The sequence below is a fragment of the Oryctolagus cuniculus genome, chromosome 4, assembly GCF_051225735.1.
Source record: "Oryctolagus cuniculus isolate XC-2025 breed Fujian yellow rabbit chromosome 4, ASM5122573v1, whole genome shotgun sequence".
NCBI lineage: Eukaryota > Metazoa > Chordata > Mammalia > Lagomorpha > Leporidae > Oryctolagus > Oryctolagus cuniculus.
In genome coordinates this window covers 66,693,516-66,765,604 of record NC_142870.1, presented here as the reverse complement: position 1 = coordinate 66,765,604, position 72,089 = coordinate 66,693,516, and the positions used below count along the sequence as shown (strand labels likewise).

At 39.9% G+C, this 72,089-nt stretch overlaps 1 pseudogene; it reads right to left on the bottom strand.

Annotated features, from left to right (window-relative positions):
- Positions 1-14,527: 14,527 nt before the first annotated feature.
- Positions 14,528-54,924, bottom strand: LOC149127003 (large ribosomal subunit protein uL10 pseudogene; annotated as a pseudogene).
- Positions 54,925-72,089: the final 17,165 nt, after the last annotated feature.

Here is a 72,089-nt window from a genome sequence, read left to right as displayed (position 1 = left end):
CCTGAAGAGATTCGGACACAGTGGTACTAAATTATCCTTACCAAGGTTCCATTCCATGTATTAGCAATCCTTTTGAGCTTGTCACCAAGTAACTGCTCGTTGCTAGCCAAGTCAGTTCTCTGAAATTCCAGCCTTCTGGCTTGATCATTGTCCTTCCTGGTGTGTGCTGTAAATCTGTCAACCTCCTTCTAGTTGATCCTAATCACTCTCTCAAAACACTGCTTCCATCATGTTGATTTGTTGTTTTTATTTCCCATGTATTATCTTGGATTACTTCTTGAACCAGCAACATCTGCATTTACCTGGAAAGTAGGGAGAAATGTGAACATTTGGGCCCTCCTATTCCCACTGAATCAGATACTCTGTGTGTCTAGTTGGCTGCCACAGCAGAAATGGGGTACATTTGGCTGGTGTAACTACGCTTCTCCATCTCATCCTTGACTTCTGTTTTCATTTTTTTAAGCACTGAAACAAGGAAGAGGCCAGTGGAAGAGTCACATTTTTTAAAAAAGATTTATTTATTTGAAAGTCAGAGTTATATATATAAAGAGAAACGGGGGTGGGGGAGAGGGAGAGGGAGAGAGAGAGAGAGACCTTCCATCTGCTGGTTCACTCTCCAGATGACCACAATAGCTGGGCCAAGCTGAAGCTGGGAGCCAGGAGCTTCTTCCAGGTCTTACCCACTGGTAATAGGGACCCAAGCACTTGGGTCATCCTTCACTGCTTTTCCCAGGCCATCAGCAAGGAGCTGGATTGGAAGTAAGGCAGCAAGGGCACGAACTGATACCCATGTGGGATGCTGGCATCACGGGCAGTAGCTTGGCTTCTAAGGATGGCTTTGTGGTAATTCTTCTAAATTAAATTGGGTTACAAGTGTGAGACATTTTGTGTGTGTGTTTCACTTTGTGGCACGTACTATATCATAGTGGTATGATAAATATGTAAATAACTTATATTGCATTTTTATTGTGAGGGTTTAATGCTTTAGGGCCCCTGAGAAGGGTACAAAACACTCTTCTGTTTTAACAAAATCTGGGGCATGCTGTAGTTTAATAACCACTGCCATAGAGCTCTTCAGCCTGACATTCAGAGTGCTGCTCTGTGCTCTTAGAACACTTGCCTCTTAATATTTGAAACTTATTGACCCTGATTTATGTTTTTTTTTTTGTGTGTGTGTGTAATGTGATATCACCTTCAGAATTGCTAATTCGTTAAGTTCTGGTCTATGTGTTTTCTAGATGTACTAATTTTTAAAATATTAAGTCTGCAAAGGACCTGGAGAAGCATATTCTCCAACCCTTTAGTTTTGTAGACCTCTGAACATACCATGAGTCTAGTGGACATTCAGTTAACATTTGTTGAATGAAAGAGCTTGCCCACAGGGACCATGGAGGTGAATTAAGACTGCTGAGACCTCAGTGTCATTGCCTTAATTTAGAAAATCCCTTTTGGCATGCTCTGAGGGCTTGTGAATGCCTGGGGAAAAGCTTGGATGCCTTTGCCAGCCCTATGGTCTTTGCACAGGCACTGGAATTTGCTTATTGAATACAGGCAGTATGGTGACTTGAGATACATATAGCAGAGCAGTTAAATTAAGAAGAAATAAAAATAAAAAAATTCATGTTTTTCTTATTGCTACATGAAGTATGACTGTAATACACAAGAAATAGCTTGCTTGATTATCTAAAGCATAAATAAAATTTAATTATTGTATATAGCTCTTAATGATCAGGATTTGGAACATTCTGTGAGCAGTTGCTCATGAAGGCCTACTCAGCTGAAGATCACTTACCCATTAGGCTGTGCTGACATTGAGTATGAAGACCCTTAAGCCGTGTTTGGTGCTTCTTGTATCTGTGTAGTCCAGGGGTCCAGGCTGTCCGTGGTCATTGTACTTGTAAGGCACAGGCTGCCATGGCAGAAAATGGGGTATGTTTGGCTTGTGAAACAACTCCTCTCCCTCTCATCTTTGGCTTCTAAGGATGCATTGTGGTGATTCTTCTAAATGAATTGGACCATGGGGGTGACAGACATTTGTGTGTGTGTGCCACTTTGTGGGAGGTCATAAATCATTGTGGTGTGATAAATACATAAATCACTTTTGTATTGCATTTTTATTCTCAGGGTTCAATACTTTAGGGCCCTTGAGAAGCTGTTGCTCCCAGAAGAATGCCAAAAACCTGAAAAAAAACCCATATTTATTATTCTTTAGACAGAGGACAAAGCCAAGAAAAAGTCTTTGTATCTCAGAGATGAGAAGAAATTCAAAAAGACAATTCATTTTTATAGGTTAAATTTACATATTAATGAAAAGGAAGGAAAAATAGGAAAAGGTTTATAGTTTTTTTTTTTTTTGCATCTTCTGTGGACAGGGCGGCAAAAATAGCCTATCTTCTTAGTATTGGTCAAGTTCATTAAAACACACACATAAGAACTTTTTAAAATTATTTTTGTGGTGGTTTGTATAGGAATTCAGTTTAAATAGGAGTGCTGCTTATTGTTTAATTATGTTTATTGTATTATTGGTGCTACAGACTAGTTTTCCTGATGTTGTTGTTGGGTCCTTCATATTGTCCCATCTCTGCAGCCCTCCCCTCGCCATGACTGCTGAATGTTCACTCAGCCCTCTAAGCTCCCTTTGGCAAGGCTGAACCTGGAAAAGGGGACATTTAAAGAGTTCTAACTCAGCACCGGTGTTTCTTAGCATTGAATTGGTCTGGCTTCTAGTCTGTGGCTTAGCCATAATTTTTAGAATCATATATGTCTCTTTTCCTTGGATTCAATGTCTTTTTTCTTACTGTAATTCTTGTACATGGATATCCTTATCCAGAATGGAATTCCTGTCTTAGGAATTTGCCAGGTTACTCAGGTCCCCTAAGGACACCCAAGATTCAGCCTTACGTGAATTGTTTTCTCTCTCAGCCACGAGGGTCTAGCCCCACTGCAGGCTGACTGAGGCTCTACTTTCTTAGCTTAGTTTAGGCTTTCTGATGCTGTCCCCGTGAATTTTGCAGCAGTTTTTGCTTCTGGATTCCTTGACACCATGCTGTGCTTTCCTAGTCAGTAAACTTCCACTACTTCATGTTTTCCTCGTGATGCCAATTTCCTGACTGCAGTATCAACTCTGTGCACTGCCATTTTCTTCAGAAGCTTTGTTCTGCCTGCCAGACTGGACATTCTCCCAGCATTTGCAGATGGGCTCCCCTCCCTGGTGGGCAGGTCTAGTTTCAGGTCCTAGCTTCTTCCATTTTGACCTATCTAGGCAGTTGTCTAGTAGGCAAATTTAACAGTTGGCAAATAGCCCTTTCAAAATATTTGTTTTAAATACTACAGTTTAATTTTTCCCCCATCAGCTTGAGTTACATTTAAAAAATTATTCTCATGATTTTTTTCACTCTATGTGGATTGGGAAAATGGTTGCCTTTTCCTATTTACACTTCTTTTAAATAATAAAATGCAAATGAATCTCACTTTTTTTTTTTTAATTTGAAAAGCAGAGTTGCAGAGAGAGAGGGAGAAACACACACACATAACAGAGATCTTCCATCTGCTGATTCATTCTGCAAATGGCCACAACATCCGGGGCGGTGTCAAGCTAAAGCCGGGAGCCAGGAGCTTCTTCTGTGTCTCCCTCTTGGGTGCAGGGGCTCAAGCACTTGGGTCATCCTCTGCTGCTTTCCCAGGAACATTAGCAGGGAGCTAGATTGGAAGTGGAGCAGCTGGGTCTCCAACCAGCACCCATAAGGGAGGCTGGCGCTGCAGGTAGTGGCTTATCCTGCTACACCACAACACCATCCTAGTCCTTTGCATTCCATATTCAATGAGAATTGTGATGGAAATCATTAAAGGAACTTTATATTTAAGGTGCTATAATCTAACCAGATTATACCCACTTGTGTTCTGATGTGCAAGTCAGAAACCCTGGGCTTCATTACTGCCTTCAATTCTAATATAGATATAAGGAATTGACAAGTAGACAAAAAACAAAGAGAATAAATATGTGCAAGTGTGAGTGTGTGTGTGTGCGCGTGCGTGCACTCGCGTGGGTATTGGGAGGGTGAGAGGGTAGAGTTAGGAAAGCAGCTCTACTCACTTGACAAACATAAAAGGGCATCCACATGTAGGGGCAGAAAATTGGGTGATCCCTTTCTTGCCCATTGTAAGGGGTGATAGCTGACAACTGCATAACAAAAGACAGGTTAACATGAGAAAAGCGACACATTTATTTGCTCATAGTTTTATGTGACCTATGAGCTTTCAGATTCAAAAACCAAAGGACCAGGGCGGATTATATTCATCTTTATGCTTAGTGTCCATGAAAGCCGAATAGCTAACTGTTTAGAAATATGACTGGACAACAAAGGGCTTAATGCAATAGTAACAGACTGATGGCGCTGGTGGTGATGGCAGGAGGGGCCCTAGCAAGGTCTGTTGGATTCTTCTTGGCTTCTGTGCAGTATTCCTTCTTTTTTGGTATGGGGCAGGATTGTTTGTGGAATGGAGATCTTATGGCTTCTTATTAAATGGGAAACATTGGGGGCATTTCTTTATGGCCAACTCCTGAAAACCAGTGATGGAGAGCAAGTTAGAATAATATTTATAAGTTTTATCTCTGATGTTGGGGAAAAGGTTCTTGTTTTTATGACACACCTTGTGGGAGAGGAATCCTAGTTTCTATGGCTTACCCAGGTGTAGAATGAGGAGTGAGAGACAGGTAGGCAGGAGAAGCTCAGAGAATAACATTGCTTCTGAGACCTTCACTTTGTGAGCCCTAGCATCTGTTAGTTTAATAGCCGTCACTGGTGTGAGCGCTTATTATGGTCTAACAGGCAGTGTGCAAGGCCCTTGAGTTATTTCACTGAAGTAACGTCTCTTAAGAACTTATTAATTTTTTCTGCTCTTCCCATGTGAGAAAATCAAGGTTTAAAGATATTAATTTACCTTGAGTCCATACAAAAAATAATTGCAGTATCCAGCATTTGAACCCCTGCAATGCAACTCCAAAATTGCATCCTACAGATTATAATGCTTCCCTCTTCTTGACTGTGTCTAGATTATCTTTGTGTAATTTAAGAAGTAGTATACACGGGGTCGATGCTGTGGCATAGTGGGTTAACCCCTGGCCTGAAGTGCTGGCATCCTGTGGGGGCACTGGTTCGAGACTCAGCTGCTCCACTTCCTGTCCAGCTCTCTGCTATGGCCCTGGAAAGCAGTGGAAGATGGTCCAAGTCCTTGGGCCCCTGCACCCACGTGGGAGACCCGGAAGAAGCTCCTGGCTTCTGGCTTCGGATTGGAGCAGCTCCGGCCATTGCGGCCATTTGGGGAGTGAACCATCGGACGGAAGACCTCTCTCTCTCTCTCTCTCACTCTGCCTCTCCTCACTCTCTGTAACTCTGACTTTCAAATAAAATAAATAAATCTTTAAAAAAAAGTAGTAGTATACAGTATATGAGGAAAATAACTTATTAATTATAAAACCATTTACTAGTTATAATTTTCAAATAATTTTATATATAGTATCTGCATTATCCTTTTTTTTTAAAGATTTATGTATTTATTTGAAAGGCAAAGTTACAGAGAGGCAAAGGAAGAGAGAGAGAAAGCTTCCTTCTACTGGTTAACTGCCTATATGGCTCCAATGGCTGGAACTGTGCTGATCTGAAACCAGGAGCCAGGAGCTTCTTCTGGGTCTTCCATATGGGTGCAGGGGCCCAAGGATTTAGGCCATCTTTCACTGCTTTCCCAGGCCATAGCAGAAAGGTGGATTGGAAGTGAAGCAGCCGGGACATGAACTGGTGCCCATTTGGGATGCTGGCGCTGCAGGCTGGAGCTTTAACCTGCTGTGCCACAGTGCTGGCCCCCTGCATTATCCTTAAGATAAGTGACATGGCCTTCATGTGAGAGGTCAAAACAGAGATTCAGAACATTAACTCCTTATTACTACAGGTAGCTATAGTTTCTTTATTTGACTCCTGTTTACTATCCTTTGGTTAGAATCTACCATAGTATCTTAAAGGACATTTGGACTTTTTCCAGGTTTTTGCTGTTGTAAATAGTACCTCTGTGTACATTAATATGAACTATTTTTGGTGATTGTTTTGCATTTTCTCAGGTATAAACTTTAAGAGTATATATGTTCAAAATATACATTTAAGGTGATAAATTTAAAAAAGGGCTGCGTATGGACCACTGATAGAAGTGTACCATGAATTAGTGATTTTCATTACACTAAGACTTGACTTGAATTCTGAAAAAATATTCTGTAAATCTGAGCTCTCTTCTTCCCTCCACCCTGACACCTGACTTGTTGACTTGTCTAAGGTAACTTAGTGGTAGAGCTGGGAGTAAACCCAATTCCGTAGTTAGTCTAAGAATCTTTTTAGGCTCATCTTACTTTAACCCATGAACAATATTCTCACCATTCTTCTTGGGTGGCCTGAGAACTACAAACTTCACAGGTTCTGAGGAGAGATTATACACCACTAGGTTGTAAGTCTGTTTTTGCAGAAGTGATTTCTTTTTGAGAAATTACTTAAGAGTGTTTATATTGCTTCACCCGTGGGCCTGTGTGCTGTTAAGCTTGAAATGAAAAGAATGGCTTTGTGGTTTAGTTTTATGAGGGAACCGAAGCCATATAGTTATGATCCAGTGCATATAACATTGAGGGGTCACAATTTAAAATCCAATAATTCTTGCTATTTATCTTCTCTAGAGGATCTCAAAGAATTTTATGAGAAGTTATAGACTGAGAATTTGGAAGAGTTATGTGCAATTTATGGTTTAAAAAAAGTGCTAAAGTTTTCTGGAATGATTCAAGGCTGTTGTTAGAGAAGGCATGAGGAAAGACTATGATCATGGATTCTTTGGCTAGGAATCCTGGCAGTATTAAGTATGACCAAATGATTAAGTGATTCCAAATAGTTTCAGCTTGCTTTGAGTGACAGTACTCCTTTTCTGTGGGCTCTGCTGATTGAAGGAAGGCGTGGAGGAGCCAGGGTGTTATGGTTCCCTGGAGCCTCTAAGAAACAGTGGTATTGTGGAGGTCATATTACTACAGCTTTTATAATATTTCTCTTTCTGATTAGTATTTTCTCCTCTTTAATGGGAATTTTAAACACTATAATGATGTGAGCCAACAGAGACTTTTAAATAGCACAAATACAAATGGTTATCCTAAATTATATTTGGAAGAAACTCTACTTGAAATATTTAGGTTAGTGAATAAAGACACCAAGTAATATAGGCTATTTTAAGACCAAAAATGAAATCGTATAAAACTTTGGTGATATGTATACTTTCTGGTGGCTGGCCAATAACATTTTTAATTGGATTACAACAGAACATTTAGAGAAAAATATTATCTGGTTTAGCCACCCACCGAGTGTGTTATTTGTTACTGTTTTGTTAGGCTAAATCAAAGATAACACATGTCTTCTGCATTGATTTTTCGCCCAGAGGGGTAAAGTTTTAAAATGAGATAATGAAATTTTAGAAAAGAGCAGGAACTTAATAAAGACATAATTCTCAAGTATTTTATTTAGAAAAGTACAACTCTGACAACTTTTTATGTGTGTTCCTTGTCTTTTTTTTTTTTTAAAGATTTTTATTTTATTTGAGAGCTAGAGTTACAGACAGCGAAGAGAGAGACAGAGAGAAAGGTCTTCCATCTGCTGGTTCACTCCCCAAATGGCCGCAGTGGCTGGAGCTGAGCTGATCTGAAGCCAGGAGCCAGGATCCAGGAGCTTCTTCTGGGTCTTCCACATGGGCACAGGGGCCCAAGGACTTAGGCCATCTTCTACTGCTTTCCCAGGCCACAGCAGAGAGCTGGATTGGAAGAGGGGCAGCCGAGACTTGAACTGGCATCTACATCGGATTCTGGCTCTGTAGGCAGAGGGTTAGCCCACTGTGCCACCGTGCTGGCCCTGTTCCCTGTCTTTTAATACTTAGGGATCTTCTTTGACAGTTCACATTCTGAAGCTTGTGACTAGTCTGAGGTTGAAACTGGAAGGAGAGTTTTTGGGATGCTGTGGGTCCCGTGGAGGAAAAAAAATGAACTCCGTGTCAGAGGTATCCACATACCAAGCATATTCCCCTCTGACCATATCCTCCTAAAAGCCCACAATGGCAGTGGACAGCATGGCTAGAGGCTGCAACCCAACTGATAATCATTTCAGTGTTCGTATATCTTACATTTGGTAACAGTAAGTAAGTAGGAAGCCCCCTTTATACCTTTTCTCAGTGTGTCTTGTCTTTCAGCTGAGATTATCTAATGTGTTTCTCAAACAGCCATATCCAGACCAACAGTATCCAACAGTATTAACCAGCAAATTGTAAGAAATGCAGATTCTTTTTGAATTTCAAAATATTGACTCAGAACTACAGAGATGGGGCCTATCTTTGATTAAGATTTCTGCTTGGGCTGGCGCTGTGGTGTAGTAGGTAAAGCTGCCTCCTGAAGGGCCATTATCCATTATGGGCGCTGGTTCAAATTGTGGCTGCTCCACTTCTGATCCAGCCCCCTGCTAATGCCCCTGGGAATGCAACAGAAGATAACCCAAGTATGTGGACCCCTGCACCCATGTGGAAGACCTGGAAGAGGCCCCTGGCTCCTGGCTTTGGTCGGTTCAGCCCTGGCTGTTGCAACCATGTGGGGAGTGAACTAGTGGATGGAAGACCTCTCTCTGTCTCTGACTCTCTCTCTGTGTATAACTGTGACTTTCAAATAAATAATAAATACATTTTTTTTTAAAAAAAGATGCTTGCTAAGATGAGGAAACAACTGATTTAAGTTATGGTGTTCTGATTAAGTTTTTTTTTTTTTTGACAGGCAGAGATAGACAGTGAGAGAGAGAGAGAGACAGAGAAAGGTTTTCCTTCCGTTGGTTCATCCCCCAAATGGCTGCCACGGCTTGTGTGCTGCACTGATCTGAAGCCAGGAGCCAAGTACTTCCTCCTGGTCTCCCATGCGGTTGCAGGGCCCAAGAACCTGGGCCATCCTCCACCACCTTTCCGGGCCACAGCAGAGAGCTGGACTGGAAGAGGGGCAACCAGGACAGACTCCTGCGCCCCAACTGGGATGAGAACTGGGGTACCGGCGCTGCAGGTGGAGGATTAGCCAAGTGAGCCATGGCACCGGCCAGATTAAGTTTTTTAGTAATCATATCAAAGAACTCCTATTCTAGTACCTGATTCTTATACATTAGGTTCTCAATTTTATGGCAAATGGAAAGTTCACTTAATTTGTAATGTGGTGTTCTGTGCTGTTTATTGTCATATTTTAGCCTGTATTTTTCTGTATACTCAGGAGTAAGTAGTTGCTGTTACAGATTATTCATTTTTTCCCTTTGAGTGAGATTAGCTTTTCAGCTTTCACTTAATGTGAAAGGTCATCTTCAAAGAAAATTGTTGTTTGATGCTTCAGTTATTTAATTCTCTAAGGAGTCACTGAGAAGCAAAATTAGTTCATTCATGCCAATCATTTCTTTCTCATTTTTAAAATAAGATAGTCACCTTACTGTTGACAAGGAAGAGTGAAATTTTTTTCTAGTTTCCAATTCAAAATCAATCAAAAATTCAGCATTCAAGAGTTTGTTATTTTAGAGCTTCCAGGTTGGGTTTGAATCTGCTTAGGCAACCAATGCATCCAAGGACTTTAATTATCTTGGCTTTGCTGAAAGTAATATATGAAAATGGGAAGAAAATCAGAAGATGGCAGTGCAATGGGTTCAGAAGACTAACAGGCTCAGATTGTGACTTGTAAATTCGTGTGTAAGAGCATTGTATACCTAGTTGTTCCTGATGGGTGATACCTAGGGGAATCATGTGTTCCAAATTCAGTAAGGGTCACGTGGTGCAAACCTCTTTTGCCTCTTGCCAGGCAGAAGGTCCAGTTGTGTTGAGCAGCATTCTTGCATGTGGGCCTTCCTAGTCCCTGCAGATGCGGTTCCATGGAGTAGTGGCACCAAAAGGGACAGTCAAAATGTGAGGTTGGGTGTGTGCCCTATGGGGATAAGTTAGCTGATTCGAGGTTAAAACTTGCAATTCAGGGATGACTGAGATTTTGGGAAGGCTTTACATGAAAAAAGGGCAGGGAGGTAGGGATGATCAAGAGGAACTGAGAGTCCATTAGGAAGACAGGGCAGTGTGGTAGAGCAGGAAGGAAGGAAGCCTGCTGGGAGCCAGAGGTCTGAATGACTGTAGGGCCTTCTTAGGTAGCATTCCCTGTTGTGATTCTACTGGAGAAGTGAGTGGGAGAACGGCGCTGGGATAGCATCGAGCTGAGTGGTGTATACCAACTGATAGGCAGCTCTTTTCTGAGTGGTTGATTAGTAGCTGGACTATTCACTCAGAGTTCCCAACCAGAGCTGCTCAACTTTGTCTTTCAAACTCCAGTATGTTCATTCATTCAGAGAGAGGCCCAAATAAAGGGAGAGGGTGTTGACTTCTAGAACCCGGAAGCTCTAGGCTGCCTATAAAGACTTCATTTTGAAGACTGAATTCTTTCCATTGACTTGATGGTAGGGATCAAGTAATGAGCAATAGTTCCTGCCCTCAGGGAGCTCTGAGCACAGTGAGGAGAAAGATACCTAAACAGCTTATTACAATTAAGGGAGATGATTATTGTACAAAGAGAATATTATGTGACAATTGAAACCAGTGTTTTCCTGCCTGAGGAAGCCAGCCAAGGCTTCTTAGAAGCGATATTATAGCGGGGCCAGATAATGAGGAGGGGAAGGGACACGTTGCAGATAAAAGGAGTTTGGTGCTTTTAGGAAATGGCAACCAGGCTGTTTTTGCCACATCTTAAGATATCTGACTGTGGGTGGTAGAGCTGAAACTGGACAGGTGGCACGGAACCAGACCACAGTGGACCTATGTGTGATCTTGCTGGGAGAATAGGGGACAGAGCTTTAGGCAGAGGAGTGACACAGTTAGGTTTGTTCTGGAGAAATCATTCTTGCTCCTTTATGGAGGACAGGTTAGAGAAAATAGAGGCCAGACTCAGAAGTAGAACCTTGGGAAGGTGAAACTGCAGGATAATGCAGGCCTGGCTCAGAGTAATTGCCAAGGTGGGGAAAAACAAAGATGTTTTAGAGACTTGAGTCTGTCAAGTTGACTTCTTTTCAATCCTGTCCCAATCTCTTTTGGATATTCAGTTGTTGATGTTGTTATAGGTGCTGCCTCTATAATGTTTTAGCTGGAGGGACCACCCTGACTTGAACCTACATTCTCTCTTTTATTAACATATACATTTTTTTCCCACTCAAAGATTTTACTGAACTTTTCTGAGTGTGAGATTAAACCCAATTATAAAACTTTCCATGTTAGTATAGAAAGGAAAAGAAGGAAGGACGGAAAGGAGGAAAGGAAGGAGGGAGGGAGGAAGGGGGGAAGGGAGACTGATTTCATATCCGCTAGTACACTCTCCAGATGCCTACAATGACTGAGATTCAGCTGGGCTGAAGCCAGGAGCCGGGAGCTCAATCCAGATCTCCCACATTGGGGCAAGGAGCCTAATTACTTGAGCTATTACTGCTGCCTCTCAAAGTCTGTGTTAGCAGGAAACAGAAGTCAAGCGCTGGAGCTGGATACCAAATTAAGCCACTCTGATGTGGGAATAATGGCATCTTAACTGTCAGGGCAAACACCTGCTGCTGTGAATGCTTTCTTGTTATGAAGTAGAGATGAATAGTTGTGAGGGGACCACATATCTCAAAGAGCTGAAAATGTACTGTCTGTTGCTTTGCAGAAAAACTTTGCTGAGCTTGTCTTCAGGCAAGTCGTTTTCTGACTTGAACCTCATCTTCTGCATCTGTAGCATAAGAGAGTTGGGCCAGGTTGTCCCAGGGCTTGCATCCTCCTTGCACTTTGTTCCTCTAGAACTTTTCCTACAGAACAGCCTCATGTTATATTGGCCATTGTACACTAGAACATAACCTGGTTTTTATTTCCACTTATTTGTTCAATTTTTTTAAGCACTCAATACTAGTGAGGTACTGTAGAGCCTAATTTGTCTAATGGCATTCCTGCCTTTCAGCCGCTTATAATCTGCTTAGAAGACATAGTCACATATTTAGAAGTTAAATTATAGTTGAAGGTAATAAGGTATTGCATGTCAAATTAAGTGATAATGATTAAAAAGTTATTATGGGCTGATATGATTAGGGAAGACCTATAAGGAAAGCTAGGATTTTATTTTATTTTTTAAGAATGGTCATCATGGCTGGCTCTGTGGTGTAGCGGGTAAAGCCACCACCTGCAGTGCCAGCATTCCACATGGTTGCTGGTTTGAGTCCTGGCTGTTCCACTTCTGATCCAGCTCTCTGCTATGGCCTGGGAAAGCAGTAGAAGATGGCTCAAATGCTGGGGACCCTGCACCCACATGGAAGACATAGAAGAAGCTCCGGCTCCTGGCTTTGGATCAGTCCAGCTCCAGTCATTGTGGCCATTTGGGGATGGAAGACCTCTCTCTCTCTCTCTCTCTCTCCCCTCCCCCCTCTACCTCTCTACCTCTTTCTCTCTCTCTACCTCTCTGTAACTCTTTCAATTAAATAAATAATTTTTAAGATTTATTTATTTATTTGAAAGTCAGAATTACACTGAGAAAGAAGGAGAGGCAGAGAAAGAGAGAAAGAGAGGTTTTCCATCCGCTGGTTCGCTCCTCAGTTGGCCACAATGGCTGGAGCTGTGCCGATCTGAAGCCAGGAGCCAAGGGCTTCTTCTGGGTCTCCCATGTGAGTGCAGGGGTCCAAGGACTTGTGCCGTTTTCTACTGCTTTCCCAGGCCGTAGCAGAGAGCTAGAAAGGAAGTGGAGCAGCTGGGAATCAAACCGGAGCCCATATAGGATACTGGCACTGTAGGCAGTGGCTTTACCTGCTACGCCACAGTGCCTGCCCCAATAAATAAATCGTAAGAAATAAAATAGTCATTACTAAGCCCCTGTAGAATACTGGATTCATTGTGTCTCTAAAGTGATAGTTCCAAATTTTAGAGTGCATAAAAATCACTAGGGAAAATACAGATTCTTAGAGATTCTAATTTTAGGTCTGGGATAAAGTCCATAAATTTGCATTTTAGTAAGCATTGCAGATGATTCTGGTACATACAGAGAACTTGCTTACCTTTATCTCTTAAAAATATTTATTTATTTGAAATGCAAATAAAGATGTATGTATATGTATGTGTATTATATGTTTGTATATATATACGTTTATACATGCATACACACACATAAGTGTGTGTGTGTGTGTGTGTGTGAGAGAGAGAGAGAGAGAGAGAGCGAATGGTCTTCTATTTACTGGTCTACTTCTCAAATGCCCCCAGCATCCAGGGCTGGGCCGGGTGGGAACCAGGAGCCAGGAACCTAATCTGGGTTTCCTGTGTGTGTGTGAAGGACCCAAGTACTTGAGTCATCACCTGCTGCCTCCTAGGATGTGCATGAGCAGAAGGCTGGAATCAGGAGCAGAGTCACGGCTGAACCCAGGCATTCCAATGAGGGATGCAGGTGCACCAAACAGCTCTCTAACTGCTGTGACAAATGCCCATCTCTTGTTAATTTATTCTATTCCTTTGAAAATATTGTTCTGAAAATTTGTTAGATATTGTTGTACTCAGGAATTTACACTGGATTTGGCAGAGTCTTAGTGAACTAACATTTATGTGTGACTAGGAAGAACTCATTTATTTGTAGACCAATTATTTCAATGATTTTCTCTCTCCTTTTAGGAAACTGATATACCCTAGGCCAAGAACAACCTGAGAACCTCAGCAAAGTGGCCCCAAAATATCTCCTCTGTGACAGAGGTTTGGAATCTCCCATCTCCATCCCAAAACACATCACTTATGACTTGAACATATCATTAAATATTCAAGATACAGAGAATAAAGTCCACCTGTGGAAAATGACCCTCTGAAAAGAAGTTTGGATTCATCCTCAGAGCTATTAGAGGAACATCTGAGAGTCATATGGCTGAGGTTTCACAAGATCCCGCCCTCTCTCCATGCCAGAGGAGAAGGCTAGATCCACTTCCAAAGAAGCATGGGCATCGTAGAAGGGTCGTAAGGAAGAAGAGAATGAGAAAGAGCAAGAGGAATGTGCAAATGGAGGCCCAGTGTCCCCGTATTCTTCCAACACTGTTAGCACCTCCACAAAGTGAAGAGGATGAGGTTACAGATAAAGAGCCAGCCATATTCAGTATGCAGGAAGATGCTGCTGATCTTCCCAGTAAGGCAAGAATGACGCATGGGGGGGGAGAATCCTGGGCTTGTCAGTCTTCCACAGGATAAGTCATGATAACTCCTTACGTGGAGTGGGAGGAATTGGGGATGAGGATCTTGAGAGATGAACTGAGATTTTTTAGACCCACCAAAAATCTTGGTCACACCATTTTTGTATGTGGTGTTAGCGTTGAGAGCTTCTCATTCATGTTTTCTACTTGCAGGACAGATTACGGAGTCAGCAGGATGAAGGTTCCTGTGTGGTGATGGATCAAGAATGTCAGCTCCAGCCGTGTGAGATCTCAGTGGCTCAGGAACCTGCGCCCTCTCCTGCGGCAACATCCTTGGCATCACCACCACTCTGCTTTGGCCGCTTCCTAAGCTGTCTCTGCCCAGACTTCTCAAAGTCTAGGAAGGGGAAGCTTTCCAGAAGAAAGGACAGCGACCAAGCTAAGGCAGGAGGTGATGCTAAGGTTCCAAGATCCCGCCTGCTGAAGCGTCTGGGCAGAAACAAAGTGCAGTCTCACCAGAGCCTGTAGCAAGTTGAAACTGATTCAGCAGCTTTCCCTTGTGTTTGTGTCTTCTCTGTACACCTTTCTGTTGGGTGTGTTCCAGTCTGTCAAAGAGATGGAGGAGCGATTTTATGTTGAGGTCAAGGCTACAGGAAAACAAAGTCAAAAGTAACCTTAAGACTTTTAATCTGCTTCCGTTGGTGGGACTGCTTCCTATTTCTTTCTCATTAGGCTGAAATGGGATTCACTCTGGAGCACTGGCTTCCAAAACTGATGTGTATTTCCGTCATTTGACTTAGCTTTCTCTGGCTGCTGTGAGGATGGAAGCCATACAATTCATTATTTTTGGAAGTGTTTCCAGATATCAACAACCAAGTAGAAACTCATCTCCTCTTATTTGCTTTGATCTTTGGCAAGAGATCCATTTTGCATTTTTCAAATTCTGACATTTCTGTTTGACCTAAATTACCTTCAGGGCATGATGGTTGCCACTGTTCTAGTCAGTATACAACTATCACCTCCTCTGTCTCCAATCACTTATTTGGCTTCCCTTTTGCTGCTTATTCATAACATACCTTCTGTTCTTTCTGAAGTGAGTCTGTCTCTTGCCATCTGATTTAGACAAAGGCCAGGTAATGATCCTTCCTTGTCATTCTCTAGTCAGACCCTCCTAGACCCCTGAGTTCTTCTGAGGATCCTAAATAAGATAAATACTTTAAGAAAGTTTAAGACCATTTTATTTCTCCCTTGTTGTTCTGGTATGCTAGAGGTTAGTCCTGTTTTCAGGATACAAAATAAGAGTTTAAATTAATATTATAACCTTCCTTTGATGGAGTATGTTCAGAAAGGGTTTAGTAGTTTCTCTATAGCTCAAATTATCTGTCGGTATTTCCTATTTTTACCAGCTTTTTAGTTCACAAAAGAATAAAAAATGTGTAAATAAAAATTCAAAGTGCCTGCATAAGAGGGAAGTAGTAAACTTTATATTTTTTCATCCTTAGCACTGACCCTGATGATTACTATACTAACATTGCAGGAGAGACCAATAAGTTTACTCTGTTCTTTTCTTGACTGGAAATAGGGCTTTTTACTCTTGGAAGAATGTAGTCGGGAAGGGAATAGAATGAGTTGCCAGCTTCATGGCCAAGATCCTTAAGCCTGTCTTGGAAGTCATAGGTGAAAGCCATCCTTGGAGAAGTCTTGAAGTTTGGTGAGAAACTCATATTTGACTTGAGAATTTTGCAAAATGTCATAGACTGTGCTGGAAGTAACAAGGAACAGCTTTTTAAAATCAGCCATGCTTTGATATTTCTATTTGTCTAAAAAAATGGTTGATTTTCCATTTCAGAGTATGAAGTTTTAGCTGATCTAGTCAACCATTATAAATGGGCTCAAATTTAAAATTGTATATATATTTTCTGTATTTAATATAAACATGTACTCCTAGGCAAGGCATAATGTACACAGAGTCCTGAGTCATGGAGCCTATTATTAAAAGCTCAAAGGAAGGCAGATATTAGTGTTACTATTAATACTTTATTATTATTTTCATCATAATATATCTTAGAATGAGTTGTTCTATTATAGAAAATGTATTTGTTGGAGCCTAATTAGCTGTATTTATATTCAACTCCATCTACAACCCTTATTTTCATGTAAAAGTTGCTTGCTGAAAATTTAAAATCCTGATTTCACACAAGGCAAGATCTCTATAAGCACTTTGTTTTGAAATTTTCTGTTCATGCGTCTTGACCCCTTAACTTAAGGCATGTTCATGTCTCCCGTGATGGATTTGTAAATGAGAAAGTATATATATTTTCAACTTTCGAATTTTGTGTTGCTGTCTTTATTGTTTGAGTTATTAAATATTATTTATGATTTAATAAAGTTGTTTTTGGAAAAAAATATATTTAGAGGCTTCCATCTCAGGGGCTCCCTGGGAAAAGTGGCAAGGCCCAGAAAAGGGGGAAATGAGAGAAAAGAAACACCTACCAGCCAGGCGAGTAGCAAGCAATGGGCCTGAGTGGAGCCTTGAAAAAAATTAAAAAGGAAGGAAGAAAGCAAAATCTATTTAGAAAAACAATAGCTGTTTCAAAGTAAAAACAAATAAAACAACCTACTACTACTGAGGTATAAAACTTAAAAGTAATTTTTAATTTATTTTCTTGCAAAGTAGATAAGCAATTATTTTAAATGTGATGGAAAAAGAAATACTTCAAAAGTTTACAGAGATGATCATATTTAATATGTTTAGATCCTTTTTTTGTTGTTGTTCATGAGAACTCAAAGAACTAGAAATAGCATTTCTATACCCATTGCTAAGATGAAGCAGGTCAATGAGATAAAATTTCCAGTGATTTTCCAAGTCACTAAAGGATAGGAATCCTAATATAAGTTATAAAAATAGATTAATTAACTATTAGTCTATGGTTTCATCTTCCAAATGGGCTTTCTTCTGCTTTGATTTCAATATTTCATACTGAAACATTTCCAACTGACCTTTTTTTTTTTTCTTTTTGGTCATCTTATCCTCACATAACTATCCAAAGTCCAACTAATGTCATCATCATTCACTGGGAAAATTTTAACACAAGAAAACTCTGACTAATGTTAAATTCTACAAAGAATCAATTGAGAGCTTTTACTTATTAACTGAATTTGGATAGAAAAAGTAGAAAGTATGTAGTCCTGGCCTTTTTTTTTTTTTAATGTACATTGGAGGAACCTGAAAGATAAATTAAATCTCTCAAACTGACATAGCTGGCTAGTTGGCAAAGCTAAAACAATAACAAACATTAGATTCAATATTGTATTTTACACATATATGTATAATCCTTTTTAATAAAATCATTAGTTTTCATTTTCCTTGAAACTTAGAGAGACAGAACTCCCAAATGCCTGCAACAGACAGGGCAGGGCCAGGTAGAAATCAGGAGGCCATGACTCTATCTTGGTCTCCCGGTGGCAGGGGATCAAGTACTTGAACCATCATCAACTGCCTCCCAGGCTATGCATTTGCAACTGGCTTAGAAGCAAAGGAGCCAGAACTTGAACTAGACACTCTAACACAGGATATGGGCCTCCTAAGCATCTTAACTCTTGTGCCATTAGGCCCACCTGTCATCTATAATCTTTAAATATCCTCCATAGGGTTCTGTTGATACGTTAAGTTAAGTTTAGGAAAGCCCCATAAATCCTGATGCCTAATCTAAACTCAAGTCTGGTCTGGGATGCCTACAATCATATTCTGCCTGTATTATCTGTATTATCATATAAAATGTCTTGATTACTGGTGTAACTCTTAGATAATAAGAATAGACTATTTCTCTTATTTGACAAAACTTAGGTTTTAGCCTAAAGCACATACAATAAAAATAGTCCAATAAAATAAAGTCCAGGGGCCAGCGCAGTGGTGCAGTGGGTTAAAGCCCTGCAGTGTCAGCATCCCATGTGGGCGCTGATTTGTGTTCCTGCTGCTCTACTTCCTATCCAGCTCCCTGCTGTGGCCTGGGAAAGCAGTAGAAGATGGTTCAAGTCCTTGGGCCCCTGCACCAGCGTGGGAGACCCAGAAGAAGCTTCTGGCTCCTGGCTTCGGATCAGCACAGCTCTGGCTGTTGTGGCCGTCTGGGAAATGAACCAGTGTATGGAAGACCTCTCTCTCTCTCTCTCTGCCTCTCAAATAAATAAATAAATATTTTAAAAATATCCATCAAAAAAGAATTTCTTCAGGTAAAATTTCTATATTGAGTCGTAAGTAATAAAACAGCCAACCTAAATGTGATGGATAAAATTGCAGTGTAATGTAAATAAAAGTTTTAATTGTTACAACCAATTAAACTGAGACAATTACTTAACTGAAAAGTGATCAAGAAAAGAGGGATAGCATATAATCAAAGCAGGGCCCTTGACTTGACAGGGTCACAAGACAAAGCACGGTGAAGATGGATTAGACACCACAGAGAGCTAATAGACTCAGGACATTTCTAACCACTTTCAGGTGAAGGGTTTGAGACTTGGATAGCAGAGACAGGCTCTTCTGTGTAACCCAGTGACCCCTGAAATGAGTGAGTATATATTACTGCTAATGAACTCCAGGCTTTAAATAGGAAATTTGAATTTTCTCACGCTTCAAGCATTCTTTTCATTCTGATTTGACAAAGTCTCTTTCAGGACAAAAGGAAAGAACAACAAAACTGGAAGATTCAAAGCACTGGTCAATGTGGTCAGGGAGTGTAGTTCTTCATTTTTCCAAGTGCAAGACTTGAGAACAGCTGCTGTATGTGGGAGTGCAGAGTTGTGCTGATTTTTTGGGCTATTTTCTGCCAGCTATGAAGGATTGCAGCACTGTCCCCATTGTGGACTATCTCAGCAATGGTTAATATCCTCCTGGTTCACAGTGCAGGGACAGAGACAGGCTTTGAATGGAACAGTTGAGGTTTTTTTTTTTTCCTCCCCTCCCCTGTGCCTTGGAGTCAGTTCTGCAATTGATAAAGGGCCCACAGACCGCTATTTCAATAGAAATTTCAATAGCCTACATGAAAAGTAAACCTCAAAACAGATGATAAAACCCTATAACTAGGTTACATAATTTTAAATGAATTCAGAAATCTAAGATGTCCTGGACCATTATGATGGTAACTCTTCTGGTGAACAAGACAATAGATCCATTCACTAAAGAATGATGAAACTCCAACTTGGGGATTTTTAATAATTGCTGTGAGAAATATTTCTCCTCAACTACCCCTTTACTTGGAAGAAAGCAGAAGTATGATGCCAATAAAAATTTTAATAACAAAAAGTAAAACACATCTCAACCATCATTGATTACCAGTCCTTTCACTTGTGATGCTCAGTAAGGATCTTTGGCTTAAGTTTATGTATGGAAGCTAATAGATGAAAAATGAAATAATAATTCATAATCTCTTTTCTAAAAGTTACCATTCATCTTAATTTAGACTTTGGTCTCATTTTAAAATGAAAATTATAAAGCAAAGGCCTGTATCTAACTCTGTATGTTATCTAATTCTAAATGCTGTATAAGTACTTGTGAAATATGTGCTTGAGTATGGACTTAAAGAGACTTAAATATTGGATTCTAGTCTTGCACTTACTACTGTATAACTTTGGCTATTTAGTTAAACTCATTCATCCTTAGTCTCATTTATAAAAGAAAGGAAGGTATTAACACACTGTTGATGACTTTTCAAGGATTTCATGAGATAGGAGTACGTCTGAAAGAACTTAGGAGCTGTTTTCTAATAGAAACCTTTTGACATTATAATGTCCATTTGATTCTTATATAAAGCATTAACTGTATTAAATCCTATACAAGATAATAATAATTCTTATTTATAAAAGGGGCTAGTTTTATATCTGGAGGAATCACGTGGAGCAAATTGACTTATTATTGGTTCAGTCTCAATTTGTATGTGACTATAGGAAACATTTATTCCAAACTTTGACAAAACCAAACCATTATTGTTATAATCTATGAAATCATTATTAGTTGGGTTCCTTGATTTATAGTCCTGAACAGACATTCATTTGATCCCAAGCTGCCATGATTTATGCAACATCCTTTTAATAAGTTATTAACATTTTCTAAGAAAGCTTAATTGTAAAGACAGTTTTTTCAAAGGCTGTCATAGAATAGTGGTTCTTAACATTTTTCCTGCTCTAGTCACTCTGAATGACAGTAGATGCCCCATCAATAACAACACTTCACTATGACAATGATTATTAGTGAAATAATGATAGAGGCATCTCTCAGATATATTAGAATTCTGGAAAAAATATCACTGGGAAAAGGCCCTCTGTATGCTGAAATGTTTGTTGGCCATTTCCCTAATGTACTTGGTAAAACCAGACTGACAGGGTAAAGCGCCATTAAATTCCAGAGTTTTGTGATTTGGAATTTTATTTTTCTTCTACTCAGTAGAAGAGATATCTATGATTGAAATGAAGCTGTTTTATCTCAAAATTAAAGGAACATACATAAAAAAATAGAAAACCTGTCTGCAATGCTAAATAACACACAGCCTGTTCAGAGAAAATAAGACAAGCAGTCATGCAGTGACTACTGGACAATTTCGCAAGTGTTATGGAGTGGTCCCAGGCTAGACTTGGTCCAGGTTCTTGTTTCCATGTGTGAAAAAATTCAAGGAAGAGACATGGATAAAGGTGAGCAGAAAAGCAAGATTTATTTCAAGTAAAGGAAAAGTACCCACTCAAGGAATAAATGCAGGCAAGCTTCAAAGAGCATGAGGTGCAATCAACAAGGCACAGAACTTGTCTTTTATACTATCTGGAGGCATAAGGGGTGGTGTCTGAGGTAGAGCTTAATTAAATATTCAAAGAGGGTGGGTTAGTGGTGAGGCTTGAGTAACTGCTCTTTTCTGTGTCCTTTCTAGGAAATCTTGGGAGTTTCATGGCTTGAAGTGGGTGATGAGAATGGGATTGTCAGCCATGGCAATTTTATTGTTAGTGACATTATAATGAGTTAAAGGCCATCATCAGGACACCTGCAGGCATATTGGATATTTCTAGCTCCTGCTGGTTCCAAGCTTGCTGCATTGTGGAACTTGTGGCTTTAGCTAGTATGGAAGGGAGAGTTTGGGCAGTGCACCGAAGAGGAGTGTGAACAGTACAAAAAAAGGAGGTGTGGGTGAATCAGGAAGGAGGGGTAGTTTGAGAGACATTGGCCAACCAGAGCTGTCACTAAAATGGACAAAACTGCCACGTTGGTTAGCCATAGGCTATGGTCATGCCATAGGCTGTGTTGCCATGCTGTGGGCCATGCAGGGCTACAGCAGGCTGACCAGAGCAGCAAGGAAGTACTGTCAGACATTGGCTCCTCTGCTATGTCCCTACCTACATCAGAAGTGTCCTAGAGAGCCCAGGAAATTGTTATACAATGTGAATACGTAAGTACTAAAAGAATGCCTTGTAAAGGAAAAATTGTTGCAAGGTGAAATGCGTGGGAAGAGTTCTCAAATAGGTAAGTTTTGAACTAGACCTTGGAAGAGAAGGAAATGTTCTAGATTCATCCAATCCCACAGCCAAACAGCTTAAAATCCCTTTAACGGGTAGCATCTTGGAGGCTGGGTGGAGGCAGACCACAGGTGTAAAGCAGATATAAGAAAGAAACCTGGCAGAAATGATGAGGCCATTAGAGATGAATCATTGTGTCCAAGGATAGGCAGTCCAAAAGATGGAAATAGATAATGGCTGAGTAAAGGCAAAAATTGTACAGAGGCAATCATGAAGGCTAGAATACAGAGAGGGACCACGACTTTTACCTAAACAACACAAAGTCTTGTGGGGTGCTGGCCACAGAGTATTTTTGGTGGGGTGTTCACTGCCAAAGGAAAACAGCGTGAAAAATACTGAAGGGCACAACAGGAGATTTATTCAAGTGAATCAAGTCACAAAGAAATGTACATATATGGTAATTTAAATCATACTAGGGACGTATACAGTGGGTCTAGTGAGAAATAAGGTGGGGCCAGTTGAACTCCATGTTTGCATTCCATATTTAGCTTTGATTTCATAGGTGAGAGGGAGCCCCTTGGTCTTCTGTAAGGAAATAACTTCGCTTAAGTTAGTGAGCCTGGGAAGGAACAAGTAGCAGCACAGGGAGATGCAAGGTCATAGATTTAGATTCAGTAATGAACCCTGGAAATGTGTTGCTTGGTTAGTTGTCTCTCACTATGTAATCTGGGCTAGAAGATTTCCCCTTTTCCACAACATGCTCACAATATTCTTGTGAGAATGATGGATAAAATAAAAGGAGCAATAATAAAGGAACTCTCATCTGTCAGTACATAGTATTTTGTATTGTGAAGAATGTGGAGATTCATGATCGCTTGACTTATGGTTTCATATTCTACATTAGTCAAAAGTTAAACATAAAAGTTAAATAATACATTTGGTGGAAGGTTGCAAATGCTTATTTGTTCATAAGGCAGCAAAGCAATATATGTTAGTATTTGAGATCATCTCAGCAGGCAGTTTCTGGGTTCAGTTCCTGGCTTTACCACTTAATAACCATGTACCTCAAACAAATTACTTTTCCTGTGCTATGGTTTGCTCCTCTAAAAAACAGGAACAACAAGACCTATCTTACAGGGCTTTGGTGAGAATTAAATGAATTAATAATACCCTTTAAAAACAGAATAGAGCTTGGCATACTACATATGAGATCAACAAGTAAGTGTATTCATTTACTGTCATATAGGTGGGATATGTGTTTTTTTTTTTTTTTTTTTTTTTTTTGTTTTAGTTTTTGACAGGCAGAGTGGACAGTGAGAGTGAGAGAGAGAGAGACAGAGAGAAAGGTCTTCCTTTGCCATTGGTTCACCCTCCAATGGCTGCCCCGGTGGCAGGAGCCAGGTGCCTCCTCCTGGTCTCCCATGGGGTGCAGGGCCCAAGCACTTGGGCCATCCTCCACTGCACTCCCGGGCCACAGCAGAGAGCTGGCCTGGAAGAGGGGCAACCGGGACAGAATCCGGCGCCCCGACCGGGACTAGAACCCGGTGTGCCGGCACCGCAAGGCGGAGGATTAGCCTAGTGAGCCATGGCGCCGGCCGGTGGGATATGTTTTTAAGATGCTGATTTGTATGGGGGAGGGATTGTAATAACCGGAAGAGGAGGGTTGTGTGAGGTGCCTGGGAAATTCAAACCCAAGCATAAGGGCTCCTAGCCTTACTAAATATGGAATCACCAAACCTAGTGAGCTGCAGTGTGTAAACAGAGGTTATCTTTGTAGACAACCCCTGGTATTCCCTGGTTATAGAGCATGTTCTTAGCACCTGTAAACTATAGAATCTATTTACGCTCAGTGTTTAGCACAATGTCCAGCACAATTAGCACATAATAACTTCTCAGTAAATGTCAGGTAAATGAGTAACTGATTCAATTAAGAAAATAATTCCAATCTGTGTAAAATCAGATGTACCGCTCATAGAAACAACACTTGTTTCATCTACAGAAAGCATTTGCAGACATTGAGACTTACAGCAACTCTAAGATAATGGCACATTGGGGAAGATCTCCAAAGGCACTGAATGCCAACTTTTTGTTAAGTGGGATGGGGGTGTGAGATCAGAATTAGGCTGATTTTTAAAGGTAGGTCCATACATGCTATTTTCAGTGATTAAGAAGTAATGTATTCCCTGTTTCAGCACTTTGAGTATTTTGCTTTAAAATGTACACATGCACAGGCACAAATGTACAAATATTTTTTAAAATATTCAATAACTTTTTTTTGCTAATTGCAAATCCATCTCAAAACTTAGTAGCTTAAGGGTGGGCATTTAGCCTAAGATGCCGGTTAAGATGCCTACATCCCATATAGAAGTACATGGGTTCAATATCCAGCGGCATCTCCTGCCTCTAGATTCCTGCTAATGCAGACCCCTGGAGGCAGTGGTGATGGCTCAAGTAACTGGGTTCCTGTCACCCATTTTGGAGACCTGGACTGAGTTCTGAGGTCCCTGCTTTGGTTTGCCCAGCCCTGACTGCTGCAGGCCTTTAGGGAATGAACTGGTGGACAGGAGTTCACTCTCTCTTCCTCTCAAATATTTTTTTAAGTAGCTGGGAACAATGACAGTCATTTACTTAGCATATGAATCTTCAGTTTGCTTGGGGTTCTCAGGAAAGGCTCATCTGTGCTTCATGCAGCATCACCTGGAGTGACTGGGATTTTGACTTGACATTTTACCTTCAAGATGGTACACATTGAACTGGTGAGTTAGTGCCTGCTGTCAGCTGGGAGCTCAGCTGGCCTTGGGCCAGGGGCCTCAGTTCCTCACTACATGGGCCTCTTCAGGTCTTCTTGGCTTCCTCTCACAGCATGGTGGCTGTGTTTCAAGGGCAAATGTCTCAGGAGAACAAGGTTTTATGACCTAGACTCAGAATGCCCCTGGAATCAATTCTGCTGTCATCATTGGCCATCCAGCTCATAGGACACCCTGCAACCCCCATCTACATGGAAGGATTGCCACTGTAACACTGTAAGGAAGGTACACAGGATAGGTCATCTTGGAAATACAATCTGCTACATTTTTGATTGAATTAGAGAAATTTAATTCCTCTTTAACATTCTGGAGTTCCCCAAAGTGTCAAGACTATAGTGGTATGTGGGAATTCTTTTCTGGAAGAGGCATATTTTAGGGGAGGAAATATTTTTGTGGGGATTTAAAATTAGTTCTTAAAGGTGCTATGTAGAGAACCAAGGGATAAGGGCATGGAAGTAAGGGATAAGTTAATGGAAGTAAGATAGCATGAAGAGTTAAGTGTCAACATTTTAAAAACTGAAGTTGGGAATCTCACCTTGCCCAGCAGAGGCCAGCAGGAGAGATACGATAAACAAATAAGGACCTTCAGATATGGGTTCTCTGATACAGCTTAGAATGTGCGTAGCTTAATCTAGTTTTTCCCTTTCTGTGACTAAACAAAATTTTCCATTATGACTGGAGCTCACTACCAAATTGAGAGTAGACAGCAGAAACTATATTTGAAATATGTAGCAACATTCTTTGTTAGCAAATATTTATTTAGCTCTCAGAGGTGAGATATAATGACTGTACGTTTCCTTCAAAGCAACTAAGAACAGTGACCAGTGAATCAAATGCCAGAAGCTTTGACCTCTCTGTCAGAGAAGAGGAATTTGAATGTTGTTTTAAAAATATTTAAACATTTTCTGTAATTCTAGCTCAATTTTTGTAAACATTTATTTATTCGAAAATGAGAGTTACAGAGAGGGAGGGAGAGATGGAAAGAGAGAGAGCTTCCATCCTCTGGTTCACTCTCCAGATGGCTGGAACAGCCAGGGCTGGGCCAACCAAAGCTAGGAGACAGGAATTTCATCTGAGTCTACTACGTGGGTGGCAGGGGCCATCTTCAGCTACTGCTTCTACTAGGCCATTAGCAGGGAGCTGAATCAGAAATGGAGTAGCTGGGACATGAACTGGTGCTTATATGGGATGCTGGCATCACAGGTGGCAGCTTTATATGCCGCACCACAATACCAGCCCTGTAGCTCATTCTTTTTTTTCAATTTAATTTTTTTAAAATGTATTTGATTTGGAAGAGAAACAAATAGAGAGATATATTCCATCTGTTGTTTCACTCCTGAAATGCTTACTGTAACATCCAGATTAAAGCCAGGAGCCTAGAACTCAGTCTGGTTCTACCATGTGGGTGGCAGGGGCCCAAATCCTTGAGCCGTCACCTGCTGCCTCCCTGAACGTGCAGTTAGCAGGAAACTGGATTGGAAATAGAAAAGCTGGGACTTGAACCAGGTACTCTGATACGAGATGTGGGCATATCAAGTGGCTACTTAACCTGCTAAGCTAAAAGCATGTTCTTATATGGTTTTTTTTTTTTTTTTTTTTTTTTTTTTTTGACAGGCAGAGTGGACAGTGAGAGAGAGAGACAGAGAGAAAGGTCTTCCTTTGACATTGGTTCACCCTCCAATGGCCGCCGCGGCCGGCGCACCGCGCTGATCTGATGGCAGGAGCGAGGAGCCAGGTGCTTTTCCAGGTCTCCCATGGGGTGCAGGGCCCAAGCACCTGGGCCATCTTCCACTGCACTCCCTGGCCACAGCAGAGAGCTGGCCTGGAAGAGGGGCAACCGGGACAGAATCCGGCGCCCCAACCGGGACTAGAACCCGGTGTGCTGGTGCCACAAGGTGGAGGATTAGCCTAGTGAGCCGCGGCGCCGGCCCTTATATGGTTTTTAAAGTGATATGCTTTAGGACTTTGCATGGAAACCAAGCCAAATCAGTGTGCTAAATGCTGACCAGCTGGCTCAGTTGACTTTTCATTGTCTCTGCCTGTACGTATTTTATTCACAATTGAACAGCTTTTGATTTGTTTAATGAGGCAGTATAAGGGATACCTTCCCCAAAACGTATGTCTAGAATTTGGAGTGGAAAAGAGACCAGAAACAATGTATTTTCCTCCTCAAAATATATCTGTCACTTTCAAAGATGGAAGCTGAGTTGTTATTGACCATGGCAATTCTGTTCTCCCACTTATGGAATGTTGATCTGGTAGAAGGACTCTGTGCTGGCGTGGGATAGGGTAATCACAGTTGTCTCACCTTACCAGCCTTCCAGAAGCACGCCATTATTCATTTTCCACTGTCATTATTTTAATTGAAACTGATTATTTTAGTAATTTTCTTTTGTTTCATAATTTAGCTTCAACATGAAGAATCAGGGCAATTAAATAATGTTGCATTTGTGACAATTATGTGTACCCTTTGACTGACTGCTCTTGTCAGAACAGGGAATCTTTGGTTGTTCAATGGGAAACGCCAAACCTAGGCAGATTTTTATCTCCATATTTGGGTATTTCTTGGAATGGGGCCGTGAACTTGTTTACCTAGGAGAGTTGAGGCAGTGCCCTAGGACCGGATCATATGACTGTCAATGTCACTTAAGCCTTCTTGCCACTTACTGATTTATGTCTGGTAATTTATTGAGTCTAGACAACTTCATGTACAGAATTAAAGACATTGCCTTCATCACATCACCTAAATTTCAGCACCTTCTGAGCTGTTAGGGCACAGAAATTGTGCGACTGCTTTTGCAGCCAAAGGTTACTTTCTTTGACATTAGGCAGAGATTGAAAAACAAACTGAAGTTTTTATTTCATCTCCTTGCAGTGATGACAGTTCATGGGCTTAAAAATTGTACATTTTCAGTAACTTGCACACGTTCTTTAACCTATGAACTGTGACTGATTGCATGCATTTAATATTGCGTTTGGAGGCATGCTCCAGAAGGACTTATTTTGAAGCTTGGTGCTTTTTCTCTCTTCTTCAAGTTTAATTTTATTTATAGTCTAAATTCCTTTTCTGTCTTTGACTGACTACTATTGCTTTCAGAAAATTCATTTTGAGTTGTCTTGAGATACTATTAAGACATAAACCATATAAACAGCTTGGTTTTGAAGCATGTATCTTCTTTTCTTTGAGAAGCAATGTTGAGTGAACCTGTTACATTTTGCTTTATGGAGTTAAGCTTAAAAAAATCCTTCAAACAGCGTGACTTCTTTAGGCAGGTGGTAATTTATGATTAATGAGTCTGAAATGGCAGAAATAAACACACAATAAAATTATCCAAAAAGCATTCAGGTGAACATTTTTATTCAATAAATGACAGGAAAGTTTGGAACTAGAATATTTTGTGAATTGTAGTAGCAACTTTGGCAATTGAAGGGAAATGAAGGCAAATCAACTGGAAAGAAATTTTGATTTTAATATGGAAAATGTGCAGTTGTGTAGAAGATATTTAAAATACTGAAAAAGATTTCAATAAAGAACTGGAAATTATATTTAAAAAACAAGATCAAGAACACACGGTGATTGACAAGTATTAACAGAGCTATTAGAAATGTTTTTGAAGCAAATGCACGTGACATATTTCAGCATTTCTCCAGTGATTCCGAGACATTTCTTTGTTGTTGTTGTTGTTTGAAGTTAGCAGATATATAAAAAGCCAACAATCTATGTGGTAAGGAAAGTCTTTTTAAAAAATTTTTGTCTCCCAATCTTTTTAAATGTCTTATGTATTCAAATACATACATGCATATATGTGTGTGAGTGCATCTGTATAAATGTATCTATACAACACCCACATAAAACCCAGAAAATAAATTCAAAGATAAGTTGTGATTTTATAACTGATAGAAAGACATAACTGATGAAATATCATATACTAGGAGAAAAGAGGTAGCAATACATTTATCTATATAAGACAGAACTAGATTTTAAAATCATGATTCAGCTGTTATTTTATTCAGGAAATAGTGTATGAAAAAAAAAGAAAATTGGGAAAGTAACACTATACTTTTCTGTGATGGGATATCTAAGTAGCAGAAAATCAACAAAAATGTCAGTATGACTAATAGCTTATTGTTGGAGTACAGATGTTATAGATATTAATAATTAAGATTTCTTTAGCTTCTATTTCCAGATCTTTGAGTCCTGAAAGCTAAATATGTATCCATATTTCTCAAACTTTGCAAGAGCATCAGCATCATTGTAGAAGCAAAGACATATTTTTGCTTAAGCTCTGCCCTCAAAGATTCTTAGTAGAATAGAGCTAGGCTTCAGGAGACAGTCTTTTTGAATCAATTAATTTTCATTTTATTTTACAGGCAGAGAGATAGAGAAACAGAGTGAGAGAGCAATTTTCCGTCTGGTGATTTACTCTCTATTTACCCACAACATCTGGGGCTGGGCCAGGCTGAAGCCAGGAGCCTGAAACTCAGTTTGGGTCTCCTACACAGGTGGCAAGGATCCAAATATTTGAGCCTTCACCTGTTGCCTCACAGGGTGTGCATTAGCAGGAATCTGGGGTCAGAAGCCAAGTCTGGACTTCAACCTAGACATTCTGATATGGGATGCAGGCATTCCAAATGGCAGCTTAATGGCTATGTCAAATGCCTGCCCTTAAGAAGCCAGTATTTTTAACAACATTCTTTGCTCCAATCCTCAAATGTATTCTATTGCACACCAGTCTAACAACTATTAGAACAGATAACATACATACAATATGATAGGACACTGTGACACTTAAATGATAAAACTTCCAGATGTTAGCATTCTTCTAGAATCTATGATTCATATGAGATGGTTTAGTCTAGAGTTTTCTTCTGGATTAGTTTGGCATTTTACTTTTTTCATAATTCTTCTAAGAGATGTTCAAAACTAATTTATATCTTACATGTGTTAATTTATGAAATAATCATATAATTAGGGATGAATTACACCTATTTATGACTTTATTTTAACCTGTTACACCTTCTTTCGACTTTGGTGGCAGATGGGAAAAGAAATCAAAGCTTTCTGTAATGACACATAACATTTGTAAATATGTGTACAGGCACTAAAGTCAATAGATATGGTATTAAAAGATATAAGGTGTATATAAAGGTGCTGTAACTTCTTTACTGCTGTATTAATCATACATTTTATCATTCCCTTCCAACTGGCTATTCATCCTCAAATCACCATCCTATTCTTAACTTGTAAGTTCTGAAGAAACAAAGCATTTTAAAAATGATTTACTCTTATTTATTTGAAAGGCACAGTTATAGAGACAGAGAGAGAATGAGAGAGAGAGAGAGACTGAGAGATCATCCATCTACTGCTTCACTCCCCATATGGCCACGATGGCCAGGACTGGGCTAGACTGAAGCCAGGAGGCAGGAGCTTCCTCTTGGTCTCCTATATGGATGCAGAAGCCCAGACTTGGGCCATCTTCTGCTGCTGCTTACCCAGGTACATTAGCAAGGAGATGGATTAGAAATGAGCAGCCAGGACATGAATCCAGTGCCAATATAGGATGCAGCTTTTACTGCTAGGCTATAATGCTGACCCCAAACAAAGAATTTTTAAAGTAGATTTGTGGCAGGGCTTGTAATTTTGGAAAGAGTAGGCTAATTCTTTAGTGGTGAGGAATAAATTTGTGGAAGTAATTCTGGCTTTAGTGGTATAGCCCTAAATGGCAGAAGCATGGGATATGTAGGTGTTTGATGGCTAGGACAGATTTCAAGTTGTGCATTGTTGGAAGAGAAAGAGGCATGATTTTTGTTTGTTTGATTTTTTTTTTTTTCAAATCTAAGCCTAGGGTCAGGTGGCAAATGTGCGGATTATAAGGAAAGGCCATCTAAGATCTGTCTTGAGAGGTGCTCTGGTTTGTTTGATATTATCACACAGAATCCAGAACAAAGTGCTAAATTCCAGATTTGTCATTTCCCAGCTATCTGACCATCAACAAGCCACTTACTCTGACTACTCATCAATTTCTTTATTTGTAAAATATAGATAATAGTAGTGCCTACTTCGGAAGAGCTTTATGTGGATTAAGTGAATTGGTGGCACATTTAATTGGGATATAGTAAATAAATAGTCCCAGATTTCTTATACTGATTGAGGAAATAGGAACTATCTGAGAGTAAAATCCTACCATTAAAATAATAATGTTGAATTATACGGGGTGTCCTACAATGGCAGTATATTAACAAGACAATCCAAGTCATGCAGGCCACAATAGATAGTTAAAAAGGAGAATATACACACTGGAGATACAGCCATGGGAAATTTGCAATGGGAAGGCCAGGAGACCAACAGAGACTGGGCAGGTCCATGCTGAAATAGCAAACAAGAAAGGGAAGTGGCGGAGGCTTGGCAGAGGTGTGGACAGGGGAGGTTTGTGCCAGCCCCCAGTGGAGCAGGTTGGATGGGAAATTGCAGGTCCATGGAGCTGCAAATAGCAGAGGGAGGGGGAGCTTGGTGAACTGCTTGTGAAGTTCTGTGAAGGAAGAAAGAGAAGATATAGAGGAACAAACAGAAGTTGGGTACCCTCTGCCCATCTCTGTCCCTTCTCCTCACCAGCTAGACCTGCAGCTGGCTTGGAGAAGCCATATTGTTTGTTTACATTTTTGAACATAAACAGGGGCTCCTGTCTTTGCCTCCAGTGCACATGCCCATCAATTGCAGGGGCCACCTCAGCACACCCCAACCAGGAAAGAAGACCACAACATTTCAGAATTTCCTCCCCAACATGCAAGCTGTATAACAAGGAGAAGTCCTGACCTTTGAAAACTTGAGCCTGTTCCATCCATCATTGAAAAATGAGCCAGGGCTCTGTAGGTGGGGCTCCATGCACTGGAGCTTGTACCCACCTCCACCACAATTGAGAAGTGAGCTGGGCTCTAGTAGGCGGGGATGCGTGCTTTTACTTGCAACGCAGACACATAGCAGCTCATAACAGAGGGAAATCTCACCAAAAGAAAATCTCCATAGATTAGAGATGCAGTTTGTTAAGCAAGGTGATACAATGCTCAACACACCAGAGACTAACAGAGGGGCATCCTACAACTGTGAGGAAAAGGATGGGTCACATCAACAGAAGTGAACAACTTCCGCTAACCAAAAAACCAGAGGAAAGATACAAAGCCCCATGGGGGCTTTACATTGGTTACCTCCTCCACCTCTGAATAATGAACAGAGCACCCAGGCCACATCCAGCACACACCTCTTGGAGCTCACTAAAAGCGCAGACGTCCCACAAAATCACAAAGACACAAATTAAAGAGAAAAGTAACCAGACCAAAAAAAAAATACACAAATGCCAAAAAAGGAAAAAAACCATAATTAAGAATAAGGAAGATACTATGAGCTCCCCCCCATAACAGAACACTACAACTCTTCAATAATAGAAAGTGAACATGACTTTTACTGGAAAAAGCCAAACAGCTCCAGGACCAGGCAAAGAAGGGCTGAGATTTCTGGCCTGACATCTGGTCATGGAAATCCTGACTATTTCCTCTCCTTGGCCTAATAACTTCTGTAATCTTGATGCTTCTCTTTGCACTGAGTGTTTTCAATGCCCTTGTTCATTTTGTCTCTAACAGACTAAAATGGTCATCAGACAAGGCTTCCAGCCCATTCCATTGGACGACCTGAGCAGCCCTCTGGACCGAGCAGCACAGTCTTTCCAAGGCCACTGTTGCACACCATAAGACAGATAGCAAGAGGAAATACCCAAATCCCCCTAGACGCCCATATGCCAGCTTTGAAGAAGTTACAGAAAACGGAACTCCATCCATAATCCCAAAGAATAATTTTGGGTATTACCTCTTGAGGGGGGAATGTTAGGTAGGAAGTCAGTTATGAGCTTATGTGTGTGTGACATAAAGACCTAAGGAGAAGACATCTATGTCCAGCATATGCTACATCTCAAGGTCATCCCGATGGTGTTTCAGGGGCAGCCCAGTATTCACATCCTGCCTGCCCTGCCCCCTTCCACCTGACAACCTGCCAGGTTGGGGGGTCCCCACCCCTTCTGCCTGACAAATCTTCTACAATCTCCCAGGTACAGCCCAGTATCTGCATCTCAAACACCCTGCTCCCTTCCTCCTGTCTGATAACATTTGCATCCATAAAGTCCTTTGTTTCAGACCTTCAAGAGAAAACTCAGGGAGAAGCTTCTTAACATTTGCAAAACTCAGGGAGAAGTTTCTTAACATTTGCATCCAAAAAGCCCTTTGTTCCAAGAGGAACAGGTGGGGAAGCAAGACCCATCTCCTTAAAAACCCTCAGCCTCAACTGGACTGCACACTCAGCCCTCTGCCTCTCTGCTGAGTTGCCCGCCTGGTCTGGCCAGGTGTACTCTCTCCACTCAACCATGTAACCTCGCTCCTTCCCCTCAGTCTCTCAGGCTCTGTCTGGAGAGGTGCCCATACATCCTTACGGATGTCCCTTCCCTAATAAACCTTGCTATTTTACCTCCCACTCAAAAAAAAAAAAAAAAAAAAAAAAAAAAAAAAAAAAGAAGAAGAAGAAGAAAGTGAACATGAAGAGATTGAAGATATGCCAGAAACATAATTCAGATCATTAATCACCAGATTACTCATAAGCAATCAGAAGCAAATTCATGTTCTAAATGAAAAGTGCCCACAAGAAATTGAGATATTAAAGAGAAGTCAGAATGAAATACTAGAAATGAAGAATTCAATAGACCATATAAAAAATGCAGTGGGAAGCCTTAACAGCAGAATAGATGAGACAATAGAAAGAATATCAGAACTAGAAGACAAATTTCTGAAAATATTACACCCAGACCAAAAGAAGAAGAAATTAGACAACTAAAAATCAAGGTTGGAGACCTACAAGATACTATCAAATGACCCAACATATGAATCCTAGGAGTTCCATAAGGCATGGAAAGAGAGAAAGGATTAGGAGGCCTTTTTAATGAAATATAACAGAAAACAATCTGGAGAAAGAAAGATACACCAAGTACAGCAAGTACGCAGAACTACCAATAGACACAGCCAGAAAAGATATTCACCACAACATATTGTAGGTTATGGGGGGCAAAAACGCTATAATCCAAAAGTTGTACATTAAAAATTTATATTTATTACATAAAAAGTTTTCTAGGCCGGCGCTGCGGCTCAATAGGCTAATCCTCCACCAGCACACCGGGTTCTAGTCCCGGTCGGGGTGCTGGATTCTGTCCTGGTCACTCCTCTTCCTGTCCAGCTCTCTGCTGTGGCCTGGGAGTGCAGTGGAGGATGGCCCAAGTGCTTGGGCCCTGCACCCACATGGGAGACCAGGAGGAGCACCTGGCTCCTGGCTTCAGATCAGCGTGGTGCGCCAGCTGCAGCATGCTGGCCGCAGTGGCCATTGGAGGGTAAACCAACGGAAAAGGAAGACCTTTGTCTCTGTCTCTGTCTCTCTCACTGTCCACTCTGCCTGTCAAAAAAAAAAAAAAGTTTTCTAAAAAAATGTAGTGAAACTCTCCACAGTAAAAGATAAAGAAACAATCTTAACATGTGCATGAAAGAAATGCCAAATCACATTCAGAGGAAACCCAATTAGACTCACTGCAGACTTCTAATCAGAAACCTTACAGGCAAGGAGAGAATGGTGAGATATATTCAAAGTCTTAAGAGAAAACACCCTGTCAACCCAGAATACTGTACTCTGCAAAGCTCTTTTTATGAATGAAGGAGAAACAAAGATCTTCCACAACAAAGAGAAATGGAATTTGTAACCCAGCCCTACAAAAGATGCTCAGAGATATGCTACACACATAACACAGAAATAGGAACACCACTATGAAAGAAGATGAATTCAGAAAATGACCCAGTAGAAGTACAAAGGAAACCCAAAATATAAAATTAAGACCATTTACAGAAACATGGCAGGGCAAAGTCGTACTTAACAAAATTCACCTTCAATGTAAATGGTGTCAACTCTACAATTAAAAGACAGACTGGCTGAATGGATTAAAAAAGAAAGCTCATCTATTTGCTCCCTATAAGAAACACATCTTACCAACAAAGATGCATGCAGACTGAAAGTGAAAGAATGGAAAAAGATAACCCATGCTAACAGAAACCAAAAATGAGCTGGTATAGCCTTCCTTATATCAGACAGAATAGACTTTATTTTTTATTTTATTTTTTTGACAGGCAGAGTGGACAGTGAGAGAGACAGAGAGAAAGGTCTTCCTTTGACATTGGTTCACCCTCCAATGGCCGCCGCGGCCAGCGCGCTGCGGCCGGCGCACTGCACTGATCCGATGGCAGGAGCCAGGAGCCAGGTGCTTTTCCTGGTCTCCCATGGGGTGCAGGGCCCAAGCACCTGGGCCATCCTCCACTGCACTCCCTGGCCACAGCAGAGAGCTGGCCTGGAAGAGGGGCAACCAGGACAGAATCCGGCACCCCAACCGGGACTAGAACCCGGTGTGCCGGCGCCGCTAGGCGGAGGATTAGCCTAGTGAGCCGCGGCGCCGGCCCAGAATAGACTTTAACATCAAAGCTATTAACAGAGAAAAAAAAGGACACTATATAATGATAAAAAGATCAATTCAACAGGAAGGTGTGACTATTATAAATGTACATGCACCAAATTACAGGGCACCTGGCTATCTAAAAGAAATGTTAATGGACTTAAATGGAGATATAGACTCAATAAAATAAAAATGAGGGATTTCAATAACTCACTTTCAGCAAGTAAACATCAACAAGTAAACATCATAGTTTATTGACACTATAGACCAAATGGACCTAACAGATGTCATCAGAGCCTTCCACCCTACAGCCCCAGAATACACATTTTTCTCACCAGCATATGGAACTTTCTCTAAGATTGTCCACATGCTAGGCTATAAAGCAAGTCTCAGCAAATTAAAAAAAAATAAAAATCATACCACATATCTTCTTGAATCACTATGCAGTGAAGCTGGAAATCAGCAACTCAGGAATCTCTAGAATATGCATAAATACCTGGAGACTAAACAACATTCTCCCGAATGAATAGTGGGTCAAAGAAGAAATCAAAAAAGTCAAAAAATTTCTAGAAACAAATGAAGATCACAATACAACAAATCAAAACTTATGGGATATAGCAAAAGCAGTGTTAAGAGGGAAGTATAGTAACTGGTGCTTACATCAAGAAATTGGAAAGGCACCAAATAAATGAACTATCAATGCATCTCATGGATCTAGGAAAACAACAATAAGCCAAACCCAAAACTAGTAGGAGAAAAGAAATACTTAAATTAGAGAAGAAATCAACAAAACTGTATACAAAAAAAAAAAAAAAAAAGAATACAAAAGATCAACAAAACTGTATCCAAAAATAAGATACAAAACAAAGACCTAGTTTTTTGGTACAATAAAATTGACACACCATTGGCCCAAATAACCAAAAAAAGGAGAGAAAAGACCCAAGTCAATAAAACTAGAGATGAAGAAAGAAGATGTGTCTGTTGTACCACAGAAATAAAAGAAGCATCAGAAATTACTACATGGATTGAAAGAAACAATATCATCAAGTTGTCCATTCTTCTGAAAGCAATTTATAGATTCAACAGGATACCAATCAAAATACCAAAGACAGTCTTCTCAGATCTAGAAAAAGTGATGCTGAAATTCATACGGAAACACATGAGGCCCGAATAACTAAAGCAATCTTATACAACAAAAACAAACTTAGATGCCAGCACTGCAGATGGCAGCCCAACCTAGTTGGCCATAGCACTGACCCTGATTTTACTCTTTGTAAACAAAATGGACTTTCATCTGATTCAAAATGCTTGAATATACTTTCAACTTTATACATTGTAGTTATATGCTAAATGAAAGAACTCAATAGTTTGCTCTCTAATTAATATATTTTATTTTTTGGGAGACATTTATTTATTTGAAAGGAAAAGTGACAGGGAGAGAGGGAGAGAAGTGGAGGGGAGAGAGAGAGAGAGAGAATGCAAGCTTCCATTTGCTGGTTCATTCCCCAAATGGCTACAGGGCAGGGACTGCAACAGGCTGATGCCAGGAGCCAGGAACTCCATCTGGGTCTCCCATACGGATTGTAGGAGTCCAATCACTTGGGCCATTATCAGCCACCTCCCCAGGCCCATTAGCAGGGAGCTTGGTTGAAAGTGGAGCAACAGAGTCATGAACAGGCACTCTGATCTGGGGTGCTCGCATTGCAGGGGGCAGTTTAGCTTACTGTGCCACAATTCTGTCCCCTATTATTTTTAGAAAGCTTTTATTTAATAAATATAAATTTCATAGGTACAACTTTTGGAATATAGCAGTTCTTCTCTCATACCTGGCCTCCCACCCCCAAACTGCCCCACCTCCTACTCCCTCTCCCATCCCATTCTGAATTAAGATTTGCTTTTAATTATCTTTTTTTATTTTTTATTTTTTTTAATTATCTTTATATACAGAAGATCAACTCTATACTAAGATTCCAGCAGTTTGTACCCACACAGACACACAAAGTATAAAGTACTGTTTGAAGACATATTTTACCATTAATTCTCATAGTACAACTCATTAAGGACAAAGGTCCTACATATGAGCAAGTGCACAGTGACTCCTGTTGTTGATTTAACAATTGACACTCTTATTTCAAGGCAATGGAAGCCTTTTGAGTCCACAAACTCCATCAGTATTTAGACAAGGTCATAAGCAAAATGGAAGTTCTCTCCTCCTTTCAGAGAAAAGTACATCCTTCTTTGATGGCCCCTTCTTTCCACTGGAATCTCACTCATAGAGATCCTTCATGTAGATCATTTTTTTGCCACAGTGTCTTGGCTTTCCATGCCTGAAATGCTCTCATGGGCTTTTCAGCCAGATTTGAATGCCTTAAGGTCTGATTCTGAAGTCAGAGTGCTATTTAGGGCATTTGTCATTCTATGAGTCTGCTGTGTGTCCTGCTTCCCATGTTGGATCATTCTCTCCTTTTTAATTCTATCTATTGTTATTACCAGACACTTGGTCTTAGTTATGTCATATCTTTAACACTTAATCCTATCTGTATGATCAGTTATACACTTAATATGATCAAACATGTAAGATGGTATTAGTATCCCTGGCCCCTATTTTGATACTCATCTAAGAATTTAATAAATAAATAGTCCAGAGGACAATAAGAAAATGAATAGTTTTAAATTCTGATGTTTTCAAGGATTTTAAGCCCCTCATATTTTAAGCTCCTCATAGAAGCCCTCATAAGCTCTATAAACAGCATTTTAATTAAAATGTTAAGTTCTATAAAATGTAGTCATTTATCTTTAGTAATGAATTCTTTTTGTTTTAGTAATGCATTCTTTAAAATAGAATAAAATGAAAATCTTCCTTATTTTCCTCAGTACCCATTTCTGCCCTTTTTCAGTTTATTATGGCACATAAACTTTTGTTCCTGTGAGAGGGGATTTAAGATGGAAAGATAGAAGCTGTATTTAAATTGAGTGTGCTAATGTTGCTTAAAAAAGATGTAAATGAGTGTGCCATCCCCAAAAGAAATGCTTTTTTAAAACTAGAGGTGTATATAGTGCATATTTTCACAAACTTCTAATAAGATGATCGAAGACCAGTTAGGTATCATAAACTATGTAGAGCCTGACATGTTACCCTCATGTAATCTAACAACCTGTCACAATTTATTTGCCAGTCTCCAATCAGCAGAATCATTAATAACAGAAGATTGTAGCTTAACAAGGTCATTATGGTTTGGGGCCTCCAAAAGTAGCTGGCGTACTCTGACCTGAAGGACAACCTCCAGTTCAGCCTACTGGTTAAACCCCAACCAGTGGATACTTATTTTTAGTTTAGCAGATAAAAATGACCAAGTCATGTGCTGACTCCAAAATCCTGGGTGTAGTAGGTGTTAAACCTTCTTTTTGGTGGATGAAGGGAGAGGCAAAGAGATAGCTGTTTAGTTGCCAGAGACATGAAGTATTGTGAATCTGTTTGCTTGATCCTAAGGACATTTACTTAGTTAAGGCCTTTGAATTTCATAGGAGTTTCTCAGCTACCCCTACCAATAGAAGTATGCTAACAGTACAGCCAGAATCATTGAGACTGAGGATTCTGATTTGTTAACCCATAGAACATCAACTCTCGAGTGAAAATTTTGGACACCATGGAGCAGAAGCATCTGTGCTAAATTCTGACCCACTCATTGGTGGCACATAAAAGCGGAGTTTAAATAGCCCTAGCAAATCTGTGTTGGAAACCTTGTGAATTGTTCTAGGAAATGAAGCAGTGGCAATTCCAAGGCAGCATACCAAATGCCATCAATCTGTGCAATGGATTAAGTTACAGTCACAGTGTCTGAAATAGCTGGGGCTGTAGGAGAAACTACTGAATTTATTGGCATTGAAACCACTTTAAACCTCCAGTTGGCATTGGTCCTTTTATGAGCCATTCAGGCGGTTGCAACTTTTACTACCCTTAGTGTTTTTAATCCTTAGTCATAGAGCTGTGTTTGTGCTTTTTTTCCTCCTGGAATTCTATAGTGTTCCTGTTGAACCACTTGGGGTGGGAACAAGGACATGGGTTAGAGAGCCACTTAGGTGTCTCCCTAGTAGTTCTCTACATGTAGTTCCTCAATAGGCGACACCCTTCTGGCGTTTGTAAGCACTCACAGTATAGGCTTGTAAAACATCAATACCAATTATACATTCAGCAATGCAATTCACAATGCTGAATCTACAGTTTAGTAACACCCCCAAAGGGCCCCACTCACAAGGTTAGCTTAGTTGCCTTTCCTCACTGAGGGCATTGCCCAAGCTCTGTTGGCTAAATTGGCACAACTTCTTCCCACTTGATAATAGGCAGAATGATAACTTGTTCTTCTACATCCAAAAAGCCAGAGAAGTTTTTGTTTCTCCTCTTCATAGTTACTCAGCATAATTGGGTTGGTGCATATGACCTGTGGTGCCCTTGCCATCAGGGAGATCTTGGTTCTACCTATAACTGGCTTTGTCTTTAAAGCAGTTGAGTTTGGATGAGGGAAGGAGACAGGATCACATAGGAGAAAGAAACTTGATTCCAATAAGTCATATTCACTTTCCATTGTGAGGACTGCAGCAGCTGCATATAGCTCAACCAAAGGATGCTTCAGTGTTTTTGATCCAATACAAGCCCAATGCCAAGCAGCAAGGTCATCATAACCAACGCCATCAGCTTTCGCTTTAGAAATCCTTAGCTCTACAGCCATATCTGTGTTGATTACTAGCTGGGTATCTCAGGGTTTATGTCTTCTAATTTGGTCTTGATTCCCACCATGACAATTTTTTTTTATTTGACAGGCAGAGTTAGACAGAGAGAGAGAGAGAGAGAGAGAGAGAGAGAGAAAGTTCTTCCGTTGGTTCACCCCCAAATGGTCGCTACGGTTTGCGCTGCGCCGATCCGAAGCCAGGAGCCAGGTGCTTCCTCCTGGTCTCCCATGTGGGTGCAGGAGCCCAAGCACTTGGGCCATCCTCCACTGCCCTCCCGGACCACAGCAGAGAGCTGGACTGGAAGAGGAGCAACCGGGACTAGAACTCGGTGCCCAAATAGGATGCTAGGGCCGAAGGCGGAGGATTAACTAAGTGAGCCACAGCGCCGCTCCCCCCCGCCCCCATGGCAATTTTTATAAAGGAGTCAACTTTAATCCAGGGCACTTGTTGTTACCTTACAAAGTCAACATCTCATAAATTCTCACTTGGTTTCAATATAAGGAATCATGAATTTTCCAGTGTAGCAGGGCTGATGTCAAGAATTTATCTATATTTCTTGGGCTTGGTTTCTTATTCTGTAGTGGATTACCTCCATCAACATTGTAAAACCAATCCAGGCACTGAAAGCTTCATCCATGGCTTCTTACGTATTGTTTATCTGTCTCAGAGTAAACTCCCTGAGAAGGCCAAACTGCCTTCACTGTCACCAGGATCCACTGGAAAAATCTGAGCCTATTTACTATGGCTTTTGAATAGAGGTAAGATTGCCACAGGGGACTGTGGGAGGGGCTGAGACACACATAGTCCAGCTGTTGCCATCCTTTCTTAATGAGAATTGTGTGTACCCACCCTACCACCCACGTTCCAACTGAACAAAATGAAGTTCTGATGATTGGCCCGCTTTCCCTCCATAGTGATCACAAATTTTCTTCCTTTCACACTTAGTGTATGAGATTCCCGTAAGTTTTGTAAAAGGGGACAAAATCTTCTGCTTATTCAGAATGAGCCGTACTGCTGGTTGTTAAAATGGGGTGAACCTGAGATTGCCTGTGAGATTCAGCAGAACCTCTCCTTCCTGCTCTATGGGCAGCAGGTGCTTCTTGGTATTCAGTCTGCAACCATCAACCTAGCTACTCCTCATTAGCAAGCAATAAAACAGGACCATTTCGTGCCCAGTTGACCATACAGTTTGATTAATTGTCAGATACTGATCAATTACATCAGTTTGGTGGGAGAAGGGGAGAGGCAAAGAGACAGGAGGTTTATCTGTATTTTTAAATCTCTGTTCTTTTCCCCTCTGGGTTAATATGGAGATAATTAATTCTGTTGAGTTAAATCACTAAAACTTCTGTTTAAATGAAACAGTAGAAAGAAAGAAATTCGAAGTTTCAGTTTCCAGGAAGAAACTTTTGCCTAAAAGAACTTAATAAAAAAAAAAAAGAGAGAGAGAGAATGAGATGTTAAACTCATGTTTCTGAAACAAAGAGGAGAATATTGAAGCTTGAGAGGAGCTAAATAGTCTCTAATTAGTCCTGAAATGTCTGCATTCTGATTAAATTTGAAGCAGGCTTAAGTATCAATGGAAGAAAGTCAAATACAAATTATTGAATGAGATATAAAGAAAGAGTACTTTCTCCTTTCTATGCATTTTTCTGGTATGCACATTTGAAAGGCTTCAGTTAGTTTCTGCATACTGAGGGGTAGTAGAACCTGCAGGTTGACAGTGTAGGCCTGGGAATTGGATAGCCCTAATGACAAATTCCAGATACACTGCTTACTTATATAATTTTAAACAAATTCCCCAAACTTTTTGCACCTAAATTTCTTTATTTCTAGTCCTATGATCATAATATATAATATATACAGTTGTTAGGATTATAGGAGGAGATAATATATATAAAGGGTTTAGTGCAATGGTTGACACATTGAATTATGAATAAATGATATCCAGCTGTCATTATTAATAGATGAAGACTGTAAAAGTCTACCTTTGATGTTACTAGAGTAGATGAATTTAGTATAAAATTGACTAATATGAATAATTGGTAGCTTCCTACACAATGTAAATTCAGAGGCCAAGAATTCCCCTCTAGGGATAGGCTTTGCAGCACAGCTGTTCAAGCTATGACTTGTGATGCCAGTGTTACATATCAGAATGCCAGTTCAAGTCCCGGTTGCTCTTCTTCGGAGTCAGGTTCTTGCTAAGCTGTCTTGGAAATCAGTTGAAGTTGGTCAAGTACTTAGGTCCCTGCCATTCACCTGAAAAAACCAGATGGGGTTCCAGGGTTCTGGGCCAGGGTTCTGCGCATATCTTTCAAATTAATAAAAATCTTAAAAAAAATTCTCCGCCAAATAATTCTGAGTTGATAAGACTGGTTTCTGGGATTCTGTTATTAGAATTTAATCACACTGGGATTAAGGTATCAAAACCACTTTTAAAATATGAAATCTTTAGCAGATGGTGGCTTATTGCCTTTCTTAGCCATTTTAATTGTAGGAAACCTGGTTTGATTTGATTTTTTCCTGTAAGAAAACGAGCAGGAAAGAAGCATTAGGAAATTTTACCCTGAGATACAGTTGCCTCAAGGAGGAGAAAATGGAGAATAAGGAGAATTTAAGGGAAAAACATATTTTATCACCATAATCTAGTCAAAATTTCATCCTATTTCAGAAGACTTCATAAAGAAATATGCTAGTTACAAAGGATTCAAGAGTTAATGAAATTCTACATTTTTTCAATGTGTTTAAATCTTTGGAGTTTACATAAGTAAATAATGGTTTTGAGAGTTTTAAGGTTTCACATTTCTGAGGTGATACTAGTTAATTATATTCTTGGTAACAATATATTGCCATGATTTTCTTTCATGCTTGCAAATCAGGCATGGAATTGTGTTATCTTCTGTGACCTGTCGTAGATGACCAGTCACACTGGAAAATTTCTAATTTTTCTCTTCTGTAGTAGGTTATCTCCATTTGCCTTAGTCTGAGTGTAGACTATTTACTGATGCCTGAAATTCTTGGATTTACAAAAGAAATAATGCTTTTCATAATAACTCTTTGGAAATTATGATCTACAAATTATCTTAGGAGCTATGTATGGAATTCCCCACTCAAGGTACAAAAATCCCAGCAGCCCATGAGAGGGATTCACGCTTCCTCAGCTTGGCTGCCTTCAGGATAGGGAGAGAAGATTTTAAGCAGGCAGCTTCTTCGGTTGGGAAGAAAGCGTCTGTTATATATTGAGCCTGAATCTGCTTCTTGATCATAATTCTATTTTTTTTGTGTGCAGGAGTGCATAGGCCTTTCCACTCTGCCACATGGTGGTTCTTTTAGAACTTTCAGTGCATGTAAATACATACTTCCACACACCCTTACTTCTCCTCAGCTGAATATCTTCAGTGTACTTATTGCTTGATTTTTCTCCTCTGAAAGGCAATTTATCTAAAGTGACCATATATCCTGGATTTCCAAGGACTGTCCTATTGTTCAGGTGTAAATTCGGATAATGTTCTCCTTTAACCCTAATAATACTCTTGTATTGTAATGGCTCTGTTGTACACATAAAGGTGACCTCACAACAGTGCTCACACAAGGTCTCCAGAGCTGTATTCTGGGCAATTCACTGTCACTGAATCATTAGCAGATGTGTGGGGTATGCCCCTATTGCACTCTCTTTCTACAGTACTGCACTACTGGATCATATCAGAGTTCTTCATCAGACTCCAGGAGCGATCAATACACTGGACAAATTGTGAGGGACTTGTCCGGGTCTGAGACTGGCATAGTATGTCCCATGATATAACTAACAAATGTCTTTTGTCCCCTGAGATTAAGCAAAAGCTTATGTTACCACCGAGTGTGAGAATAACACTTACAGTGCAACAGGTGAAGAGAAGTTTTGGTGCAGTTGGTCAATGCAGAATCATCAAATTTTGGGATTGGAAGAGACTTTCCTAGTCATCAGTTTTAGGCAGAGATTTCATAGATTTGTAATACTTCCAAATCATGTTTGTTTTTCTTTTTTTTAAAGTTAGTTCATTTTTTTTTGTCCTAAATCATTTGGTTAAAAGTAGATGTGGTTAAAGTCTTAGAATAGGAAAGAAGTTCAAACTGTTTCCTAATTAACAATCTTGTGCAACTAATGAATTGTCCCAGAATTAAAGGTAAACTTGGGATTGCTTTACTTCTTCCTGTTAAAAACTATAGAACAGCTGGCTGGACTAAGTTTCAGAGCAGTTGTATAGGAAATCATGCTCTTATACTTTCTGCTGTGTATACCAGGGTCAATGGCTTAACCTTTTAAATCTAAATCACTGCCGTGAAGCTAAATATGATTTGCAAATAATAAAATGAAATCAAGCAACAAAGCAACCATGACACTGCTGATGACAACGGTAACAACTAATGTGTATTTAGTATTTCCTTGTATATGCTACTATGCTAAATGTTTTAACTTGTTTTTAATTCTTACAATCACTCAAGGTTGAAGGTATGATTGGAATATTTGTGTTCTCCCCAAATTCATACACTGAAGTCTTGCTCCCTAAAGCGAAGCCTAATATGCTGTGATTAAATCATTAGGCGATTAAATCATGCCCCCATCAATGGAATTTATGTCCTTATAAAAGAGACCCCAGAGAGTTGCCTTGTGCCTTCCGCCGTCTGCCATACGAGGACGTGGCAAGGAGGCCTCATTTGTGAAGCAAGGGATAGTCTTTCAACAGTTACCACATTTGCCTTCATTTTGGTCTTCTCAGCCTCCAGAACAGTGAGAAATAAATTTCTATTCTATGTAAACACCCACTTTGTGAGTTTTTTTTAATAGCTGTCTGAACAAAGGGAATGGGTATTATTAGTTTCATATATGTGGCAGAATTAAAATTCATGGAGCTCTGTTGCTGTAAACTATTATTAGTAGTACTACATTTCATCTGAATAAAAGGACTCTGCTTTTATGTTGGGAATCTCCACCCAACTGCCATGTATTCTGAGGGTACTAAATCAGAATTCATTGGGTGAGTAAATATTATAGTTACTAATAATTATGTAAGTAAAAACAGAAACATGGCATATTAGAATAAGATCTGTGTAAAGGTATGAATGTATATATTTTTCTTCATAAATAAAGGGGAAAATATTTATGTGATTTCCTACGCTTTCTAGCACCCTGACAATTAGAACATATTATCAATTCTGGCCAAGGAGACATGGGTAGAACTAATGTGCTATCACTTCTGGGTCCAATAGTTAAAGACCTGGTATGTCTCTCCCATTTTGCTTTTCCTCTGCTGTCATGACCTTGGATGTCATAAAAATAACAGAGGAGTGCATTTTTCATGCATTGGAATTATTGAGTTGGATTAAGTCTCTGAGTTGTTGGTATTTTTTTGTTACCACAGAATAGCCTTTGCTATTTTGATTAATACAATGTGTTGTACCTTACTCATAAATGTATCCCTCCAGAAATCTAGCATATTATGGTAAATGAAAGAACTTCTTGGGAAGTATTTGCACAAGTGATAGAGGCTAAGCCCGGAACTTCATAGAGGCAGTATCAAAGGTATGAATAGATTTGATTTAATTGCCTGAAGTGTCAAAGATCAAGTTCTTTCCAATTCCTGCATATCATTAAAGTAGGAAAAGTGAGTGTATTTGGCATACCTGGATAAAGAGTCAGCTTTGCTCAAGTTTTGGGGGACTGACACAAGACATCAAGCTGCCTCAGGCACTACCCAGCATGCTATGGTCCAACGACCAATATCTTTGCACCTTTGTGCTATTTTGTTTGGAAAATTCCATCCTAAAATCACTCTACTCAAGTGGTCATATCTTACCATATTGGTTCTAGAAAACTAATTGCGATGAATCAGAGTGCAGCAAATGCTTTTTCCCTGATCTGATTGTGCTGATTGAATTAGGCAAATAGTGATTCCTCAGTTTCTTATCTGCAAAATAAATGATTAATTTCTAAAGCCTCCTTCAGCTAAAATATCCTCTCTCTCTCTCTCTCTCTCAAAGATTTATTTATTTATTTGAAAGTCAGAGTTACACAGAGAGGAGAGGCATAGAGATAGAGAGAGAGAGAGAGAGGTCTTCCATTCGATGGTTCACTCTCCAGATGGCCACAATGGCCAGAGCTGCACCCATCTGAAGTCAGGAGCCAGGAGCCAGGAGCCAGGAGCCAGGAGCTTCTTCCAGGTCTCACACGTGGGTGCAGGGGCCCAAGGACTTGGGCCATCTTCTACTGCTTTCCCAGGCCTAGTAGAGAGCTGGATGGGAAGTGGAGCAGCCGGGTCTTGAACTGGTGTCCATATGGGATGCCAGTGCTTCAGGCCAGGGCGTTAACTTGCTGCACCACAGCGCTGGCCCCTCCTGTATCTCTTTATGAAAAGATAATGCATTGCTTAGTATATACAACTAGCACAGATTGAAATGACTATTTTATACAATAAATCTGATCAATGCAGATAACTAAATTAAATAATTCAACCCCTGAAGTATGTTTTCTTCTATTTGACTGTCTATATCCATCACATAAATTGAGAGATAGGTAGCCATGGGACCCTAGGTGAGGCCAACAATCTCCAGTCAAACTATCCATTCTGAATGACTAATTCATATTCCATATAGATCACACACACTCAAGGCTTATACATGTGAAAGTGGTATCTTTAATTGAATATCAAGATTAAAAATGTAGGGCTTGGCAAAATTTCCTTCAATTGTTTTTTTAAAGTTTAGTGTTGGCAGTTTAGGTATTATCGACTTAACCACTTCTGAATCAGCAAAAATATCCTAATGACTAAATTTGTCACTGTTCTAAATAGGCCTTCCGGATTTTTCCCGCGTGTGAGAAGATCCGTGTGCCACGTTTTAGACCAGTGATTTGTTTTGCTCAGGTTTAACGTGTATATCATTCTGTGCTGTTTTCACAAATGCTGTTAATACCTCTATTACAGTTGTTACATATGGCAAATAGATCAAGAGCATTAGCCTCTGTCGTAGGATTTTAATTGAAGTGCTTACTTTGCTTTCAAAGATATTTAGCATGGATAATGTTTCTGTTAATGAACTACAAGGCAAATCACCAGCTGATTTTATGAACTTTAATTGAAAAATATAAAGTTAGCATGGTTATTTTCTGTATTGTTAGGCCCATTCCGCATGTCCCTCTGAACTGTCACTCCCTCGGATCTTTTGCTTTCTTTCTCTCTGTTACGTGACATAATGTTTTTCACAGATGGAAACACACTGGTATATGGAGAGTTAACTCCATTAAAACAGCATAACTAAATAATAGAAAAATATTTGCTGCATATGGAGGGAAAATGACATTTGAAAACTCATTTATTAGATTGACGAACTGAGACATCTCATGCAGTGTTCTCCTGACATGCCCGGCTGTTGAAGTGGGCCTTTATTCCAGAATCAGTTGACAGATTATGCCATGCCTCATTAACACAGACTTGTTGCCGACTACATCTGGAGACTCGCTTGTATTTTTTGTTTTTAGTTCAGTGTGAATAATGTCATGTGTTTGTGAGATTTCTTCTGAATCTTCTGTCTGGATATTCAAATAGCTGTGAGATGGAGCAACAGTTTCTCATTTAGGCCTCATGTGGTGCAGGCACACTTCATTCAAGTTTATTCTGGTGATGTGCTTGCTTTCATCTTTCTTTATATGAGTTTTATCATTGCCACTTCCCTGCACCCATCCGAGGCTGCAGTCACAATGATTTCTCACGCCCTGCTGCTTCACGAGTGCCTATCCATTCAAGACTGAGCTCAATGACTCCTTTAATGTAAGGTGGTTTTTCTGGGTATGGAGGAGTCCTGGAGAGCCCCAGTGACACCTTGGCACCATGGGTGGTGATTTATTTGTTACCCTTCCTACCTGCACACTCTGTGTCCAGGAATTCAATGAAACATGCATTGAAAATATTTGCAAAAGATAATTGTGACTGTACTGAATATGTACAGATCTTTTTCCTTGTCATTATTCTCTAAGCAATGCAGTATAACAGTCATTTACATAGCATTTACATTTTGCAAAGCATTGTAAGTAATCTAGACATGATTTAAAGAATGCAAGAGGATCTGTGTAGGTTATAGGCACCAATTACACCATTTAATATAAGGGACTTAAGCATCTGAAGACTTTGATATCCACAGAGAGTTCCAAAACCAATCCCTCATGGACACCAAGGGACAACTCTACTATCATTTAACTTTTTTGTTTATGCCATTTCTACATTTGGCCTCTTTGGATTTCATTTTTTCCTTTGCCTTTTTTATCCCAGCTCTTCAGTTAAGTTCATCCATTTTTTTTCCCTTGAAGATTTAGCAATATGCTATCCAAGAAGTCATCATTCACAACCTGAGCCAACTCTGGTGCCTCCTCAATGACTGTCAATTCACTTCTCAAGACGGGGCTTCCGCTCTGACTCTTGAGAGGTGGCCCAGGTTCTGTTCAGTGTCCTTGACTGAGGAGTTCACCTGTGACACAATTCTACCTAAGTGACCTCTTAATGCTTAACTCACAGGTTCTTCCTGGACTCCTACATTGTGCTCTTGGGTATTGCAGGCTGGTGGAAGCTGTGGTACCTTCTGCGTGCAACTACTTTTGGAGGAAAGTGATCAGAAGCTGTTCTTTCCTGCAGGCTCACAGTGTCACTCTGGTACAAAGGGCAGACACAATTTAGTTAGAAACAGGGGTAGGGGTAACTATAAAGAATGCATATGGGGAAGCTCAGGGTTCTCTGAGATGGCCTGGGCAAAATTCCACCCAATGGCTGCACTGTAGAGAATGTTGGCAAATTATCCTCATCATATCTTTTATTTAGAACAGTACAATTGCTGGGGGAGTAGCAGGTAGTCCAGATTCCTTTTACCCAATGCTGAATATATTTTTGGGGGTTTCTATGAAGTTCTTGAATAGTCTATAAATCTAAATCTCTGCATGATTACCAGGCCAGTGGGGTAACTTCCATATGGCTTTGTGTTCTTGAATCCTTGGAATAAACCTTCATAACTGAAGGAAAACCATGAGGGTCCGTGCCTTGGATTTCTTAGGAGGAAAAGTGCCTCTTTGTTGGAATGTCACAGCCTTCTCTTGGCAATAAAGAGCTTAGCATTGTCTGAAGCGTGCATGGACTAATCAAGCCCTGTGAGCACTGAAGAGTGCAGTTATGGGATGTGTGCTAAAACCAAGATTCATCCTTTCTTCTGCCCTGGCTGCTCTAAGGTAAGACAGCTGATAGTTCTCTGAGAGTCTGAAATGGTATTTCAAGCTTCCACTTCATGTAGCACAGATTATATACAGATTTTCAAATAAGTATTGGTTTAATGATCCAGAGTCAATTACAGACTACCATCCAGGGTAAATTTTCAAGTTAAAGTGAATTTATCTGCTACCTATATGTTATGATTTGATGATATATATATGTATATATATTTATTTCTACGTACAGAACATATTTTAAATACAATGTACACATATGTGTTATAAATACTTTCTACCATTGTTATAAAATCAAACTTAGCCTCTTCATCAAGAGTCTTTGGCAAAGATGAATCAAATTCCTTGTGATTCAAAGCTGTCCCAGAGCCTGTCCCACCTATGACAAATGTAGGCAGTGTTGCTAAGTATAGAGGCCACTCCTATTCCTCTAAAGGATCTGTTGTGTTTTCTGGTGTCATGGTACCTCAGCTAAACACTACTGAAGCCTTAAAAGTGTACCTACAGTTGTTGAGTGGTTTCATTATGACAACATTTTTAATATTACTTCCCAAGAGAAAAATTCTTCAGTGGGCAAAACATTTTTAAAAACATGCTTGTATATGTAATCTCAGCTGAAAGATAATACCGACATAGTTTTGCTTCTGAAGTGTGAAATACTCTCCTATTGTGGTAGGGAGATTTGGCCTTAAGGAAGTTACATCAAACGACTCCCCCACAGCTCACAGCTGCCCTCAGCATTCTCTTTGTCATGATTCCATGTCTCATCTCCCCCACACAGTTTCTCCTCCACCACAAGTGTTCTTTTTTTTTTTTTTTTTTTTTTTTTTTTTTTTTTTTTATGTATTTCAGATAGCTGGACTCTAGCTTGCACTATTTTATTCCCACGGGATGGAATGCCCTCACTCCTCCTGCCTTTCTTTTTTAAGAATTTGGCTCAAAACTCACCCTTTTCCTTGCTTAACTGTCTAGATTTAGGTCATACAGATATGATTACCAGCTGTCCCAGCGCATACCTACCACATGCAAGAATGAACACCAACTGTGAGTTTCTGCCATTTGATTCTGGTTTTGAGGTGCACGTGGTGACATCTCAGTGATTTGAAATTTGCAAGTAGAGTTGGGATGGTGGAGTGCTATTGGCTTATCACAATGAAGAAACTGTGGAATATTGAAAGTTGGGCATTTTGGAAACCTCAGGGGAAAATGTCTTTGGATTTCCCATTGTTGGCTCTTGGCAGAAGTGGCAGTGATAAACTGATCTCCTGACGGATGTTAAGAAGGTTTTTACATCAATGTGGGGGCAAGAGAGAGGACAGCAATGGATGATGTACACATGTGAGGGACCTCGACAGAACACTTCATCTCGGAATTGATGAAGGTGGCAGCAAATGCCAGCAAAACAGGTATGATTGGCTTGAAGTAGAGTCATGGTAGTCCTGACAGGAGAACTACCTCCTCTCAATTCATCAAAAATGTCACACACAGAAATCAAGGATGCTTCTGGGGTGCCAACTAAATTCTTTTTGCCTGCCAAGGTGCACTATCCTCCTGATGGTGGTGTGATCTGCTGTGTTGGTGCAGAATTGTTCTCTATCTCAGTGTTTTTCGGACTCATAAGTAAACAGTATCTCCTTTCAGTGTGCAGGTTACCTTATCTAAAACATCTCTTCTTTTCTTTTTTTTTCTTTTTTTTAAAAATTTATTTGACAGGTAGAGTTATAGACAGTGAGAGAGAGAGAGAGAGAGAGATACAGAGAGAAAGGTCTTTCTTCTGTTGATTCACTCCCCAAATGGCTGCTACGGCCAGCGCTGTGCCCTAGGCACTTCCTCCTGGTCTCCCATTTTAATTGGGAGTGCAGGGGCCCAAGCACTTGGGCCATCCTCCATTGCCCTTCTGGGCCACAGCAGAGAGCTGGACTGGCAGAGGAACAACAGAGACTAGAACCTGGTACCCATATGGGATGCTGGCGCTGCAGGTCGGAGGATTAACCAAGTGAGCCATGGCACCGGTCCCAAACACCTCTTGTTTTCAAGAGTGGAGAAAACTTTCTTGTACGTTAGAGTACCAAATTTCTTGGTGCATTCTTTCTTTGTGGATAGTGTTTTTCTCCATGATAAGAACTCTGTGATAAGAGTTTACTTGGCTAAATATGTTGGATACCATACTTCTTCTTTTATTTTCCAGGATTGGTTTTCAAGCCTATTTTTTACTTAATTAATAAATAAATCAAATATTTCCCCTCTCTTTTTATGGGCAATGACACTCAAGGTTCAGCATTAGAGGTGAGATGCTACTAGAAATCACAATTAAGGAGCCAATTAAAATGAGAATTTCTGTAAAATGTTATCTCAGACTTAGTATTTTCGGATTATTAACTGATGTATTTGTTTTTGGTACCTTACTATTTTCAGTGAATTTATTAGTGTCCATTGAAATGTACATACACAAGAATATTGTCAGATTCAGTTATTTAACAAATATTTATTGAGTTCCCCATTAAATGCTCAGCACTATTGTAAGCTCTTGAGACATGTAAGTGAACAAAAATGAAGATCTCTCTCCTTAAGGAGCTAATATTGTAGTACAGAGGAAGCAAAAAATAATAACTATGAAAATTATATTGCATATTATAAGGTTTTTAGTACTATAGATAAAAATTAGGAGAAAGTAAGAGTAATTATGTCTTAGTCCAGTTTGTGTTGTGCCTTCTGTGTGTGTCATAACATGACAGGAGTATGTGCTAGAGAAAGACATCACATGAAGATATAGGAAGGAATACAGTAGAAGGAGGCCAGGCTCACCGTTGTATAACAACCTGCCCTCTTGGGAGTTAACCAGACCTTTGGGAACTGCATTAATCCCTTCCAAGGGTCATCCCCATGATACAATATCTCTTGAAGACCCTACAACCTCAGTACTTTACATTGGGGTTCATGCTTCTAGTTCTTCTAGTTCTTCATAGAACCAACCCTTGGGGCACACACTAAAGCAGTAGATATCAAGAAGATGGAGTAGATGAAAGATCTCATGATCTTCCTTGAAATCGAAACCATTGTAGATCATGAATGTGGAATAGATGGAAGATCTCACTGAGGAAATGATAATTGAGCAAAGACTTGAAGGCAGTGAGGGAGATAGTCATGGGTGTATCAGGAGAAAAAGGTGCTCCAGTGTGAGAGGACACTCAGTGCAAAGGGCCTGTGGTGGGAGAATGCATGATGTGTTCCAGGAATAAGTAGAAAGTGTGCCTGGAAGGGAGCAAGCACGGAAGAGAATAGTAAAGCATCTTTCAAGTAATTTTCAAGTTCACAAGTAAATAAATGCTTAAATATTGAAACAATCAAGTTGATAAAACAGTTATATTAATGAAAATATTTTATAAAAATAAAAGGAATTTTATTGATTTATTTTAAATTTAATGCTACATATGTTTTTAAAGATATTTCACATCTTGGCCGGTGCTGCGGTTCAATAGGCTAATCCTCTGCCTGCGGCGCCGGCACCCTGGGTTCTAGTCCCAGTTGGGGTGCCGGATTCTGTCCCGGTTGCTCCTCTTCCAGTCCAGCTCTCTGCTGTGGCCCAGGAGTGCAGTGGAGGATGGCCCAAGTGCTTGGGCCCTGCACCCCATGGGAGACCAGGAGAAGCACCTGGCTCCTGGCTTTGGATCAGCACGGTGCGCCGGCCGCAGCGGCCATTGGAGGGTGAACCAACGGCAAAGGAAGACCTTTCTCTCTGTCTCTCTCTCTCTCACACTGCCTGTCAAAAAAAAAAAAAAGATATTTCACATCTTAAAAATCCTAAATCAAGTTTTCTTATCTTATCCTAATACATAAAACTAATTATTTATGTACAAACATGAGTATTCTTACATGTCTGTATATTTTTCAGCCATGTAAAATGTGAATCAGCCAACTCAAAACACGCAGTTTATTTAAAGATTACTAGTTTCCTTTGTAGTGACTGAGGTTATCTAATTTTCCAATTTGTTTGAATATAGGCAGCTACACTGAGTGAAATTCACTTCAGGGATTAAATTACCTAGTGTACTATCTGCAATAATTAGATCAACTCTATAATTATAAAACAGTATAGGTTCATTTTGGGCTCCTTCAATATGGTGTCAGCACCACACACATAGTGGAGTGAGTTCTCTTGCTAATAACAATTATATGATAGAGCTGAAAGGAGCCTTACGGATTATTTAAATTTCCTCATTTAACCAGTGAAGAAACTGAGGTTCCCAGAAATAGCAGTTCAAACAACACAATTAATTTTAGCTCATAATTTTTTCTGGAATCTGAAATATTTTAAATAGTCATGTAATCAATGTGGTAGAATAATATATTTTGGATATATTTTAAAGGTGAAGTCAATAGGTTTTCTGGGAAGACTGAATATGGATTGTGATAGGAAGATTGAAACCAGGGGTGACACCTACCAAGATTTTTGGGCTGGAAACCAAGAGGACAAAAGTGTCGTCTCTTAAGACATGGAAAAAGTTGTAGGAACACAGGGTTTGTGGGAGGAGTGCAAGAGTTCAGATTTGGACACCTTGAGTTTCAAGGTTTTCAGACATCTAAGTGGAAATGTCAGCAGGTGGATACAAATGAGACTAGAGAGTGAAGAAGTCCTGAGATAAAGGTGTCAGTTTGGGAAGTGCTGGAATAGAGAGAGTATTTGAAACTGTGAGAGTAAAGAGGATAACTTAGGGACAGTATTCATTCACCAAGGTTACTGTGATACAGTACCACAGGCTGATCGGCTTAAATAACCAAAATTTATTGTACCACAGTTCTGGAGGTTGGGCGTCTGACATCAAGGTGTCACAGGATGGTACGTTTGGAGGCTGAGTGGGTGAACAGGCAATCTGTTCCATGTGTCTCTCCCAGATGCTGTTATTTTCTGGCAGAGTTTGGAATGCCTTGGCGTGTCGATGTGTCACTCCAATCTCTGCCTTCGTGTTCACATGGCGCTTCTCTCACATCCATATCTGTGTCTAAATTTTGTGTGTTTTTTTAAAGATTGATAGATTTATTTATTTGAAAGGGTTTCAGTGAGAGTGGGAGAAGCACACACATACACACACACATACAGGGAGAGAGAGAGAGAGAGAGAGAGAGAGAGAGAGAGAGAGAGACTTTCATTGCTGGGGCTGGGACTGGCGGAAAGGTGTAAACAATCTCTGTAAACAAAGTCAAGCCTCACCTTTACCCACTGATGATGGAATGGGGTACCTGATGCAACAGGAGGGTAACAGGAGGGTAACAGGAGGGTAACCAGACAAACACTGGAAATGTCATGGACATCCTGCAGGAAGCTGAAATGCAGTTTCCTCTGTGACGTCAAGCACTTCAGGTTTGTAGATGCTGCTGTCATTGAACATCTGTTGGGCAACCAGTGCAAAGAACAGGTGTTTAGCTTTTTCATAAGTGTGACTTCATTGGCTTCCACTTTATATTCAGTCTTTATCAGCTGCACATTGCTCAAAATTTGAATGGTGCTGGTGGAAATTTTAGTGGTGATGTCCAAAGTCTGGAAGGAGGTCATTTTGGGTCCCAGTCAGTGTTTCAGGTTGGCATAGGACTTTGCTGGGAGTGATGGCATTAGCACAGGCTGCAGCTTGCACTTTGTTGGACAGCAAAGCATCTCTGATTTCAGTGAGGTCCTCCATGGTAAAGCAACAGCTTCTACAGAACTGGATTGCTTTCCACAGGTGAGGCCTTGTGCATTATGGGGCTCTTTTCCCGCAACATCACAGCCTCCTCTTTGCAGGACATGTGGATCTCCTGCATCTGCCTGGAACACACACTGCCTCTTCCCATGATGAAACTCTCAGGATAATCCTCTGACAGTTGGATGATCTTAAGGAATTGGTTGAATGTACAGGCCTGTCTTCCCTGGGCATCATATTGGTGCCTCGCAACATTTAAAAATGATTTGGCTTTCATGAGGATACATAGTGAGACTTACATGTCTTTGTTTTGTGTGTTTGCATGTATCTTTTCTCCAATTATGGATTCTGAGAAAATTAAGGCCAAGAACTATGCTTTTTTTGTTATTATTTTCTAAGTGACATAATTCAACAGTTCTATTCTTTACCACCTCCACAACTTACTGTGGATTAAAAATAATTAATAATAACAATGAATTAACAGTCTGATTCTCATTCGGCCTTCAGAGAAAGATTTTTGCTGTCTTTTCTAACCCAGTGTCTGGAATCCTCTCTTGTGCATTTATCAACAAATCAACACTGCTTAAAACAGATGAAACCCAAAGTGGCCTCTTTAGGGTTTTGTTGATAAATAATGATCAGAGAAGTACTCTCCCAGTTAGAACCCATATCTGCTCTGTAGTACACGCAAAACTCTGGAGCATTAGCCTTCTTTTTAAACACTTTTATAGGTATTGTGATTGAGAGTCAAGTAAGAATTGGAAAAAAGAACCAGGCAGCAAGCCTGGATCTCTACCCCAAGTAGTCACAAAAACTGCCCTCACAAGACGCAATTTAGGAGAATGAAAAGAGGTGAGTTAGGAAGCAAATATTTTTTGCTCTTATTGGATGTTTATTTTATTTTCAGAATATACTCACTGGAAATGTTTTTAGATTCTGTAATTATAATAATAAATGAAAATAAATGATTATTTACTTCAAATCTTGGCAAAATACCTAAAATATAATTGAATGCAGGGAGATATCTAATTGAGCCACACTTTGAACAGAATACTTGATACAGAGATGTCTTTTGATTTGATACATGGAACAGTCTGCAAATCCATGGCAGTGGGCCTCAACGTATTTGCCAAAATTCTCATGCTAGACTTTCATTTAGTTCCTATTGGCAGAAAGAGATAATTATCTTCTTCCAAAAGCAGCTATGAACATTTCTAGCTGCTTTTCTGAGCACTCTTTCCTCCATACCACCATGCAAGCTAGGGTATGCCTGACCATTGGGACAGATTGTTAAATGTGATGTATATGCGGACATATTTTCAGTAAGAACTTCAAGAAGATCGTAACATAATAGGACAGTATGACAGAAGAAAAAAGATTGACCAAAAAGGAGTTAAAAAAGGAATAGGAAGGCCAGCACTATGGCATAGAGGGTAAAGCCACCATCTGCAGGGCCAGCATGCCATGTGGGCACTGATTTGAGTCCTGGCTGCTCCACTTCCCGTCAAGCCCCCTGCTCATGTGCCTGGAAAAAGCAGCGGAGGATGTTCCAAATGCTTGGGCCCCTGTACTCATGTGGGAGACCTGGAAGAAGCTCTGGGCTTCAGATTGACCCAAACCAGCCATTGTAGCGAACTAGCAAATGGAAGATCTCTCTCTCTCTTTCTCTCACTCTGTTTTTCTCTCTCTCACTCTGTCTCTCCCTATCTCTCTTTGTAACTCCATCTTTCAAATAAATAAATAAATCTTTAAAAATGGAATAGAAGCTTAGTGTCGTATGGTATAGTATACTTCCTGATATTGTATATTGCATGCTATATTCTTTATATGTTTGTGTGTGTATGTGTGTGTTGTATAGTATACAATAGTTGGATTTTTTGAAGAAGAGGTGAGAACAAAGGACACGGGAAAAATATTTAAAGAAATGATATCCCCAAATTTGCAAATTTGATAAAAGCATTAACTTACAGATGCAAAAAACTCAACTGACTCCAAGAAAGTTGCATGAAAAGTCACACTAATGCACCACACTGTCAAATCAACTGCTGAAAACCAGTAGTAAAGAGAAAATCATAAAAATAGCCAGGGGAAAAAAGATTTTATATGCAGGGGACCAATGATAAGAACAATACTGTTAGAGACCTAAAAGAAAAAAAAAACATATGTCAACTCAGATTTGGTATTCAACGAAAACATCCTTCTAACGGAGGGTGAAATAAAGACATTTTCAGATAAAGAAGAGCTGGGAAAATTTGTTGCCAACAGACTGGCACTGCATGCAATTCTAAAGTAAGGCTTTCAGATGGAAGAGAAGTAATACCAGATGGAAATTCAAATCTAAAGGAAAGAGTAAGAGTGTTTGAGAAATGGTCAATATATGGGTGGATATAAGAGACTATTTTATGGTTTTCTTCTTGAGAAAAATTTTAATGTAACTGCTGGTGGTTTAAAACGAAAATAAAAACATTTTCTTGTGACATATATAATATATATACAAGTAAAATATATGACACCAGTAGCCCAAAGGATGGGCATAAATGGATTTATACTGTTGGAAGTTTCCTGTATTTCAAGGGAAGTAGTACAACAGGAATTCTAAATGCATTACTGGAAATAGAGAATACATATCATAATACTTAAGGAAGCAAGTAAAACAATAATTAATAAAAGAGGTACAGTGAGAAAGCCAAAAATACAATGGAACACTAAAAGCTACAAAACATAAACAAAAGCAGCCTTGATTTCAGCTAAGATTTTTTTTTCCTTTCTCTAACACTTCATATCCAGCTGTTTGGGGAATCCTTCTGGCTTTACCTTCAAATTAGATCTAGAATTGGACTATCTTTCACCACCATTACTGCCAACAGCAAGGTCTCAACCGCTGTGTCTCTCAGCAAAACCGCCTAAATAGTGTCTTGTCCCAGTGAGTCACTCTGAATACAGGAGCCTGGATGATGCCATCAAATACCAAAGTCCTGACAATAGTTTATAAGACACTCTCTACTTTGACCCTAGAATTTGTGTCTGCCCTCATGTATGTATCTTCCCATTGTTACTTCTGCTCCAGGCACACAGACCTCCTTCCTGTCTTGTCTAAAGGCCTTTGCAGTGTCTGCCTAAATCTGATTTCCCGGGATGTCTACAAGGCTACCTCCTTACTTCCTTCTGATTTTTGTTGGAAAACCAACCTACAATGAGGCTTACCCAGAACAACCTATTATAAGTCACAAAAAAGTCTTAACTCTCCTTATTTCCTACCTTTCTTTTCATTTCTCCTTTCCTTCCTCCCATGTTACCGCCATTCTTTTTTCTTCCTTCTTTTTTGTTGTACATAAAATCTTTCAGCATATTATGTAATTTATTTATTACATATTGTTTATCTTCCCATAATTACCTAAATTCTATAAGAACATGTGCCATTTTATCTTTGTTTATTTTAATTGCTGTAGATCAAGTACAAACACCAGATGTTCAACATATAATTGTTGGCCAAATGAATGAGTGAGTAAAGAAACAAAGATAGCTATTTCGTTTTTTGAGAATAGATACTGCATGTTCCGAGTATATAGTACAGTGTTTAGATTGGTAGGTATTCAATAAAAACTTTGAAGTGAGGTGGATGCTCTGAGATCATGAGACTCAATCTTATGAAACTTGTTTGTGGGCCCAGTATACAGTTAACTGACACATGAATCAAAAGTTAGGATGGAAGACTAAACATTTCCTTAAAGCTTACTCATTTTTTGGGAAAGATGAGTGGTTGAAAGACAGATACAAAGGTCTTCAATCTGCTGATTCATTCCCCCAATGTTATAGTATCCAGACCTGTACCAGGCTAAGACCAGAAGCTAGAAACTCCAATCCAGTCTTCCAACTAAGTGGCAGGGACCCAGATGCCTGAGCTATCATGTTCTGCTTCTCAGGATGTGATTAACAAAAAAATGGATTGAAAGAGGAGGCGAGACTCAATCCCAGGCACTCCACGATGGGATGCAGATATCCAAAGTGATGGTTTAACCTGCTGCTCCACAACTGGCTCCAGGTAACTAAACTTTTTTTTTAAACTGGTGAGACTGGTATTGGTAAACATGGCTCTTGACTGTAGGTACTCTGCTTACTCATAGTGAACCTCACGAACAGACTTACTCAGTTTGCCAGAGGCAGTGCTACACCACACCTGGGTAGACCAGTCCTCAAAACCTGAAGGATGGAGGAAGAGGGGAAAATACATGCTTGATGTGTCTGGTTTCTAAAGAAAAAGTAGAAAGGGGTTGACCTATACACCCATGGCTTATTTTCCTCTAAATTAGCAGTTGACAAATAATCTGTCCTCCCTTATGTAGGAACAAGAAGAGGTGATAGGAAGGTCAGGGATGTGTTGCACCTGGGACATCTCTTCATGAAGAAGGAAACAAAAAGAGTGGGAGAGAAATATAAACCAAAACAAATAAACAGTGTGAGGATGAAAATTTATTCCACTGTCTTGGACAACTTCACCTGGGGAGAGAACACACAGAAAGAATAGCCTAGGTTAGAAGATTGAGAAACTGTCAGCACCTGAGTGGAAGACAGCAAGGTGGCGGCAGAGAGGGGAAGGAGCACACTAGGTGAGGACGATGTCACAGAAACAGTAGACCAAGGGTCTTCGTCTTGGCTTCAACTGTGCCTGAGAGCTGCAGTAATATGAAGATCAAATGCCCACTAGCTCAGTGGTATGGATAATTTCATTGTCTCCTGGACCGACAGAGATAAAAGGTCAAGGTGGAACTGAGACAACCAATGTAGACAACAGCTGTAGGAGTTTGGCTCCAAAGAATTTTGATGGGCTCAAAGGAAAAGTGAGGATATCGTTGGGAAGCCACTGTGGTAGGCTTAATATTGTGAATTTATGGGACAGCAGCCAGATCAGTTTGAGCAGAATAGTAAAGCTGATTTAAGATTTGATGGGTAGATGGGTAGATAGAATGGTGCCAGATTATAATTGGTCTTAAAACTGAAATGGAGAAGACTGTATTTGATGAAGAGGGAAACTGATAGGCTGGGAAGGTATTTGACTATTTTTTAAAAGATTTATTTATTTATTTGAAAGATAGAGTTACAGAGAGAGAGAAGGATAGAGAGGTTGAGAGAGGTTGAGAGGGAGAGAGAGGGAAAGAAGAGAGAGAGAGAGAGCTCCTCTCTACTGGTTCACTCTCCAAATGACTACAAAGGCCAGAGCTGCGCCAGTTCAAAGCCAGGAGCCAGGAGATTCTTCTGGGTCTCCCACGGGTTTTCCACATTGGTGCAGGGACCAAAGCACTTGAGTAATCCCCCACTGCTTTCCCAGTATATTAGCAGGAAGCTGGATCAGAAGTGAAGCAGCTAGGACTCAAAGCTGTGTCCATGTGGGATGCCAGTGTGGCAGGAGGTGGATTTACTCACTATACCACAGTGGCAGCCCCCAGCGTTTGACAATGTAATGTAACATATATTCATTAGGCACTTACTGTCAACTGGCAACTCTGCTGTGACTGATGCATAAATGAATATTTAAGTTCATATATGTATGCTTTTATAAAATTGAGATAATGTACATTTTTTGCAGCTTAATTTCAAGTGTTTCTCTAATGATTGCAAGGAAAGCACTCAGATTAACTTGGAAAAGTTTTCACATGTAAATAAATGGGGTGGGCTGGAGCTGGTGCTGTGGCTCACTTGGTTAATCCTCCACCTATGGCGCCAGCATCCCATATGGGCACTGGGTTCTAGTCCTGGTTGCTCCTTTTCCAGTCCAGCTATGTGGCCCGGGAAGGCAGTGGAGGATGGCCCAAGTGCTTGGGCCCCTGCACCTGCATGGGAGACCAGGGAGAAGCACCTGGCTCCTGGCTTCAGATCAGCGCAGCGCTGGGTGTAGTGGCCATTTGGGGAGTGAACCAGTGGAAGGAAGACCTTTCTCTCTGTCTCTCTCTCACTGTCTATAATTCTACCTGTCGAATAAATGAAAAAAAAAATTAAAAAAAAAATGGAATGGGCTGGCCCAGAAATTTGAGAACAGTGAGCAGTACCTGTAAACTAAACATTCTGAGTTGGCTGATTCAATCTGCCCTTCATTGTACTTCATGGTGAGAAACTGGAAAAATAATTCTACTCTATACTTGCTTGCAGCTGACAAAGTACAGTTCTAGACAAGAACTAGATTCCATCATGAAGTCCACTTGTATAAGACCTGGGAGGTGGAAGTGAGGCAGAGGCTGTCTTCCTGCAGCTCTTGCAAATGATGTTCTGCAAATGTTCAGCTTTCATGAAGCAGCTCCCCAGTGTCTGCTCTCGGGTTTCTCTATGTAGAAGGGCAGCTGGAGTGGGGGAGGGGAGATGGTCTTCTTTCTTCTGGCAAAACTCCAGGTGTGGCCTCAGAGGAAGTAGCTCCCCGAGTTGATTGGATCTGAGTTCTGTGGAAGCCATTACAGGAAGCTATGGCTAAACCACAGATAGGAAAACATTTTCGGTGATGAGCAGGTAGTAAATATTTTAGACTTCGTGGGCTGTATAGTTTTCTGTTGCAATTACTAAATTTCATGGTAGCTTGAAAATAGCCATAGATAAGGCAAGAAGAAATGGGCTTGACTGTTACAGTAAACAAAATTTTACAAAAAGGGGTGGCAGAAATAGGTTTGATCTGCACAGCATAGTTGCTCGTTCTGTGACCCAAATCTCTCTTCAAGCTTTTCAATGATTTTGTAGCACTTGATTTTATTTATTCATAATATTTCTGCTAGAATAATATGTAGGGTGGTTTTTTGATTCTTACATTGGCATCTACTAAGATGGTTTCAGGCTGTACATTAGTCAGAAAAGGCTAGATTAGGGGCCAGTGCTGTGGTGTAGCGGGTAATGCCAGCCATATGGGTGCCAGTTCTTGTCCTGGCTGCTCCACTTCTGATCTAGCTCCCTGCCAATGTCCTGGGAAAAGCAGTGGAAGATAACCCACGTGCTTGGACCCCTGCCACTCATGTGGGAGACCTCCTGGCTTCAGCCAGGCCCAGCCTGAGCTGTTGCAGCCATCTGGGGAGTGACCCAGAGGTTAGATTCTCTCTCTTTCTCTGTGTCTCTCTCTGTCTCTTTCCTCTCTCCCACCTCACACACCCTAAAACTAGGTTATACTTAAACCCCATGTAGGATCTCTGTCCTTAATGTGTTGTACTATGTGAATTAATGGTATAACTAGTACTCAAACAGTATTTTATACTGTGTGGGTACGAACTTTTGAAATCTTTACTTAGTATGTACTAAATTCATCTTTATATATAAAAATAATTGAAAATGCATCTTGATGTGACTGGGATGGGATAGGGAGCGGGAGATGGGATGGTTGTGGGTGGGAGGGAGGTTATAGGGGGGAAAGCCAATAATCCAAAAGTTGTACTTTGGAAATTTACATTTATTAAATAAAAATTAAACAAATAAATAAACAGCAATATTCCCTAAATCCTGGAGAATTAACATAGCAAAATGTGTTTTCATATTCACCCTGAACACCAGAAGCAGGTCAGTAGGGGATATTGTCCCGTGGCTCCCTACTTAGCATCCTGGGACTATTGCAGAATCCACCTGTGAAACATCGCTGATCACCCTGATAAACAGAAAAAAAGAAAGCATGGGAAATCACACACTGGCTTTAAAACTTCTGGGGAATGACACATATCTCTTAATGCTCATCTTTCACTAGTCAAGTTAAATCAAATAGCTATGTGTAACTTCAGTGGGCTGGGGAAGGGCGATCTTGCTGTGTAAGAGGAAAAGTAGAATCAGAGCATTTGTAAGAGTCCTACAGACTTGCACCAGCAGAATCTTCTAACAACTGCAATGGGAGGGAAATTTTGGATCCAAGTCAGGGCAAACAATATTCATGGTGCATTACACAGTGTGTAATTGACAAGATTTAACTACATTAGAGTTGTCTACTCCATTCAATATATTTGTGCAGTAAGGAATAGGAAGCCTCAGTTTTCTTTGCTGAGTGAGAATAAGAGTAATGTCCAATTTTGGGGTCTGTGTTGTGGTGTACGGGGTTAAAGCATAGCTTGCAATGCTGGCATCCCATATCAGAGTGCTGGTTTGAGTCTATGTGGCTATGCTTTGGATCCAGCTCCCTGCTAATGTGCCTGGGGAGGCAGTGGGAGATGGATGACACAAGTGTTTGGGCCCCTCGCTGGAATTCCTGGCTCCTGTCTTCAGCCTGGTCCTACCATGGTTGTTAATGGCCATTTGGGGAGTGAAACAGCAGAAGGAAGTTCTGTCTTGTTGCCTCTCTCTCTCTCTCTCTCTGTATTCCTCTCACCCTCCCTCTCTCTCTGTCAATCTGCTTTTCAAATCAATAAATGTTTTTTTTTTTTAAAAAGGTCTAATGCCTACTTTCTTCTTACCTTAGAGGTGGCTGCCTGTAGTGCAGTGGGGAATGTGAAGTATTGTGGCAGGTGCTTATAGTCTTAGTTGCCAGTTTCTATAAAGAATCACCAACATGACTACTTGTAGCACTCAACATTGCGTTTCTTACAGGAGGAAAGCAGTTTGGAGTCTGAGTAAATATGATTTAATCTCTGCAGAATTACTTGTGTAGTTCTTGTCTTCCATCATCACATTTTTATTGTCCTGTGAGAATAGCAATGATAATACATTTGTATTTGGGCTGTGAAACCAGGATGACTTCGTTTGAATTCTGTCTTCAACACTTACTGATTGAGTGTCATCAGACAGTAGGTGACCTCTCTAATGTCCATTTCTCATCTAGCATATCTTATATCTCTGGGTTTAATACTAGTAGTGTTCTCATAGGGTTGGAGAACAAAGTGGATGGATTTATAGAACTTGACAAAGAGTAACAGCAGAATGATATTTATCTTCCAACTCCTCATCCTCATTCCCTGTCATTATGACAAAAAAATATAAGACAAAATGTATATAAATCCATTCTTATAACATTAAAACACATAAATGTTATTATTAAGAAACACTTGAGACCCACAAAAAAGCTTACTGCTTTCCCCAGGATCCAACTCGTCTCAAAGTCACATAAGATCTCCAGACTTTGCTCCCTTCCTCTAGTGGTCACTCTGCAATATCTCACATCCTTCCAAATGATTGCTGAGCCAGGAAACGTGTGAATCTTTTTCTTCTACTTGGCATTGGGATATTTCTATTTAGCTCAGTTTCATATTTTATCCTTTCTGTGCCCATTTCCAGTCCAGCATTGTTAACGGGCCCTGTCTCCCAACAAAGGGATTGGTTCTGGTAACTCCAAGCTCATTATTGGGCAGTGTTTATCTTCCCTCCTTGTAGTTGCTCTGGACTGAACAGAGAGGTGGTCTAGATGCCCCAGAAGAACTGGCTCTACTCTCAGGAGGTTCCAGGGGAGTTTGCTCTAATGTTGACCTACCCAGCTATCATGCTTGCGGACTGGGCCAGAGGAAGTTTAGCACAGAACCTTTGCCAGGCAGACCGAGTCCCTCTGATGCAACTCTCCTGAGAAGTAGTAGTAGTCTGAAGGTAGATCACTTGCGATGGGATGACAGCTTTCCCAATTTCACATGCTTAGCCTTAGTTTTCCAGTAAGAGCTTAAGAAACACTGAAGTGGGCCCTGTATCAGCACAACGCCTTCTAGAACTAGTGACTGACTGCATGGCGAGTGCCACAGCTCCTGTGGGCATCCCATTATTAAGTGCTTTACAGCCCTAAAGAGAAATGCGACATACACTTCCAACTCATCCAAAATATTTGGGCTTAGAAGGCTGGATAAAATCAATGTTTGTCTAAAAAAAGAGGATGAAATTTGTGGATGGTTCTTTAATTTCAAGATGTGGTACAGAGGTGCTCAGGAGATGGATTGCAAATAAAAAAGTAGAAAAGAATTTCCTGAGTGTCATTTTAAAAGGCTTCATGCTAATAAGAGCCAAACTCATCCTTTGATATTTTCAGGCTTGCTGAGTAAATAACTCATAGACTTCCCATAATGATTATATGTATGCTACTGGTGTGCCTCCAAGTCTGACCTATTTTGCAAGTTTGCATCAGATTCTGAGGAAGCTGAGCCGGAGCACCAGCTTTGCAGTTAGCAGTCTGGCTTTGTGCACACCTCACAAAAGGAGTGCCTGGGGTAGTGTCTGTTTCAGGAGACTAAAATGATATCCCATCTAGCATGAAAATGCTTAAATGGTATTATTTCTCTTTGAAAATTTTTTATATCTTTTGTTTTCCTTTAGCCAAGTGATAGGAAAGGCAATGTGCCTCATATAATGTTCCTCACCTCTCATGAAAGATCTTAAAGGTAGGGTGTGGAAAATACCTCCACATAATATTCTAAAACTCAAGGGCAGACATTGTAAGGAAGTGGAAGGCAGATAATAAATAGGCAGGTCTTTCAAGGTGCCAAGTGTTGTAACAGGAAGAGCTTCCATATCCATCCATTACTTTCTATTTACTGCACATGTGCCGTGAGTTGTTTGACCACAGCGTTAGCTGTAAGCAATGAACACACATGAAGAGATGGAGGAGGTGGGGCTACCAAACAAGAGTCATAATAATGGCATCATCCATGACAATACTCCAAGTGTACTTGGTTTTGTTTTTCAGTGGGGAATTTTATGTATTCAAAGCAGCTATACAATTTTAATTGTGAAATTTCCTCAAGGTAGCATTTTATGTGAAGCTCATTAAATGCTTTCTCATAGTAGAAATATGATGAATGTGGTTACAGTCCACAGTTCTACTTTCTACAAAGATAATAAAACACTGATATTAAACTGTAATAAAGGAAATGATGAAACTAAAACCACCATTTAATAATCAGATGACCAAGTCCATGGAAAATAATTTCACAGATGGAAGGTCGAATTAATTTTGGTCAAATCGTTTAGTGCAAAGTACAAGTCTGAAAATGAACAGGCCATAATAGATTTTTGCAGGATGCTTGTTTTTGTTTTCAATTTACAGAAACAGGGAACAGGGTCTTGTTCCTAGAGTAGTCAAGTTGGCAATGTGAGCTTTGGGAAAACATGAACTCTCTTAGTTCTCTGCTGGGGTGCTTCATGGCCACTAAGGAAAGGTTAGACAATTGTACTTTTTGGAGTCTCTTATTCTAATGTAAGTTTTTGGTTATCCTATTTAGAAAAACAGAATTCTCTCATTTGAAGTTATAATGAAAAGAATCACTACTTTGTCTTTTTATGGCACTCAATGCAGGGCCTTCAATTATGAATAAGGATTTTTGGTACATCCAAGGAGATCAATGAGAAGGGTGCTCCTACAAGGTGGTCAAGGATAGGAAAAATCAAGCTTTTGAGTCTTTATCATGTAGATTCCATTGGTATAATCTTTTACTGCCCCAGTGAAAGTTCTCTTATCATTTTCAGTCTTTACTTTACTCTCCTAGCTGGCTTTCAGTCTTGCCTCCTGTAGACATTGCTTCACATACCTGTCTCCATAGTCATTTGTTTTGCCCTCTCCTCATCACTATGCCTTCTGCTCATCTGTATTCTTACTTTGGAACTGGAAAGGTGAACAAAGTCCCCAGATTGAATGTGACTTCAGCACGGATAGGCTTTCAGCACTTCTTAATAAAGCCTTAGCATGGGCATTACAATTTCTCCATTTCAAATGACTCCTTGGATTTTAAAATTATTATTTCTAACTTAAAGATGATAAAAATTGAGATTGAGAGAGGCTGAGTTATTTATTAAAAGTTACGCTGTTTTGAAAGGAGGCAAGAATGAACTTAAATCTATAATAACTGGAAACCACTTTTACCATAATATCTACCAGCATTTAAATATAGTAAATACCTGTCCTTGAAATATAATCTATGCAAATACCAAATGACTCACCTTGTTTATTCAGCTCTATTTTCTAATTATTTTTACCACCCAAACCCTAGATTTTTCTTTTGGGAGTTATCTGTAATATACTTTTTCTGAGGATCCACCAGGGGACCTGCTCAATTTTTGGAAAGCTCAGCCTTTGTATAGTACAGCATTGGCTATACATTAGACTCATTTAGAGATCTTCAAAAAATATACAAGCAATTTTGAAAAGGTTTATGGAAAACATGTATTATAAAAACACTATTCATGATCTTAACCAAATACACTTATCTTTCACTTGATTTTTCCATGAACTTTTTGAAGTACCCTCATAGATGTCTGGGCTCTACTTTAATTCAATCAGAATCTCAGGGCTTATGATTTTTGGAAAGCTTCTTCTGTCATTCTGATATACAGTGAGTGTGCATGGCTTTGGAGCATACCAGGAGCAATACTCAAAGTCCCACCACCCACAAGCCTATATGGTCATTGTGTTTTCCCTCTTCTGCAAACCCTAAAGTCTACTGACACTATCCACACTGCTTTTGCAGGCACACCATTTAGAACCCAGGACTGTATTCAAAAGACCGACATTATACGCTCTTCACAAACATATCCTAATTTCTGGGTCCCAAGAAAAGTCCGGGAGATTTCACTGGGTGTCTCAAGTTTCACCACCCCAGATCCCTGGGGATCTAGTCCCAGGCTCCATCACAGTTTGGGATTTCAGTTCTTGCCTGATGGAAATTCCTTACCCAGGATCTTAAACAGCAATGTTGGAGGCCTTCAGTCATTCTTTCTGTACTTCCTTCATTAGTGTTTATAGAGGACTTAGCCCAATTTCATAATGCATCAATTATTAAGTGGAGCATCCTGAACATGTAATCATTTCTGTTAGATCTTTATCTCATCTTGTCTCATTTTGTGATTGTCCAACATTCAGTATTTTTTAAGCATCTTGTGTGTGCTAAACTCTAGGTACACAATGACTATCTAAGCAGATGTGTTTTTTTCCAAACTACTATAATCACTATTTTAAGGGCCTCACATTTGGTCTATGCTTCAGCTTTAGTTACCAGGCCAGTTTTGTTGTTCAGTATTTTCTTTTGCCATAAAATCCACAAATGAGAAATCTCCTAGGTTTCTTCTTCCCGTAATCCAAGTGTGATTTTTTTCCTGGACACATTCCCAAGAGAATGGCTCTGTTATTAGGAAGAATCTTCACTTCAACTACCAAGATTTCAACATTCCCCCTCTGAGTATGATGTTAACTGTGGGCTTGTCATATGTGGCCTTTATTATGTTGAGTTACATTTCTTTTATACCTAACTTGATGAGCGTTTTGAATAATGAAAATATGTTGAATTTTGTTAAATGTGGTTTTTGTGCCCAAAGAAATGATCATATATGGCTTTTGTCCTTCATTCTGTTGATGTGGTCTGTTACATTTATTGATTTGCCTATATTGAAGCATCCTTGCACTTTAGGGATAAATTCTACTTGATCATGATGCATTATTATTTTAATGTAATGTTGAATTTATTACGCTAATATCAGGGTTATTGGTTTATAGTTGGTCATCAGGGTTATTGGTCTATAGTTTTCTTGTCTTGTGGGGTTCTTTCCTGGCTTTAATATCTGGGTAATGCAGATCTTATAAAATGCATATGGAAGTTTTCCTTCCTCTTCAAATTTTGAGAGAAATTTAAGAAAAAGTAGAATTAATCCCTCTTTAAATGTTTGGAAGGATTAACCAACAACACTATTATCTTTGATGGGATTTTTTTGACAGGAAATTTCTTTTTTTTTTTTGACAGGCAGAGTGGACAGTGCAAGAGCGAGACAGAGAGAAAGGTCTTCCTTTTCCGTTGGTTCACCCCCTAATCGCCACCGCGGCTGGCGTACTGTGGCCAGCGCACCAGGCTTATCTGAAGCCAGGAGCCAGGTGCTTCTCCTGGTCTCCCATACGGGTGCAGGGCCCAAGCACTTGGGCCATCCTCCACTGCACTCCCAAGCCACAGCAGAGAGCTGGACAGGAAGAGGAGCAACCGGGACAGAATCTTGTGCCCCGATCGGGACTAGAACCCAGTGTGCCGGCGCCGCAAGGCGGAGGATTAGCCTATTGAGCCACGGCACCGGCTGACAGGAGATTTCTGATTATTAATTCGTTTTCCTTACATTTGTCCTGTAGTATTTTTTTTTTTCATGATTAAATCTTGGTAGGTTTTATGTCTCTAGGAATTTATGTTTTTTTCTAGGTTACCCAATGTATTGGTAAATGAAGGTTCTCCAAAAAATTCATGAAAATGGAATTAAAAATTTTATTTTGGTGCAAAAATTTTTTTGAAATCCATGCATCTAAAGGGTCTTAAAATATTCATGAAAAGGCATATTATAAAACAACTATGTGTGTATTTTAAAATTTTTTTATAAAAGCAAATGTCTTAATTTTCCATGTATATTTTGAAATATCTTCTTACAATGGCATCAAAAAAGAATATATTTAAAATTAAATGTAATCAAGGGGTCAAAAGACCCCTATAAAACAAGACTGAAAAAATTGGAGAGGATAAAAGTAAATGGGAAGGGTTAGAAGATTCTCTGCTGTCAAAATATTCATACTACTAAAAGTAATCACCAGATTCAATGCAATTTATACCAAAATTTCATTTAGGAATTATTTACAAACCATATACCCGAAAAGGGTTAATATCCAAAATACAGAAGGAATCATACAACTCAAGAGCAATAAATAAGTAAATATGTAAATAATAAGAGGATGCTTTGCCTGAATAGATATTTTTCCAAGGAAGACATACAAATGTCCAAATAGGTGTTTGAAAAGGTGATCAATGTCACTAATCATCAGTGAAATGCGAATAAAAACCACCATGAGATGTTACTTCCTATCTTTTAGCATGGTTATTATCAAAGAGGCAAAGGATAGCAAGTGTCGATGAGACTGTAGAGAAAAGGGAGTTTTTATACTGTACCCTGTTGCTGGCAGCATAAATTGGTATAGCTTCCATGGAAAACAGCATGGAATTTTCTTAAAAAATTAAACATAGGACCACTTTATGCTCTAGCAATTCCACTTGTGGATGTATATCCAAAGAAAATCAAGTCATTATCTGAAAGAGCTATCTGTACTCCTGTTTTCATTGCAGCATTATTCAACATAGTCAAGCTATGTAAACATCCTAAGTATCCTTTGACATGTGAATAGACAAAGAAGCTTTACTATGAAATATTACTCAATGATAATGAAATATTACTCAACCTTCAAAAGAAGATCATGCCATTTGCGACCACGTGAATGAGTATACTATGTTAAATGACATATGCCAGATATTGTAAGACAAATACTGCATGATCTTAGTTATATAGGAATTGTGAAAAGTCTCAAAAAGACTCACAGAAACAGAAAATAGAAAAGTGGTTACAAGGGATTAGGGGGTTGGGAGGAATGGGAAGATGTTGTTCAACATGTACAGCTTGCTGGGCAAGCATTTGGCCTAGAAGTTAAGACACCAATTAGGATGTCTGTGTCCCATTGTCCAATGTCTGTCTCTGACTTTCAGTTCTAGCTTCCTATCAAGCAGATCTGGGAGACAACAGGTGATAATTCAAGTGCTTGAGTCTGTGACACTCACATGGGAGACACGGACTGAGTTCCTGGCTCCTGGTTTCAACTCTGGTCCCGCCCCAGGTGTTGCTGGAATTTGGGTAGTGAACCAGTAGGTCCAAGATCTTTTTCTCTGTCACCTCTTTTCTCTGTTTCTCTGCCTCTCAGGAAAGAAGGTACAAACTTGCAATTATAAGATTAGTAAATTCTGGAGATAACATGGTGACTTGAGTTAGTAATAAGGTGTTGTGTACTTGAAAGTCACTAAGAGAGTGGCTCTTGAATATTTTCATCAAAGAGACATAAACAAAAAAGTAACTGTGGGGTAATGGATATGCTAATTAAATTGATTGTGGAAATCATTTCAATGAATACATTTGTCAAAACATCACATTAAATATTGACAATTTTGCCAGGTATACCTAATAAAGCAGAAAAAACATTTTGCTCTTCAAATTAAAGCACAAAAAATTTAAAAGGCAAAGCAAAACACAGATTGAGATAAAATATTGGAAAAACATACAAATCCATCAAAGAACTTATATCCAGAATATATTAATAAGCTCTTAGGCCTGAATAAATAGAAGATAAATAACCCAATAAAAATGGGGAAAAGATTTAAACAGATGCTTTACCAAAATGATGTACAGATAACATTAAAATTGTTCAGTGTCATCAGTTATTATGGAGATGTAGAATAAAACCATGATTAAATAGCAACTAAGTTGTCTAACATTAAGAATCTTGATTGTCGGTGCCGTGGCTCACTAGGCTAATCCTGTGCCGGCACCCCAGGGTTCTAGTCCCGGTTGGGGCGCCAGGGTCTGTCCCTGTTGCTCCTCTTCCAGTCCAGCTTTCTGCTGTGGCCCGGGAAGGCAGTGGAGGATGGCCCAGGTCCTTGGGCCCTGCACCCTCATGGGAGACCAGGAGGAAGCACCTGGCTCCTGGCTTCGGATTGGCACAGCGCACCGGCCATAGCGGCCATTTGGGGGGTGAACCAACGGAAGGAAGACCTTTCTCTCTGTCTCTCTCTCTGTGTCTAACTCTGCCTGTCCAAAAAAAAAAAAAAAAATCTTGATCATATCAGGTGATGAGGAAAATGTGAACAATTGGAAATTTCATAGCTGCTAATAGGAATTTAGAATGTTACAAATACTTTGAAAAAACAGTTTGGCATTTTTTAAAAAGTTAATTATATGCCTTTCTTATGTCCCAACCAAAAGGATTAAAACATATTTATAAACAGATTTATACATGGTTGTTCATACCAACATTATTCAAAATAGGAAAATAGCGGAAACTGCATACATGTCCAAAAACTGATAAATAGATCAATAAAATATTATATATCCCTACAGTAGACTCTTCTTTAGCAGTGAAATAGTAGTGAAGTGTAACAAGTGCTTGTTACAGCAGTTAAGTTGGTGCTTTAGCTGTTTACATCCCGTATCAGAGTGCCTGGTTTGAATTCTGGCTACTCTACTTCTGGTCCAGCTTCCTGCTAGTGCATACCCTGGGAGGTAGCTGACTACAACTCAAGACAATACTTAAGCAGACAACATTTAAGACCAGTGTCCTTAAGTCTCTGACACCCGCATGGGAGACCTGGATGGAGAACCAGGTTTTGTCCTGGCCCAGCCCTGGTTGTGGTGAGTATTTGGGGAGTAAATCACAAAATGAACAAACTCTTCCCTGTCACTCTCTCTACTTTTCAAATAAAATTAAAATAAATAAATAAGTTTTTAAAGAAAGATAAGTTATTTTGGCATGAAGCATTTTGAAATACATGCATAGAATTTTCATAATATGCATTTCCATGAATTTTTGAAGATCTCTTGTGTACTAATTTTCAGAAACAACAGACTACAATTAACACCTGCAATAACATGGATAGAAATAGGAAATCTTCTGAGTAAACAATATGGGACAAAGTAGTGGATAT